The sequence below is a fragment of the Erpetoichthys calabaricus genome, chromosome 2 (genome assembly GCF_900747795.2).
Source record: "Erpetoichthys calabaricus chromosome 2, fErpCal1.3, whole genome shotgun sequence".
NCBI classification, from domain to species: domain Eukaryota; kingdom Metazoa; phylum Chordata; class Cladistia; order Polypteriformes; family Polypteridae; genus Erpetoichthys; species Erpetoichthys calabaricus.
In genome coordinates this window covers 162,296,128-162,368,216 of record NC_041395.2, presented here as the reverse complement: position 1 = coordinate 162,368,216, position 72,089 = coordinate 162,296,128, and the positions used below count along the sequence as shown (strand labels likewise).

The following is a 72,089-nucleotide window of genomic DNA, read 5'->3' as shown; positions in this document are numbered from 1 at the left end:
CATACTAATATAAAACATCTGATTATTTTCAAATTCATATGTTTCACTGGTTGTTATTTTAATTTGATTATTATTAATTTTAATTGTGTTAATGCAGAGGCATCAGGATGACATTCACAGGTGGACAGACGTGAATAGATGAGGTAAGACATGCACTGGAGCCCAGAACAGGATGTGCAACCACAGGTCGCAGGCATGAAATAATCGTGACTAATCGAAAAAAAAATTGAACGATTAGTCGGCTACCAAAATAATCATTAGTTGCAGCCCTAGAGAAGAAGAGGGGGGAGACGTGTCCGGAGGCAGGAGGAGAGGAGGAAGGTAAAGATAGATAGATAGATAGATAGATAGATAGATAGATAGATAGATAGATAGATAGATAGATAGATAGATAGATAGATAGATAGATAGATAGATAGATAGATAGATAGATAGATAGATAGATAGATAGATAGATAGATAGATAGATACTTTATTAATCCCAAGGGGAAATTCACATTCTCCAGCAGCAGCATACTGATAAAAAAACAATATTAAATTAAAGATTGATAATAATGCAGGTAAAAACAGACAATAACTTTGTATATTGTTAACGTTTACCCCCCCCCTCCCCTCTCCCCCGGGTGGAATTGAAGAGTCGCATAGTTTGGGGGAGGAACGATCTTCTTAGTCTATTAGTGGAGCAGGACAGTGACAGCAGTCTGTCGCTGAAGCTGCTCTTCTGTCTGGAGATGACACTGTTTAGTGGGTGCAGTGGATTCTCCATAATTGATAGGAGCCTGCTTAGCGCCCGTCACTCTGCCACAGATGTTAAACTGTCCAGCTCCATGCCAACAATAGAGCCTGCCTTCCTCACCAGTTTGTCCAGGCGTGAGGCATCTTTCTTCTTAATGCTGCCTCCCCAGCACACCACCGCGTAGAAGAGGGCGCTCGCCACAACCGTCTGATAGAACATCTGCAGCATCTTATTGCAGATGTTGAAGGACGCCAACCTTCTAAGGAAGTATAACCGGCTCTGTCCTTTCTTACACAGAGCATCAGTATTGGCAGTCCAGTCTAATTTATCATCCAGCTGCACTCCCAGGTATTTATAGGTCTGCACCATCTGCACACAGTCACCTCTGATGATCACGGGGTCCATGAGGGGTCTGGGCCTCCTAAAATCCACCACCAGCTCCTTGATTTTGCTGGTGTTCAGGTGTAGGTGGTTTGAGTCGCACCATTTAACAAAGTCATTGATTAGGTCCCTATACTCCTCCTCCTGCCCACTTCTGATGCAGCCCACGATAGCTGTGTCGTCAGCAAATTTTTGCACATGGCAGGACTCCGAGTTGTATTGGAAGTCCGATGTATATAGGCTGAACAGGACCGGAGAAAGTACAGTCCCCTGTGGCGCTCCTGTGTTGCTAATCACAATGTCAGACGTGCAGTTCCCAAGACACACATACTGAGGTCTGTCTTTAAGATAGTCCACGATCCATGCCACCAGGTATGAGTCTACTCCCATCTCTGTCAGCTTGTCCCTAAGGAGCAGAGGTTGGATTGTGTTGAAGGCGATAGAGAAGTCTAGAAACATAATTCTTACAGCACTACTGCCTCTGTCCAAGTGGGAGAGGGATCGGTGTAGCATATACAATGGTGTGAAAAACTATTTGCCCCCTTCCTGATTTCTTATTCTTTTGCATGTTTGTCACACAAAATGTTTCTGATCATCAAACACATTTAACCATTAGTCAAATATAACACAAGTAAACACAAAATGCAGTTTTTAAATGATGGTTTTTATTATTTAGGGAGAAAAAAAATCCAAACCTACATGGCCCTGTGTGAAAAAGTAATTGCCCCCTTGTTAAAAAATAACCTAACTGTGGTGTATCACACCTGAGTTCATTTTCCGTAGCCACCCCCAGGCCTGATTACTGACACACCTGTTTCAATCAAGAAATCACTTAAATAGGAGCTGCCTGACACAGAGAAGTAGACCAAAAGCACCTCAAAAGCTAGACATCATGCCAAGATCCAAAGAAATTCAGGAACAAATGAGAACAGAAGTAATTGAGATCTATCAGTCTGGTAAAGGTTATAAAGCCATTTCTAAAGCTTTGGGACTCCAGCGAACCACAGTGAGAGCCATTATCCACAAATGGCAAAAACATGGAACAGTGGTGAACCTTCCCAGGAGTGGCCGGCCGACCAAAATTACCCCAAGAGCACAGAGACGACTCATCCGAGAGGTCACAAAAGACCCCAGGACAACGTCTAAAGAACTGCAGGCCTCACTTGCCTCAATTAAGGTCAGTGTTCATGACTCCACCATAAGAAAGAGACTGGGCAAAAATGGCCTGCATGGCAGATTTCCAAGACGCAAACCACTGTTAAGCAAAAAGAACATTAGGGCTTGTCTCAATTTTGCTAAGAAACATCTCAATGATTGCCAAGACTTTTGGGAAAATACCTTGTGGACTGATGAGACAAAAGTTGAACTTTTTGGAAGGCAAATGTCCCGTTACATCTGGCATAAAAGGAACACAGCATTTCAGAAAAAGAACATCATACCAACAGTAAAATATGGTGGTGGTAGTGTGATGGTCTGGGGTTGTTTTGCTGCTTCAGGACCTGGAAGGCTTGCTGTGATAGATGGAACCATGAATTCTACTGTCTACCAAAAAATCCTGAAGGAGAATGTCCGGCCATCTGTTCGTCAACTCAAGCTGAAGCGATCTTGGGTGCTGCAACAGGACAATGACCCAAAACACACCAGCAAATCCACCTCTGAATGGCTGAAGAAAAACAAAATGAAGACTTTGGAGTGGCCTAGTCAAAGTCCTGACCTGAATCCAATTGAGATGCTATGGCATGACCTTAAAAAGGCGGTTCATGCTAGAAAACCCTCAAATAAAGCTGAATTACAACAATTTTGCAAAGATGAGTGGGCCAAAATTCCTCCAGAGCGCTGTAAAAGACTCATTGCAAGTTATCGCAAACGCTTGATTGCAGTTATTGCTGCTAAGGGTGGCCCAACCAGTTATTAGGTTCAGGGGGCAATTACTTTTTCACACATGGCCATGTAGGTTTGGATTTTTTTTTCTCCCTAAATAATAAAAACCACCATTTACAAACTGCATTTTGTGTTTACTTGTGTTATATTTGACTAATGGTTAAATGTGTTTGATGATCAGAAACATTTTGTGTGACAAACATGCAAAAGAATAAGAAATCAGGAAGGGGGCAAATAGTTTTTCACACCACTGTAGATGATGGCATCCTCCGCTCCCACCTTCTCCTGATATGCAAACTGCAGAGGGTCGAGGGCGTGTTGAACCTGTGGCCTCAGGTGGTGAAGCAGCAGCCTCTCCATGGTCTTCATCACATGTGATGTCAGAGCAACAGGCCGGAAGTCATTCAGCTCACTAGGACGTGATACCTTTGGGACTGGGGTGATGCAATATAAAAAGAGTGATAAAGAGAATGGAACTGAGGGTAGGAACTTTGAATGTTGGCAGTATGACTGGTAAGGGGAGAGAGTTAGCAGATATGATGGAGAGAAGGAAGGTTGATATATTGTGCGTGCAAGAGACTAAACAGAAGGGGAGTAAGGCCAGATGGATCGAAGGTGGATTCAAATTGTTCTATCATGGTGTGGATTGGAGAAGAAATGGAGTAGGGGTTATTCTGAAGGAACAGTATGTCAAGAGTGTTTTGGATGTGAAAAGAGTGTCAGACAGAGTAATGATTATGAAGCTGAAAACTGGAGGTGTGATGATGACCGTTCTTAGTGCATATGCCCTGCAAATTGGGTGTGCAATGGATGAGAGAGAAGATTTTTGGAGTTCAGTTGGATGAAGTGATGAACAGTGTACCCAAGGGACAGAAAGTGGTGATTGGAGTGGATTTCAATGGACATATTGGTGAAGGGAACAGAGGAGACGAGGAGGTTGTGGGTAGGTATGTGTGTCAAGGAGAGGAATGAAGAAGATCAGAGGATAGTGGATTTTGCCAAAAGGATGAACAGAGCTGTGGTGAATATGTATTTTAAGAAGAGGGAGGAACATAGGATGACGTACAAGAGTGGAGGAAGATGCACACAGGTAGATTACATCCTATGCAGAAGAGTTGATCTGAAGGAGATTGAAGACTGCAATGTGGTGGAAGGGGAAAGTGTAGTTAATCAGCATAGGATGGTGGTCTGTAGGATGACGTTGGAGATCAAGAAGAGGAAGAGAGTGAGGGCAGAGCCTAGGATCAAATGGTGGAAGTTGAAAAAGGAAGACTGCAAGGTTGAGTGTAGGGAGAAGGTGAGACAGACACTGGGTGGTAGTGAAGGATTACCAGACAGTTGGGAAACTACAGCAGATGTAGTAAGGGTGACAGCAAGAAGAGTGCTTGGCGTGACATCTGCACAGAGAAAGGAGGAAAAGGAAACCTGGTGGTGGAATGGGAAAGTACAGGAGAGTATACAGAGGAAGAGGATGGCAAAGAAGAAGTGGGATAGTCTGAGAGATGCAGAAAGTAGACAAGAGTACAGGGAGATAAGGCACAAGGTGAAGAGAGAGATGGCAAAGTCTAAAGAAAAGGTGTATGATGAGTTGTATGAGAGGTTGGACACAAAGGAGGGAGAAAAGGACCTGTACCGATCGGCTAAACAGAGGGACCGAGCTGGGAAAGTTTTGCAGCAGGTTAGCATAATAAAGAATAAAGATGAAAACGTACTCACAAGCGAGGAGAGTGTGTTGAGCAGATGGAAAGAGTACTTTGAGAGGCTGATGAATGAAGAAAACAAGAGAGAAGAGGTTGGATGATGTGGAGATAGTGAATCAGGAAGTGCAACAGATTAGCAAGGAGGAAGTTAGGACAGCTATGAAGAGGATGAAGAATGGAAAAGCTGTTGGTCCAGATGACATACCTGTGGGAGCATGGAGGTGTTTAGGGGAGATGGCAGTGGAGTTTTTAACTAGATTGTGTAATGGACTCTTGGAAAGTGAGAGGATGCCTGAGGAGTGGAGAAGAAGTGTACTGGTGCCGATATTTAAGAATAAGGGGTATGTGCAGGACTGTAATAACTACAGGGGGATAAAATTGATGAGCCACAGCATGAAGTTATGGGAAAGAATAGGGGAAGCTAGATTAAGAAGTGAGGTGATGATTAGTGAGCAGCAGTATGGTTTCATGCTAAGAAAGAGCACTGCAGATGCGATGTTTACTCTGTGGGTGTTGATGGAGAAGTATAGAGAAGGCCAGAAGGAGTTGCATTGCGTCTTTGTGGACCTGGAGAAAGCATTTGACGGTGCCTCGAGAGGAGTTGCGGTATTGTATGAGGAAGTCGAGAGTGGCAGAGAAGTATGTAAGAGTTGTACAGGATATGTACGAGGGAAGTGTGACTGTGGTGAGGTCTGCGGTAGGAGTGACAGATGCATTCAAGGTGGAGGTGGGACTACATCAGGGATCGGCTCTGAGCCCTTTCTTATTTGCATTGGTGATGGACAGGTTGACGGACGAGATTAGACAGGAGTCCCCGTGGACTATGATGTTTGCTGATGACATAGTAGGGAGCAGGTTGAGGAGACCCTGGAGAGGTGGAGATATGCTCTAGAGAGGAGAGGAATGAAGGTCAGTAGGATCAAGACAGAATGTATGTGTTTAAATGAGAGGGAGGTCAGTGGAATGCTGAGGATGCAAGGAGTGGAGCTGGCAAAGATGGATGAGTTTAAATACTTGGGATCAACAGTACAGAGTAATGGGGATTGTGGAAGAGAGGTGAAAAAGAGAGTGCAGGCAGGTTGGAATGGGTGGAGAAGAGTATCAGGAGTGATTTGCGACAGACTGATATCAGCAAGAGTGAAAGGGAAGGTCTACAGGATGGTATTGAGACCAACTAGGTTATATGGGTTGGAGACGGTGGCACTGACAGAGAAAGCAGGAGACAGAGCTGAAGGTGGCAGAGTTAAAGATGCTAAGATTTGCATTCGGTATGACAAAGATGGATAGGATTACAAATGAGTACATTAGAGGGTCAGCTCAAGTTGGACGGTAGGGAGATAAAGTCAGACAGGTGAGATTGCGCTGTTTTGGACATGTGCAGAGGAGAGATGTTGAGTATATTGGGAGAAGGATGCTAAGGATAGAGCTGCCAGGCAAGAGAAAAAGAGGAAGGCCTAAGATAAGGTTTATGGATGTGGTGAGAGAGGACATGCAGGCGATGGGTGTAACAGAACAAGATACAGAGGACAGAAAGATATGGAAGATGATGGTCTGCTGTGGCGACCCCTAACGAGATCAGCCGAAGGAAGAACAAGCCCTAGAATCAGTCTTATCACTGTTCTTTGGACTATTCCCTGCACTGCTATGTCCTATTTGCAGCCTGAAGACAAAAACTTAATACAGTACTCCAGATGAGGCCTCACCAGTGTGATATAAAGCTTGAACATAACCTCCTTGGACTTATACTCTACACATCAGGGCACTATATAACATTCTGTTAGCCTTCTTATTAGCATTTAAACACTGTTTGGCAATTAATAGTGACGAGTCCACTACAACTTCTAAATCTCTCTCATTAGGTTTGCTTTCGCTTTTCAGACCTCCCATTTTGTATTCAAACCTAACATTTTTATTTCCAACATGTAATCATTTACATTTACTTCTATTTGATTTCATCCTCCCAATCCTGTATGCTATCCAAGTCTCTCTGTAATGATTCACCTGATACTAGACTATCTGCCAATCCACCTAGCTTGGTATCATCTACAAACTAAACTAGATTGTTGTTTATATTCCTATCCAAATAATTTATATATATTAAAAATATCAGTGGCCCTAAAACTGCCCCTCTTAATGTTAGCCAATTCTGATAGGGCTCCTTGCACCATAACTATCTGCTTCCTCTGTCTGAGCCAATTGTGTACCCATCAACACACTACACCCTTAATTCCCAGTTCCTTTAGTTTGATGCCCAAGCTGTCATGTGACACCTCATAAAATCATTTGTGATGTCAAGTGATTTCTCATGTTGCATAATTCACATGTCCACTTGAGTCATATGCTGAAAACATGGAAAATGTATACAGTTATCACTAAAATGTTATTAATAGTTATTTCCAGAAAAACCACAGTACATTGTAAACAGGAATGGCATTCCAATAAGATATGAATTGAAGACAGAACTCTTTACCAGTGAATGAGAAGAAGAGGCAGATTTTCAATTCAAAAGCACAGTATTTTGGGAATGTTTGCCTTTTACAATGTTTGTTGATTTTTTCTGAAATATCTATTCATATTTTAGCAAGCAAAAACTTGCGTTTGGACTGGATAACAAACATGGGGATTATGCAATGCGGGTAACTTTAGAATTTTGTTCTTTTTTGCATTTTTCACATTGCTTGTAGTATATCACAAACATTTTTCTGTCTCTCATTTTTCATGAAAACCTGAGATTAATATTTTTTCAGCCATCAATATGTCACATGGGGTAACATATAAAGCATATATCATTGTTGGGTGGAGTATTCCTTTACTCCAATTTTAATAATCATATTAGTGAAAAATGCAGGTGTTAAAATAACAAAATCATAACTATAGAATCTGACTAAACATAACTAAAAGCATAAATTATCCTAAAATAAGATAACATTTCTATTTGATTGTAGTAGAAATATTTAAGGTACACCATGGAGAAATTCTGTGTACTTTTCCCATACAACCTGATAGCAATTAGTCAGTACAATACTGTAAATTTAGCATACCCATAAGTAAAACTTTGCCATAGTTAGTTATAAACTGCATAGAATTCTTGTAGAATTGACTTTTTACTACACAAATAACCCCCTAATTCTGTAATAATGACATTGAATAAAGTCAAATAAATAGATAAAAATAATAAGAATTTCAACTTGAATGTAACAGAAGTATTCTGCTATATCCAAAGTGCACTTTGTGCATTTGTATTGCTGGAATTTCCTAAGTATGCTGTAATTTTTGTACATATCACTTTTTAATGCCTGTTACTATGATTTTCACATAGCCTAAAATCTGTATTCAAAATCCAAGTAGATTTGTGACAAGAGGTGTGTTCGCCTAACTAGTTAGGTTACTTGATGATTCTTAATAAACCAGTTGAGAGTTTTAGTGACTAGCAAAAGACCCTACTTTGGGCTGGTGTTTGCTGGCACCTGACACTCCGGAGTCAAAAACAGGAAACACAAATAAATGAACAGTATTTATAATAGGTTTAACTAAAACTTCCCATAATAATTTTAAAATTCAGCTTAATTTGTATTAAGGAATGTGTGCTATTGTCAAATAAGTACTTATGTATTTATAGTGTCCTCCACACAAGTAGTGCATAAGCCGGCATGTCCACAAAAATCATCCAGCCATTTTTTTTTAAAGTGACTTTTTCATTCTACAAATCAGAATTGTGAGATGACAGAAATTTATGTGGCAGCACCAGACGGATGAATGTTTTGCCTAAAACAGAAAATGCATTAATCTCCTGCATAAGATTAGAGCTGGATTAGGTCTATCTGATAAAGTTACAATGTTTCAAGCACCCAGATCCTAACACTAATGTTCCATTACATGTCTCACTTTAAGAACAATTAAAATTTTGACATTTGTTGTCTTGTACACATCTAAAAATGCTTAGTCACTCTAATGCTAATGCACATAAACATTCTTTTCTTTCATTTAATCACTGATAATGATTTTCCTAAAACTTCCAGTAGGTGCCTATTCCTATAGGAGTGATCAACACTGATAACATCCAGTGGGCAGATAACAATCAGATTGACTGCTCATCTCAAGTTATCCTTGTGCTGGTTTAGATCCTCATGTAAACTTTACCATAGACCTGTTTCACTTACCTCTTTATGTTCAAATTTAAATCCAGAGCCTTGAAAACTATATTGATACCCAATTCAAAGCAAAGACCCTAAAGTCTAGTACTTTGATGGCCCAGCTTTACATATTTTGAGGCACGCTTCAGGTATCCAGATGTGACACAGCAGCTCCGTACTTATTTGGAGGACCAGTATGTACTTGTGGACTTTATTACTGATTTAAATTAATCTAATTGCTGTGGAAGATCCACATGCCATAACTTCCTGAAGGACCGGTATTGCTGTCTCACCTCTTACCCCTTTGGTACTTTTTCTTTTGTAAGTGTGCTGGCAGTGGCTGCTGTGATTGTTAAAGAGTCAGTCATCCATTCACTCAAATAAATCAGCTGTTTTCATTGTAAATAATGTGAAAGTAATGCTGTCATTCAGATTTTTAATTGGCAAAGTACTTTCGGGATGATAAAGAGATAATTCATAAGATTGAATTAGATGGATGTCTCTAGCATTAAATTGCGAGAAATCCTTTTGCGTTTCCTAATTAGGGTGAATCCCTTTCTGTCTTCTCATTTACCATGAACTGGACTTTTTTCAGGAATGGCTGCTAAGGTACAAGTCTTCTTTTCAAATAATTCAAACTTTTCTTTTTAGGAAAACTTTTAATGTTTTTCATTAGCCATGTTAAACTATCCAGTTTCTTATATAATTAGTGTGGGTGTGCTAAGAGAAAATTCCCTAAAGGGACAGCAAAGTTGTTCATCTGTCCATGGCCTTAGCCACACCTTACTTTATGGGCAGTGTCTCTTGTTGCTAAACAATGGTATGCACAGTGCACTCTCCTGTAGTTTGTTTGCCATTTGAAATTTGAGCTGTTTCTTCTAGTCTTCTTCTATGCCTAGGTTTCATTCTTTCTCTATTTCATTTTCCATTTTGGCCTCTGTGTGTGTGTTTGTATGAAAAAGCCCTGCAGCAGACTTATGCTCTGTATTGGATTGTTATAGACCTTGTGCCCAGTGCTGCCAGCATAGGATGTGAGTGTTTGGTAGGCTAGTAAATGCTACATAGTTTTACTTACTTTACCCCTAACATTACTAGTGACTCAAGTTCAACAACACCCTAATATAACAGACGGTGCCAAAGATTAACTACTGCTGAGATGTAAGTATGGGTGGAAGGTAGTGTAAGATCACAGAATGTATTTCAGGAGACTCCCAAACCAATAGGTGGCTCCCTTATCCCCATTATAGGAAAATATGCAGGGAATAGCCTGGTACCTTAAGTGGAATGTAGAGTTCAGGAATGCAAGGACACATAAACACAATTCAGGGAGTTCTAAGAACATAGCCATTGACATTCCCAAGTAGGCCTGGGTAAAAAATATTGATTTTCCAATTAAACATTATTTTTCATTTAAATGATTCAATATCAATTCTTAAAGTCTCAAGACCTAATGATCTATATCTTGCTCTATTACTATATGTAAATTTTTGCTTGTTTTTGGTGTCTGATTCAGTAGATGTTGATAATGCGCCTGTTAAGGCTTTCTATGGAAAAAGAGTTTTACTACATGTACTTCGCACAAACTGGCATGTCCTCCTTAACTGAAATCAGCTTCTTCGACACTTAAATCAGATGTGTGAACTTACTACAGATTTAGACTGTGTGTTGGTAAAGCACAGCTGGATAAAAACAACGCCATATGTAAGCTGTGCAACTCAAAAGTTAAGTAAGGTGGTAATACAACAAATTTGAGAAGTCACTTATCCCGACTCACCCAGAAATCTCTCAGTCGACATCCAAATGAGTAGAGCCCAAATCCATACTGGAGGTGGCGTTTAGCTCCAATCTTAATTCATCTTGTGCCCAAGAAATAATCTATAGCAGTTTTTATCTGTAAAGATATGAAAACACTACGCTGTTGTTGGCAACGATGGCTTTCATCAAATGATACAGCTTTTGGAACTGCTGCATACTATACCAATAGAAAAGCAAATGAGTGGAGTCATTATACCTAAGCTTTATGAAGATCTTAAGCAAAGCATTGCCATGTCTTTAAGGTCAGTGGAGAGATTAACTTTAACTTGCAACAGCTGGACATCCAGGGCAGCTAATTTCTACATGATATTCATATATCATTACATTAAAAAATGACAGGGCGCCAGTGGAGGATATGTTTCATACAAGCATGCTTCATGCCAGTAACACCGGGAGCAACCTCGTGACTTATACAGTATGCAGAGATGCCGGCTGTTGTTCCAGAAACCTTTCTAGCATCTCCAATGCGCCATTTCTTTGCATGACCACATCAGTCTCAAATTTGTGTGTTGGCAAGTGCAATAAACATTGCTCCTGTTTTAGCATGTGGCTATAGTAACTGTATTGTTACAGTGGAGAATGTTTGCAACCCACCTCACCTACCTATGAGGACACATGAGCAACTGAATGTGTAAGTTGTAGAATTATAGAAAGACACAAATCTTCCCACTGTATCTTTAATTTCAGCAAATTCAAAATGAGTTTAAAATGTCCAATAGGGGAATAAATTTGGCTAATAGGTTACTAAATAACATATTTATTTTTTAAGAAACAATTTTTAATTATTTTTGAATAATACTATTTGCTAGATGATATAGGTATTTTATAAAGTAGATGTATTAAAACAAGGTGCCCCCCCCCCCCCTTTAATATGTGTGGACTCTGATGTAGTGATATGTTTGCTAAAGTATTGTGAATTTTGAACGAGTACAGTGCTGTCAAAAAGGTTTTTTTAATATTTTTTTCCGCATCTTGCAAATACTGATGTTAACTATTCATTATTATTCAAGTATTGATTCTTAAACATCATTCCATGCTTATGCATATGTTATGAAGACACTATGTAGACACCCTTCAAATATAGTGTTACTGAAATGTATCATATTAATGTTCTCAATACATAGTTAAGTAATCTCTAAAAAAAAAGCCAGCACTTCAAATATATCAGTGCGTGCTAATTAAATAAAGGTAAAATCAAAAATCAAATTGAATAAAGACATCAGTGCCAATGCCCAGCCATATTCCCAAGAGCATTCCTGCCCCCGTAAGAAATCTGCGGGCCTGTCCCAGAAGTAGTTCATGGGTGAGACTTAAAAGCCTCGCTTGGACACAAAACTAGTTTACTTTGGATTTTGGGAGAATTAGTGTAGCTGAGAGAAAAAGAGAGCTCAAATTATTATATACAGTACTCTTTTGGAATGACCGAGAAGTAGCAACCTGACAGACACACAGACATGTATCATTTTATTAAGGTGAATGGTGTGAAGTAACACCAAGCTATTTCATATACAAATATAGGGTACAACTTATTAATTGCACAAGTCACTTAGATGCCTTTAGCTTTCCTGGCCTTAATGAAATAAATCTGAAAATAAGAATAATATATTATTTTAACATGTATTATATTTTAATATAAGGAAATAAGTGCAGAAGACTTTGAAGAAAAGCTTGTAGATATATGCTTCAGAGTCCAATACTTCTGATTAACAACATATTACTCACAATATCTTTATGCTTTCAACATTGTTGATTAGTTTATTATTGATTTACCCAACACCAGGTATGAAATCAAAGAAAATGTGATTCTAATGCAGTGGACAGAACCTCGGGGGGGAAAAAACACATAAAAAAGGAGTTCAGCATCAATGTACCTAAATCACAATTGGAAATGCAGTTGCAAAGGTGAGCCACAAAAAGTGGGCCTCTGATATGGTCTGATGGCATCATTCATTATGTTTTAAACATCCAAACAGATTTGTATTTGAAGAAAGAAAAAATATATCTTGAGTCGAAAATGTTTGTAGCCAACTGTTAAACATGATGGAGAACCCTTGATAGTATGAGCAGTAATTATGTCAGATGATTATTCAGCATGTTTGTATGATGGCCAAGGAATATGAGCTTATTTTACAGGACCAGGTGTACATTGTAGTGGAAATACTGTTCCCTCATGATGTTCCCACATGCAAAGATGATAATACCCCAATACACACTGAAAAACTACTTCAAGAGCTGTTTCACGAACACTAGGAAGAATTTGTACACCTTGGCATACCCTATCACCAGATCGAAACATTACTGAACCTTCATGGGAATCTGAAAAGTAGATTTCCAGTTCCATCCCTCAAAGAACCGGATTCTTTTTACTTAAGGAATGGCGCAGTATTCTATTACTCACAGTTCAGGACATGTATGAGAGCAGGATAAACTGAAGCAGTTGAAAAGGCAAAGGGTAGACAGTAATCCTAATTAAATTTTTGATATTAATATTTTGTTGGGTGTTTTCTGTTATTTTCCCACCCCACTTGTGTTGATACTTCACAGAATTGAATTCAGCTTCATATTGGTTGCTTTCACTTTTTTACAATGACATACATTGACTTCTTTTCTAATAAATGGACTCCTTTCCAGATTTCCTAGTGTGGACGGTGTCTTCTAGTTGTTTTTTCCAATATCAGAAATTGTTTGCTTATTAGAACATAGGAGGTCTTCCTGCACCTGAAGATGCTGGATATAGTCTTTTGATTGAAAATGCTAGAGACTCTGTGTCAGCACGGCCAGGGTCTTTCAAAAGCAGTAACAGCTAAACAAGAAGATGAATTAAATTACTGGCGTAAATTGGATTCAGAGTATAAGACTGGATGCATTCAAACAAACAAGCTTGATAAACTGAATTCTCTCGTTTGTCTAATATCTTGTGTTAATTATATTGGAGGCAATGAGCCTTCCTAAACAGAAATGGCCTATCATGACATTAAGACTGCAACTTCAAACATTATGCTTCTGTAGAATGTAGTATGTGGTGACTTTTCATGGAAGTACACTGGCTGTAATGTGCAGCCTGCTACCGGTAACCTTTTTCCTCCTTACTATGTATGATCAGCACGATGGCGCAGTGGTAGCGCTGCAGCCTCGCAGTAAGGAGACCAGGGTTTGCCTCCCTGGGTGGAGTTTGCGTGTTCTCCCAGTGTCTGCGTGGGTTTCCTCCGGGTGCTCCGGTTTCCTCACACAGTCCAAAGACATGCAGGTTAGGTGTGTTGGCGATCCTAAATTGTCCCTAGTGTGTGCTTGGTGTATGGATGTGTGTGTGCTTTGTGGTGGGCTGGCACCCTGCCCAGGGTTTGTTCCTGCCTTGTGCCCTGTGCTGGCTTGGATTGGCTCCAGCAGACCCCCGTGACCCTGTGTTAGGATATAACAGGTTGGAAAATGACTGACTGACTATGTATGATAAATGTTAAATGTCAAGAACTAAGGTAAAATTATGGGACAATCAGTTCAATTTAGAATTTTTGTGCTAGACTTGATAAACATTTTAATAAGTTGAGAAATACATTTTGTCAAATCCAATTTCACAACTGAAAAACACACATTTGTTTATTTCTTAGAGGCAGTTAAATACCCTGACTAGATTTCTTAAATGACAGATTGTTTAAAGATTATACCTTCCCACTTGCTTATATTTTAACATTTTTTTCCTCTGTCTGTCTATTCTCTAACCTGCTTATCCAGTTGAGCACTGCAGGGAGCTGATGCCATTCCAGTAAGCATTTAGAGCAAGGTAGAAACCAACTCTGGACAGAGTATCAGGTTATCACTGAACAAATCAAAAGCTGGTGCCTAAGTTTTGTGAAGTGCTGATGGGATTTAACTGGATAAACTGGATATAAGAATGTTATATCATGTGATATTATGCTATTGTTGTTGCACATTAGCCAAAAACCAAACTTGCTACATCTCCGAATAATAATAATAAATTTGATTTATATAGCACATTTCCCTTGCTCAAAGAACTATACAAAAATTCTGAAAAAACAACAGGACATGTACAACATTGGATACAACTAATATCCACAAAAACACTAAATAAAGATAAATACAGGATTTACAAAGTATTGAAATAGAATAATTGACAGTAAACTGAAGTAAAATACAAAATACAAATACTAAAAGAAAACTGAAAAAAATAACAATTTGTGATAGAAATGCAAATCATTGATCACCTGGGCAGTGAGAGCAAATTGAAAGAATAGTCAATGTCTGGGTAAGTGCAATGCCTCCCTGAGCAAATGAGTTTTAAGTTGTTTTTTTTTAAAGGATGAATTGAGTAAGCTTATCTCATTAATTTCGGGCGATCATTCAAAGATAGGCGCTATACAGCTGAAAGCCTTGTCACCCATAGAGTGCAGATTAGTTTGGGGCATGATAAGATTGCCAGAGTCAGTGGACCTTAGTGGGTAGACAGGAGCATAGTGATGGACTGGTTACTGATGTAGTCTGTTGCAAGGCCATTTAAGTTTTATAGAGGTTATTAAAGAATTTTATACTCAGTCCTGTAAGATGCAGGGAGCCAGTGAAGGTGGAGCAGGATGTGTGCTATATGCTCACTCCTTCAGGTCTGTGATAAAGACTCTTGTAGTAACGTTTTGAACGAAGTGGATCTGTGATAACAGATTAGAAGGAGCACTTGCCAATTGTGAATTACAGTAGTCAGTGCGGGATATAATGAAAGCATGGGCAAGTTTCTCAGCAATAGAACAGGACAGGATATGTTATAGAAGTAGAAGTAAGAAAGATCCTTAATATGATTTATGTGGGTAGAATAAAGAAAGGAATGAGTCAAAAATGAGACCAAGATTCATGCAGAAGAAGAATGTCCAATTACATAATCTCTAAGAGCATCTTAAGCTGCTCATTAGTGCCAAATAACATGACTTAAGTTTTGTTCAAATTCAATTACAAAGAGTTATGTTTATCCAAGTTTTAATTTCACTGAGGCAAGTTGTGAACTAAGAAAAGTCTTGGGAACTTTCCCTTTTAACACTACAACAGATCTGAGTATCATCCACATTAAACGATACCCAGTCTAAAGCTTTGAATAATATGGCTAAGGGGAAACATGTAGCTACAGAAGAGAGGGCTGAGCACAGAGCCAGGGGGAACAACTTGTGGCACTGAGCTGAAGCTCCTGTTGCCAAAACTAACAGACTCTTGCCTATCACTTAGGGTAGGACTTAAAACACTGGAAGACAGTGCCTGAGATGCTCAAAATGTTGTCTATTCTGGACAGTAGAATATCATGGTTGACTGTATCAAATGCTTCACTGCAGAATGAATGTACAGTACTGGTTTGCCCGGACTCTGCTTCCATAAGCAAATCATTAGTTACCTGAAGCAGAGCAGTTTCACAGTGCTATCTATCTATCTATTGTGGTGGATGACTGGGATGCCCCTAAAATGAAAGGTCTGGGGGAGACAGCATATCCAGACCATTACCTCCCCCAGAGCGCTAGAGGGCAGCCCTTTGGAGCGTGGAAGCTCAACCCTGCTGTGGCCCGTGGTCACCACCTGGAGGTGCCTGGAGAACTGCTGAGCCCTTGTTTGCAGCACTTCTGCCACACCCGAAAAGAGAAAAGGACAGTGAACCATGCACTTTGGTTCTCTGTACTGTGCTGTGCTCTGGGGAGTGAAGAAAAGAGCTTCCCCCATCTTGAATAAAAGGGTGTCATGTGCTGCATATGTGTTTCTGCCTGTCTGTGTCGGGTTAGGGTGGCTGTATGCACCCCGGTGGTCCACACCATCCATCCATCCATCCATCTATCTATCTATCTATCTATCTATCTATCTATCTATCTATCTATCTATCTATCTATCTATCTATCTATCTATCTATCTATCTGTTTTCTGCAGGGCTGATTTATAGTGGTCAACAAGATTTCATAACCATTGCTTTAATCTCCCTTCTTTGCAAATCCAGGAGCAAGTAATTATTGTTATCTCTGTGCTCAAGTGGTCATTCATATGGGCCCACTTCAGTATGGATATGGGGAAAAGTAGGGAGTGAAGCAATCAACTCTTGTGCTTTTAGATGTAATTGGAAGACATTTGGATGAAAGCATCACTTATGTGGAAGTTACAATTATGGATTTTTAGCACTATCTAAAAACATTTAATCTGAAATTGTCTTTGTAGTTTAAATGTCAGTATTTACTTGGTTTTATATATTGTAAAGTCTTTAAGTACTGCACCAAAATGGTCAATGTAATTATACAGTATATTACACATATGCAATATATATACATTGTATGGCCAAAAATATATTCTGTTTGGGAGTTTTAGCTTCATCCATTGCTAACAGGTGCATAAAATCAAGCATATAGTAATCCAGTCTCCATTGACAAATATTCACAGTAAAATGGGTCATACTGAGGAGCTCAGTACCTTGAAATTTGGTATTGTCACAGGATGCCACCTTTGCCACAAGTCAGTACATGAACTTTCTGCTCTGCTAGATCTACCCTGGTCAACTGTAAGTGCTATCATTGTGAAGTGAAAGCATTTATAAGCAACAACAGCTCAAACACAAAGTGATAGACCATGCAAACTCACAAAGCAGGGCCAGGGGTGCTGAAGCACATAGCGCATACAGATCGAGTTCCAAACTACCTCTGGAAACATCAAGAGTGAAACCAAAGGGCCTAGCCCAAATCCTAAAAAAAAGCCTATCCCAGACCATTTTCCATTGTTCAACAAACTTTACAGTAGCCACTATGCAGTTCAGAAGATAGAATTCTCCTGGCAACTGTGAAACCAAGATTAGTCCATTAAACTGTCAGATAGTGAAATGTGATTCATTACTCAATAGAACATATTTACACTGATTTCCTGAGTCCAATGATGGTGTGCTTCACATCACTCCAGTTGATGCTTGGCTTTGCACAGCTTAGCCCTGTGAGTCTTTGAAACCCATTTCATGAAGTTCCCAATGCACAGTTCTTGTGAAGGGTACTGTAAATGCTACAGCATACAAAGACATTTTAGACAATTGTGTGCATTCAATTTTGAGGCAGCAGATTGGAGAAGGCAATCTTCTGTTCCAACATAACTGTGTCTCTGTGCTCAAAGTCAGGTTCATAAAGACATATTTACTGTGGAGGAACTCAGGTTTCCTGACTTCAACCATATTGAACACTCTTTGGGAAAAGTTCGTACACCAGTTCCAAGCCAGGTTGTCTCATTTTACATTGGTACATGACCTCAGAAAATGCTGTTTTCGGTGAATGTGCATAAATATATATATATATACTGTATATATATATATATATATATATATATATATATATATGTGTGTGTGTATATATATTATATATATATATATATATATACTACCTGCGTGGAGTTTGCATGTTCTCCCCGTGTCTGCGTGGGTTTCCTCCAGGTACTCCAGTTTCCTCCCACAGTCCAAAGACATGCAGGTTGGGTGCATTGGCGATTCTAAATTGTCCCTAGTGTGTGCTTGGTGTGTGTGTGCGTGTGTGTGTGCGTGCCCTGCGGTGAGCTGGCGCCCTGCCCAGGGTTTGTTTCCTGCCTTGTGCCCTGTGTTGGCTGGGATTTGCTCCAGCAGACCCCCGTGACCCTGTAGTTAGGATATAGCGGGTTAGAAAATGGATGGATGGATGGATGGATATTGGATATATTATCCATTATGCAAAAACTGCAAAAGTTTTAGGCAGGTGTGAAAAAATGCTGTAAACAAAGAATGCTTTCAAAAATGAAAGTGTTAATCATTTATTTTCATCAATCAACAAAACGCAGTGAATGAACAAAAGAGAAATCTAAATCAAATCAATATTTGGTGTGACCACCCTTTGCCTTCAAAACAGCATCAATTCTTCTAGGTACACTTGCACACAGTTTTTGAAGGAACTCGGCTTGTAGGTTGTTCCAAACATCTTGGAGAACTAACCACAGATCCTCTGTGGATGTAGGCTTCCTCACATCCTTCTGTCTCTTCATGTAATCCCAGACACACTCAATGATGTTGAGATCAGGGCTCTGTGGGGGCCATACCATCACTTGCAGGACTTCTTGTTCTTCTTTACGCTGAAGATAGTTCTTAATGACTTTGGCTGTATGTTTGGGGTTGTTGTCCTGCTGCAGAATAAATTTGGGACCAATCATATGCCTCCCTGATGGTATTGTATGATGGATAAGTATCTGCCTGTATTTCTCAGCATTGAGAACACCATTAATCCTGACCAAATCTCCAACTCCATTTGCAGAAATGCAGCCCCAAACGTTCAAGGAACCTCCACCATGCTTCATTGTTGCCAGCAGACACTCATTATTGTACCGCTCTCCAGCCCTTTGACGAACAAACTGCCTTCTGCTATAGCCAAATATTTCAAATTTTGACTCATTAGTCCAGAGCACCTGCTGCCATTTTTCTGCACCCCAGTTCCTATGATTTCATGCATACTTGAGTCGCTTGGCCTTGTTTCCAGGTCGGAGGTATGGCTTTTTGGCTACAACTCTTCCACGAAGACCACTTCTGGCCAGAATTCTCCGGACAGTAGATGGGTGTACCTGGGTCCCACTGGTTTCTGCCAGTTCTGAGCTGATGGCACTGCTGGACATCTTCCGATTTTGAAGGGTAATAAGCTTGATGTGTCGTTCATCTGCTGCACTAAGTTTCCTTAGCTGACCACTGTGTCTATGATCCTCAACGTTGCCCGTTTCTTTGTGCTTCTTCAAAACAGCTTGAACAGCACATCTTGAAACCCCAGTCTGCTTTGAAATCTTTGTCTGGAAGAGACCTTGCTGATGCAGTATAACTACCTTGTGTCTTGTTGCTGTGCTCAATCTTGCCATGATATGAAACTGTCTTCCACAACCTCACCTTGGTAGCAGAGTTTGGCTGTTCCTCACCCAGTTTTAAGCCTCCTACACAACTGTTTCTGTTTCAGTTAATGACTGTGTTTCAACCTACGTGTGACATTGATGATCATTAGCACCTGTTTGGTATAATTGGTTGATCATACACCTGACTATAATCCTACAAAATCCCTGACTTTGTGCAAGTGTACCTATAAGAATTGATGCTGGTTTGAAGGCAAAAGGTACTAACACCAAATATTGATTTGATTTAGATTTTTCTTTTGTTCGCTCACTTTGCATTTTGTAAATTGATAACAATAAACAATCATTATTTATATTTCTGAAAGCATTCTTTGTTTACAGCATTTTTTCACATCTGCCTAAAACTTTTGCACAGTACTGTATATATATATATATATATGTATATACACTGACCTGCCAGGGCCATCACTGAGCCCCAAACCCCAGACACAACTGCGTAACCACAGTCCCAGGTTCAAGTGAACTAATTTATAAAAACAAAGTACCTTCCACAGATCACATTTTCCAGTTACAGCATAATACAGTTCTTTTTGTCTTTTATTCTTTCCCTTTCTTTTCTTCACTCCTCCTTTCACTCCTACAAGCAAGCATTGTCCTCTTCACCCTGACTCCGAATCCCTGTGTAAGATGAGGATGGTGTGAGATGACCCAGGAGTACTTCTTGTGTCAGAACATTACAAGGAGCAAGCACTCCTGGCTAAGGTTGGTGCCCAGCGAGTCCATGAGTGGTAACAATGGCCCAGGAATGCTGCCATCCAGCATGTTGGGGGAGCCTGAAATTTCGGAATTCTGTTTCCCCCAGCCTCCTGGTTAGGAAAGGGAACATGGTTCATCCAGGCCAGGATGTCAGTCTGTCCTGCTATCCATCACTATGTATATACAGTATGTATATGTATGTGTGTGTGTATATATATATATATATATATATATATATATATATATATATATATATAAAATAGTATATTTTATAGATCTTTTAGGTTAAAGGATATTGACTAATAACCATCTCTCTCTCTGATTTATTATGCTATTGATATAAAGTCTGTCACGTGCCTGAATTGCAAAATCAATGCAGGCACTTATCCTAATACTATCAGTACACTGGTTTTTAAACTTCCATGTTTTAAATCTAAGGAGTTGTGACTAGAGTGTAAGTAGGACCACGTAGAAAAGTAAGTTGCCATTAAATGAACAAGTAACTTGCTTTAAAATATTTTGAGCAATTATTAGTTCAAATTTAAGTTTTAACTGTGAAATTACCTGTAATTAATAACCTCTCTTTTAATCTTACTTTGGGGTTGTAGAATGCAGAAGCCCATCTTGGAAGTATTTGGTACACAATGGAAATCAAGTCTATAGGTTATTCAAAACAATACTTGATTTGTTAATAAAAAAGAATGTGTACTCTAGAAATTGCATTGTTTTGTTATAAGGTCTCCACTGTTTTACAGATGACTACCCAAAAGTGCAGTTACATTTTCTTTGATTTCTTGGCCTGGGAATAGCAGTGCTGATGAAGAGTGAAGGTTTGCTGAACTTGTTAATCAGGTAAGTAACTCATAAATGTCATTTTACAGTCTCATTTAGGTGATGTTCTTACATGGGCTGATAAGAGGAAAGCTAAACAAATGTTTTAGGACCAGGCACACCCATTGTACACATTACTTCAACCTCATCCTGTTGTTTAGAGATTTTTTGTTCTCTTTGCCTGGAAGAATTGTTTCAAGAAATCATTTACTCACACCTTAATTTGTATTTTGAACAAGAGTTGTGTGACAATGTTAAGGAAATACTTAATCAGGAGCCTTACAAATGTACATCCGAGTGATTTATTTATTTTTATTTAATGTTTACAATCTTCATATTTGCTTATATATCAAAGAATCTAATGAAGTGGTAATACATTTATTTTATATATAGTAAATATAATTCACAATAAAGTTTCTGTTTTTACAAGAAGTTGGTTTATGCAGTATGTTGCAAAGTGTCAACTTCCTCTAATAGGAGCAGCTTTTGTTTCTGATGGTAAAGGCGTTGCCTTTTTTAAAATTAAAAATGTGAAAAAGGATAAATCTTGATTAACCAGTTAAATTGGCATCTGCACTCTACAGAATAAACTCCTTTAAAATGTCACGTGAAATATGATTCATAGAAATAATTTCTTAACTAGCTATATTAAATCATTAAGAACTTTTTTGTGGTGGAGGTCAGTGATGCTTTTGGCATGAAAATTCTGCTAGGGTCAGACTTGGGAGAGAGAGATGCTGTGAGGAAGAGTGGAGCCATCCTGTGAAGCCAAGCAGAAATGGTTTGTGTGTGTGTTTGTGTGTATGTGTATGTTAAAGGGAGGGAGAGGAGGTCAAGTACTTACAGAGCAAAACTTACAAAATTGGCCCTCTGTGTAAACCCATTGGACTAGATATGTTTTGGATAGGTTCACAGAGTTGGGCTAAGTTATGCAGATAGTGTTGCCTTTGACCCTCAAGTGAGTGGTGTGAGGTGGAGCTGGTGGCATGAATGATCATGCAGTGGATGCAGGAGTAAAATACCATTCAAGCTACATGGATGGACTCGTGGGAGATCAGAGTTGTGGTAGTGACACTGGAGGATAGCGGAGAAAGATAGCCTCCAGAAAATGTCACGTAAGGAAACAGCACTGTGTTTCACAATATATTAGGCTACCAGCTCTAGTGATGACAAAATATTAGTCAAATAGCTGCCACATATGAAGATCTATCAAAATATTATCATAATAATAATAATTCATTACATTTATATAGCACTTTTCTCAGTAGTCAAAGCGCTATCCACACAGGGAGGAACTGGGAAGCAAACCCACAATTTTCCACAGTCTCCTTACTGCAAAGCAGCAACACTACCTCTGCGCCACCTGTGAGGACGTCATACAGTACAACAACCAAAGGACAGCATTAAAAGATATTCTCAACACCAAAATTAGAAATTCAAATGAGTTACCTTAGATTTCCAATTATTTATTTGGTGGAGGGTCACATAGTCTTGGGAGAGACATCATTAGAAAGGTAATGGGCAAAGTGCTAAATCATGTTGTTCTGTTGTAATTGATGTCTTTAGTATTTTGTGGAAATTCATGAATGGATTGTTGCCATCAATTTTTGGGATTTTTTGACCCAAGGAATGTGATTCTGATGGTTATTTCCCTTTTTAATTTTAATAATAACGTTCAAATCATGACAACAGATCAGATTTTGGTTCTGACCCCAGCACATCTATGCTCCGTGGTCCAAATATATTATTAGCAAAACTAATATCAGTTCTAACTTGCTACAAATAAATATAGTATAAATGTTCACTAGCTAGTAAAGGCTGAAAGTGGATGGCATATCACCAACTAGACATATCAGGTCTTCTTGCCTTTAATTTGATGGTTTCTTCCAGTTTCCAAATATTGTTATAAAATTTAAAAAAAAACAACACCAAGGACATAGTATACTGGAAACAGGTTAATTCTTAGCCATTTTAATTTAATATATTTTCTCAAAAAGTTAAAGTATAGTGCTATTGACAGCAACCTCTGTTTCATGATAAATGCAAAATGACTGGAAATGGTTGCAAACTTTCAAAAATACTTTGAACAAGGTTTATATACCCTTTCATTTTTGAAAGACTTTTACATTCATTTTTTGAAAAGGGAACTTTTCATATGCAGTAAAGCTGAAGCTCCCATGAAATGGTTGGTTCCTGATGTTTAAAGGAATATAATAAGTGTTCCAGATATGATATTCATCAGTTGATTAATTTATTAAGCATGCATTCCTTAGACACATACACCTATGCCGATAGACTCATACACACAAACAGATCACTCCAGAAATGGTCAGATCATGTTATTGGCCATTAGCACTTACATCACTGATTGAAGGACATTTTTTAATCATATGTCACAAGGCTACCCAAATAACATTCATACTGAAAATCGCATAAGTGTTTCTTGTGTATATCACCAGTTCTTGCATTTATGTACTCTATGTAGTTGCTTACTCTGTCTTTCCTTGATACCATATGGCTGTCACAAGTTTTTGGGAGACATACAAATAAGAATTTGACTCCATTATATACAGTACATATGACAATATATTTGAACTTGAAGTTGAAGTAAGAATGTACAAATCGATTGAAGCATCAAAGCTAAAATGTCAGATGTTTTCTCCTTCACTACATACAAAGAAAGGGAAAATAAAAAGTATAGAATTTCTATTTTGCCATATTTTTTATTTAGATGAATTTCACCATACCCTGCCCTCGCACGTCCAGGAAAGGCTCCATTCCCCAATTCCTCTAGATTACATGTGTATAGGTAATAGATAAATGGATTGCTTAAATATCCAAACGTGAAATGTAAGGTTAAGCCTGCATGGACATAAAGTGAGCGTGAAATTCCTGCAAAGAAAGCTCTCCACCTTGACTGAGGATTAAATCACACCCCACATTCTGTGAGAAGGCAACACTTATAAATTTTATGATCTTTCCATCTGAATTGTTAACAGAACAAATAATGGAAGTGAGAGTTGGAACTAAAGTTCAAAGTAGATAATGAGAAACATGATTCATGTGAACTTGTTAATTTATAGTTATAAAACTCTCTTCATCAGTTCAACTATTTTCTAATCTGCTTATCATTTTCAGGGCTGTGAGGATGTGGAGCCTAAAAAGAAGGCTCTAGACATAAGGAGGAAGTCAGTCTTGGATGAGTTACCAACCCATGTATGGAGCACTTACTCACAGTGAGCCAATTTCAAGCTACCAATACATGTAACCTTTATAAACTCCAAACACAAATATTTTTCTACCTGTTGTTAAATATTTGATAAAGAGCTTGATTATTCAGCTGTGGGCATTTACTTAAATTAATCTACACTCAATGATTTATGGTGTTTATTTTATTATGAATTCACAATACTTAAAATAGATTATTCCTCTGTAATAAAATGCAACCTCGCACTAAAGCAGGGGTTTCAAACTCAAGGCTCGTGATAATGCGGTCTGCTTCATCTTTATTCAAAACATGTTACAGCAGGCCTCCATAACTGCTAGTTTTCTCAAATGTCTCCTTTAATGTTCAGTTAAGCAAGTTTGTTTTTTTATCTTATTTTGGATACATATATATTGTTGTATTGTTGTATATATTGTTCATTCCATTTGGTACTTTATTTTGCAAGCACTGTGCAGTGCTATTCCAAGCAGTTTTAGTAGGATTGTATATAAACCTGTACAACTGAGGTACAAAAATACTTAAAGACTGAAATGGTCAGCATACACTTTACAACCTTGGCATTCTTTGAATTGGGCATATAATAACATATGTATTAGCCCTGTTTTATATTATTATTATTAGTTCAGAACAAGTTTCTCTATGAAACAATACAGCAGTCATTTATGTGGTTTATATATATATATATATATATATATATATATATATATATATATATATATATATATATATATATATATATATATATATATATATGCACCCCAAATATATTAATCATAAGGACACACATATTATATAACTCTCAGCAGCCTTATCAATGGGGAGTGAACTAGCCCTAACAACTGATTTAAAACTAATTGTTTCCAAGTTCACACATTTAAATCTCGACTTGATATTATTTTGAACAATGTTGGTGAATAGGATTGTTGTTTAGCATAATGAGCTGAATGGCCTGTTCTCATAAAATTGGTTGCAATGTTCCAAAGATGAAGTCAAGTGAAAAGCAGTTTTGAATTTCAGTGAATAGTATAGTACTAGGGTGTTGTACCATGTTAGCCATTATGAATGTAGAGAAAAGCCAAGCAAATTGACACCTTTTATTGGCTAACTAAAAAGATTACAATATGCAAGCTTTCGAGGCAACTCAGGCCCCTTCTTCAGGCAAGATGAATCTTGCCTGAAGAAGGGGCCAGAGTTGCCTCGAAAGCTTGCATATTGTAATCTTTTTAGTTAGCCAATAAAAGGTGTCACTTTGCTTGGCTTTTCTCTACAGTGAATAGTACATTAATAATTGTAAATTACTTTAATTAAACATCATTATTTTATTCTGTTTGTAAAATGTAACTACCATTAAGAAATGTATCTATTTATTAAGTTATATTATTGTACTTATATATTTTATTTGTGTTTATACATTTTGTAAATAATATATACTCATTTCTAAAATTCTAAGTTAAATTTACCTTCATTTACCTAATAGTGGCGGTGTTTAGAATATATGATAGTGATGAGCAAAGAGGTACCTGTGTACCTTGTTTGTAAAGAAAATGTGGCAGGAGTAGTTTGGATATGTTTCTGCCAACACTGGTTTTATAAAGTGTTATTTTTGGTCCTCCATAAAATTGAGTTGTACACCTCTTCCCTAAAGCCACTCAGAGTTGTGTGTAAGGAAATGCCTGTAAACTGCAGTTTGTCTGACCTCTAGTGGTAGGTAAGTGGTTTCAGATGCTCGAATATTGTACACTACAACTGAAATTAGTCTTGCTGGGCAATGGAAAGATGTCATTTTGCTATTCCTTACTGCGTGTGTGTAGGTCTGCTTTCTTTGGGATTACATGAGCCAGGTGTTAATGTTGCTACTCCACTGCTTTACTGCTTCCACTTCAGGGCCACCATGTAATTTATTCATTTGGATGAACATTCAAAGTTGGGCTGCTGCAATAGTAACCAACCTCTGCCCACAGTACAATTGCTTAAATCAAATATTTGAGAAAATTTTTAAAAAGGTGGGTTTGCATTCGTACAGGCCAGGCTATTTCATTAACTTGTGTGTTCTGCTATCAAAAAACAAAATAAAAATTGTTATCAAGAATAACAAATAATAAGTAAAGTATGACACACAAGGAAATAAAATGACTGGTGTATTGCCCAGTAATAAATGTAAAACAACCTCAAAACAAAATAGTTCTGTCTTAAGCATTTAATAGTTCTGTCTTAAGCATTGTTTCATTTTCTCAATCTGCTTTTTCCAAAAAAGGGTCATGGCAGTCCACATTCAATCAATAAATAACTCTGGTTAGGTACCAGTTAGCTACAGAGCACACTTCTGCATTGCTTTAGAGTTACCAACCAAGCTTACCTGCACATCTTCGAGATTTGGAGAGAAACCACAATACCCAAGGTAAATGGAAACCATAAAATTCCACCAAAACTGTGGGCATGCCAGGACTCAGGAGCAGAGAGGCAGCAGTGAATCATCAATGCACTACTCTCCCACTGTTCCAACACAATTTTACTCTAGATGAAATTAAGAAACAGTGTCACAAGTCAAAAGCCTTTGTTTAACAAGGTATCACATATGAACATAGGAGCAAGACAAAGATACGCTAGTCCTGTGTCCAAAAATATTGCATTTAAACTTTTAACCATGACTATGATACCAACAGTGCAGTCTCCTAAAATGTTAGGCTGGCCCTGGATGAGTGACAGTAAAGCCTTCCAGTTGGAGGCTGTAACTAAGCCTTGCCCTGGGGTTTTTATTTCTTCCTCCTTTCTGTTGTTTTTGACAGCAACACATGAATAAAAGGGGAAATGAAAAACAGTAAAATATGCCTGATGAGCTTTAACTTCAGAATGGTCACAAAAGAGGCATAACCACTTCTAAAGAATATCTAAACCCACACGTGCAAACCCAGAAAGCATCTGATAAAACAAATAAGAATGTCTTGACTAATATAAACAAGTGAATGGAGAATGGAAAATGAACATTTAAAACCTGCTGTAAAACAGTAAGCAGTAACAGTCAATCAGTTTCTCATTCATTTATCCTGAAGAAAATGGCTTATAAATCATGTTTCAAAGAAGATTCACAGCTACTTTTTAATCTTGCATACTAATGAATTTATTCTCCAGTGGAGAAGAGCTAAACCATGAGAGTAAATTTATTGCTTCTAACCTGAAATAAGGTGTGTTTCCTATATTTACATAACATTCTTCAACTTACTTAATCCAGTTATAGGTGCAGAGCAAGAATCAAAATGAGAGAGTGCCAGTCCATCAAAGGGTCCTCTCTCTCTCTTTCTCTCTTCTTCTTACACACACATACCTGCTAATACTGGGCCAATTTTTAATCATCATTTAACCCTACTGGTACACCTTTGATGTAGTGGGAATACCCTGAAGAAAACTCACACAGATACTGTATGTGAATAACATGCAAACTCCACACAGGCAACTGCAGGGCACATGATTCAAACCATGAGGCCACAGTGCTAATAATATCACCACCATGCCACTCCTTTGCTGTATTTGTTTGTTTTCATATGATAGCCATACCAGTATTCTGATTACTCATTGTTTCCAGTCACCTTAGTTATGAACTATGTTCTTTAAGTACCATATCTGAATTGTGAATGTCCAGACATGGCACGTTCCCCCTTTAAATGGAGCCAACAATAAAACATGTGGTAGAAGTTTAGTGGGGACAATATTAGACTTGACCAGGGAAGAAATATGTGGACATTGCTTATAGTTAGTGCAAAAAATTAAAAACTTCAATTGCAAACTTGCCACACCCCAAATTTTCTTGAATTCCAAATTTTCTTTTTCATATTCAGAAAGCTGATGAGCTTTAACTTCAGAATGGTCATTTCAACATACAGTTTGAAATGTTATGTAGGAGTCCAAAGAAGCACTAGTCCTCTGAATATAATGCTCTTTATGTTATGTTGTAGCTGTCAGGAATGAGCTATGGCTCTGCCTTCCTTTCATCTGCCTAATGTCTCAGGTCCTTCCTATTTGGGTCTGTTGCATGGCAACACTTGTTATTCACCAGTCAAAGATGAAGGGGTTGGAGACATAAAAAGCAGAGCCTAGGATAATGAGCTATTATAGAATTTTCATTTCAGTTTTTTTGTAATAACTATTTAGAGCACCTTTTCTTCGAGTGGTCTTGTTCAGTGTGCGGCCGATTTTACTTTCAGTTTGCTTTGTACATTTGATTTGAATTCCCATTTTTAGTCCATTGTATATTTTGCTTTTTGTTTATGATTTTGGAAAACCTTTGCCTTTGACTTTGCCACTTTGTTTTATGACCTCCTGCTTAAATTCTGGACTTTGTTTTCTTATATTACTTAATATGTGTGCTTCTTCAGGAGTTAAATAAATCTGCATTGTTATTTTGGTGTGCCCAGTCAGTTGCATTCTAGATAGATAGATAGATAGATAGATAGATAGATAGATAGATAGATAGATAGATAGATAGATAGATAGATAGATAGATAGATAGATAGATAGATAGATAGATAGATAGATAGATAGATAGATAGATAGATAGATAGATAGATAGATAGATAGATAGATAGATAGATAGATAGATAGACTGGGAGTAAATAATTCACCACAAATATTATAAAACTGTATCCATTCAACTTTTTAAAAATACCATTTACTCTAAGATCCCCATTCCTCCTGATATCTGCCCCAGATTTACAGAGAAGTAGAACATGACCATTTCCAATGCAATAATCAACAATGTCCTGTTCATGACCCCAGTAATGAGTGTTGTTACAAATGTCACATCCAAACAAAAGGCCCTTCCCCTTGTTTTATTCACCCTTGGCTTTCGCCCATCATTTAAGCAAACCAGTGGATATTACTCCACAATCCCTTCCACAGACTTCACATAAATTGATTGTGTTATCCCATTGACTACATAGTGCATTAAATCACCACACAATATACTGTATTATCACCTGAGTAACCTCCTGTCAGTTACTATAACCCATCAACTGTTACCTTCTTATATGTACTGTATAATAGAAATTCACAATATTTATACCACTCCTCATCTAAGTCAACATTTTTGCTGCCATACATTCAGACTCTTTAGAGATTTGTAGAACAGTGATCAACACTTTTTTCACATATTTCCTGTATCCTATCACACCTTATCACTTCATACTCAGGGCTTTTAAAAGATAATTAATTACAGTATGCAACTAAGTCTCTTGAGCATAACATCTTGTGAAATATTCATGCCTAAAACATAATAGTTTAAATTCTAGTACATCTACCAATGAACTTCTAGCAAATAGAATGCCATAAGGAAAAAAAAATTACGCCTTATCCAGGAGATGAAACCAAAAATAGTAAATCAAAACAATAAGCATATGCATTGGACAGAAGAACAAAGAAGGTCAAGCAACCTGACTCAAAACACTAATCAATAATCATTGTCAACAGAAAATGAGCAAAGACATAACTCCCTAAAATGTTTTGAATTTTGAAACTAATTTCACCAAGCTGTAGTAGTCAATGTTGGATGCAACAGTCCCCCCACTAACCCCGAGTATGTAACACTGATCCTAGTAGTGCCTAAAAATTAGCAGACGTACATTTAAACACAAAACAACCGCACAGAAGGAAAATGGAAATGAGTGTATTTACAGTACGTCTTAAAGGTAATGTCTTTTTTATGGACTATTAATACTTAACCTGCACTGTATGTAATATGTCTGCCTACACCAATATTACCCTGAGTGCTGTGTAATTGATGCAAACAAGAAGGACTAACAAATCCATCGACTTTTCAAATCCAATACATTTCATCAAAGTCCCCAAACATTTCAGCAATTTTGCCAGACTTCAGGCAAAACAAATTCAGCGAGGTCTCCTTTTCACTAACAATGAGATTTTAATTACAATTACACTTTATAGTAATGACATTAAAATAAAAAATATGAGTGCAAAATATGTGCAGAATACAATATCATAAAATAATTTTGTAAAAATAAAATGACTCCTTAAACCACTTCATGAACCTCGTCTGGCATAATTCTAGACATTAATACATACCTAGTCACAACATCTACTACAATTTTCAGTCTATCTAATTTTCTTCCACCAGAGTATCTCTATTTACAATTACACTCACAAAAGCAAAAAATCAATATTTTTAATAATCAATATATCTTTTTAAACTTCACCAATCATGTTTTCCAAATTCACAACCTTATTCAAATTCTATAATAATCCATAACTCATATAGCCAACATTATGCGTTTCTCCACAGTTACAACTCTTAATCTTGGATTCTTTTTCACATTTTCCATATTCATGATTACCACTGCATTTTGAACATCTCACTTTTACTTTGCAATATGCCAGAGAGTGTCCAGAGCTTTGGCATTTAAAACATTTTAAGGTGGTGGTTCATTTTCTATGAAGGAGAAACTAATACATCTAAAACACTTTTATTGATCGAACCTTCTACCAATCCACGCTGTACCTGGGCTAAGGTAAAACATGTCTTTAGTCTTTGCAGATGCCAACCTGTGGTTAATGTGCCTGCTCAAGAGACCACAAGTTCCTCTTTTAACAGGTTCTAATCTGTTACATGGTGAGCAGAGTGAGCATGCAAGTTCTTTTCTATTACCTGGAAAGTTACAGTGGAAAGGTTTTTTTTCTAAATGCTAAAACATGCTTTGAATAGCAGTAGAGTGGTCTGTCATAATAGGAAGCATGCCAAACAATTGTTAAAATCCAAAATCCATCCTTATGTCATCCACTCTAATTTTTATAATCCTCACTAAGGACTACTCAGCTAATCTTACCACCATCAAGATTCTTAACCTATAACATTTAGTGCCACTTGTTTTGGTCATTACATTTAATTAATACTCTGCTGTTAGAAGGCAAACTGCTGAATCCATATTTCCAGTTTCTTTCTGAATTGTTTTGTCAGTTAAATTGGATGTTACCTTTTATTAGCATTTCCACAGCGGTTATGATCACTTTAATTTTTAGGACACTTCTTTCTCCAATATGAATAACTTTAACTGGACAAACATCTGCATGTGAATCTGAATGCCCATGACTCCTTCTGTTGATGCAGGCCGAGCACCATTTGGTTCCTTCACTCCCCATCTAAACTTCACACCTAATTCTTAATTACAGCCAATGTGAATTGACCTCTTTCTGGGTTCAACATCACTCCTCTTTATTTTAAACTCCAATTGTTCCAGCTCAGTATCATCCTGCCCAAGAGTCACTTTTAAACCCCAGGTAATAAATATACTCAGATTTACTTCCAGTCCTGTCAGAAGCACTTCTGAGCCACAGGCCAGCCTTCTCCTTGAAGAAGGACACCAGGTCAAAGCTGCATCTGTTGGAACCTACTGTTCTAGATACCTAAGACCAATATATACACAATATCCAGCAGGGCTCTAAGCATACGTCATGGCTGTTTACTGTATCATCTTGGCTGATGCTAACACTGTTTAAACATGAATGTGATAATGGTCCCCCTTTTATTACAGAAGCTATTTTATTATAGTCAGGAAGAACTGAAGCACATTAATTGGTGAACTGTAAAATATGCAGAGGCCCGCAGGGATACGAACGTTCATTCAAATTTTCAAAATATAACTGGACTTTGAAGGCCTTATTAGATTATCAGAGGAAGGGAACTGAAGTGAGAAAGGTAATAAAAAATGCAGAGGACAGTTTGGTGGCATTTCTTTAAGTCACTTGTAAGAGCAACAAGCCTCGGTGTAGTCTGGAGAATGTTGAAGAGAATAAATATCTGGAATTAATCAAGTATATCAAATCAAGTCCAAATAGGATTAATATTTACAAAATATTATCAGCTTTGGTAGAGAATGGGACTGTGGCTGTTACTTATGAGGAACAACCAGAGTGATAGGTGAATGCTTTTTCAAAAATTCATAGTTGATACTTTAATAATTCATTACATTTATATAGCACTTTTCTCAGTACTCAAAGCGCTCTCCACACAGAGAGGAAACGGGAAGCAAACCCACAATCTTCCACAGTCTCCTTACTACTTTCACAGAAGTTAATTTGAGAGTATACTAGATGACAAGTTCACCCTGTTTGAACTCAAATTAGCTATTAATAATCCTAAGAATACAACTCTGGGCCAGGATATGATTTCTTACCAAATGGTTAAACGTTTACCAGATGTAGCATTAGTTGCTTTATTAGAAATGTATAATGAAATTTAGAGGCAGAGGGTTCTTCCTGGAGACTGGAAAAAGGCAATCATACTTCCATTTTTGAAACCTGGAAAAGACCCATCTCAAGTAAATAGCTACAGACCTATTGCTCTTACATCTGGTTTATATAAATTGATGGAAATAATGATAGTGGCTAGAATGACATATATTTTAGAAAAGTGAGGATTGGTAAGTTCTTATCAGTGTGCTTCCACATTTAATGCATTGGAATGTTTAGGGAATGATATAAAAAAAGCTTTTATGGTAAAGGAGTCAGTGGCAGCAGTTTTTCTACAAACAGAAAAAGCATGTGATGCATTACAGATGGAATGTCTGTTAATTAAACTCAAAATAATGGGTTTTGAGGGTCAGTTTTATAATTAATATTGGATTTTTAGTTTGGTTGCCCATTTTGAGTAAATGGTGGATGTGAATTGTTATCTGAGTTTATTGCAGATAGTGAAACCTCATATTGTAATGATATTAGCCCTTTTTATTTAGTATTATGTTTAATCATATTCTTGAAGAAAATGTAATTGAATTAGCCATGAAGGGTGTGAAAATTTGTACCTTGCATAGTGAACATAGACAAGATTTTGAGGTAATACTTTGGGGATGATCAGTATTAATAACATTCTTATAAATATTCTTATACTATTGAAAATAGCTTTAAATTGACAACAAATAAGTATGTACAGGAATGCAATATTGGTAATATAGCACAATTGTGGCTATGTAAGTTTCTAGTGACTAAAGTTAATTTTAATAATTTGAAATATGGAGTTCTAATAGAACTAGAAATTAAGACGTTACTGTATACTTACAGCAGAAATATTCTTTTCTACAAATATGCACTGATGGATGAAATGATCCAGTAGGTCTCACGATTCTGGGATATTTAAGGTAACAGTACACTCATTCTGCATTCCTTAGTAAAAACAGACATTTACAGTGCTAGAAAGACAGAAGGAAGTGTTTAAAAGATTGTTTTTTGTAACATTTTGGGCTTATTACAGTATGTTCAGTCTGTCTTTTATCTTCCAGTATTTAAACCTACCTTTCAGTTGTTGACTACCAGTTTTTGTCTCTCTCTCCTCCAGCTATATTAAAAAATATATTTTCTCAACTTTTTCCAATTGAACAGAATCATAAGTGGATGAGTTCATTTAGGAGGTTTATATCAAACTAGCCAACCCGCGGCGTAGCGACATAATTAAGTATTGATGAGTGAACACTTCCTGAAAGACACAGTTGTCCAAATGGGGTGGTTTTGAGGATACGACTGTAGGTGAATGAAAAGATGGAACTCTGAAGAGGGCAACATACAGTTGTCCGTGGCTGACAATTGGAGGACCACCATCACATGCTCATTCAGCAATTCACATCCGTGACAAACAAACTGTTTTACACGCTGCATACAGCGATTCACATCCGCGACAAACATGATTTTTCTTAGATGGTCCTGTCGCGTCTACCCTCACACTCGAAGCATACACACTGCCTAGTCATGTGCCCGCTCGCAAGATCAACTCACAGAGACCCGCCCACCAACTGTAAGACCATGGGATACCTCTCGCAAACTGTTTTACACACTCATTCAGCGATTCACATCCGCGACAAACAAACCGTTTTACACGCTGCATACAGTGATTCACATCGAAGCATACACACTGACTGGTCATGTGCCCAGTCGCAAGAGCAACTCACGGAGACCCACCCACCAACTCTAAGTCCATGGGATACCTCTCGTAAACTGTTTTACACGGTAATTCAGCGATTCACATCCGCGACAAACAAACTGTTTTACACGCTGCATACAGCGATTCACATCTGCGACAAACATGATTTTTCTTAGATGGTCCTGTCGCGTCCACCCTCGCACTCGAACCATACACACTGCCTGGTCATGTGCCTGGTCGCAAGAGCAACTCACAGAGACCCACCCACCAACTCTAAGACCATGGGATACCTCTCGCAAACTGTTTTACACGCTACATACAGTGATTAACATCCACAACAAACAAACTGTTTTACATGCCGCATACAGCGATTCACATCTGCAACAAACATGCTTCTTCTTAGATGGTCCTGCTGCGTCCACCCTCGTTCTCGAAGCATACACACTGCCTGGTCATGTGCCCGCTCGCAAAAGCAACTGACAGAGACCCGCCCACCAACTCTAAGACCATGGCGTGTAAAACAGTTTGCGATGGTGGACGCGGTCGTGCATCATAACCGAAAAGAATAATGAAAAGTCAGTGTGGCTCAGAGGTGCATGTGGAGTGTAGCAGAGACAAACGCGAATGACGCCCTGTTTTGTGAGTTGCTGCGTCCGAGTTGGTGGGCGTGGCTCTGCAAGTTGTCGTCGTATCCAGTGACGCCGTGTTTTGTGAGTTGCTGCATCCGAGTTGGTGGGCGTGGCTCTGCGAGTTGTCATCGTATCCAATGGTCTTAGAGTTGGTGGGCATGGCTCCGTCCTGCGTGCTCCATGGGTGTCTTGCTTGCGCTGGCGGCTGCTTAGTGAATTATATATATAGATGTTTGCACATGTTTAGAGCAAAAATCAGAATGAAACATCATCAATTGATGTATATATCAGGAATGACAACATTAATTGTTGGCTTTTATTCAGTGGTTAAACCAGACAGTAGTACTTTTGTCAAATTCTGCTTAGGTATGACAATGTTTGAGGTTATCTCACTCTTGTCATTATGATTGTTTTCTAGATAGATACTGTATATAACCCATGTTGTCTGGTATGGAGTATATATGGATAATATTTCCATTTTTAGGATGACTGTGGCACTTGATAGTCTAGACATATACAGTATATAGTAACTTAGAATGGGAAATGATATGATATATATATATATATATATATATATATATATATATATATATATAGTGAAAAGGCTCTATATAGGTGCCCAACCCGACACAGACTGGACACAGAGGCACACGTAAAACAAATAAACTATTTATTTTTCTTTACCTATAGGGCACATCTTCCCTGTAATCACCACAGGCACAACACAGTCCCAAGCACAAGTATACCAAATAAAACACACAACAAAGCACTCTTTTCTTCCTCCACCACTCCTCCAAGGCAACCTCGTCCTCCTCCTCCCGATTCTGGTTACTCGAGTGGTGGCTGCTGGCCCCTTTTATAGTTCATCCGGAAGTGCTCCAGATGCTTGATTGCCGAGTTCTGGCTGCACTTCCAGGTGTGGTGAAAACACTGTCCACAAGGGCTCAGGAGTTCCAGCTGCAGCCCCCTCTGGCGGTACCTGTGGGACCCAACAGGGCTGCCCCCAACTCCAATTCCCATGGAGCCTTGCAGGAAACCAAGGCACCACTCCAACCCAGGGGGGCGGCCATCTAGCGTCCAGCAGGAGGTATTGCACCGTCCATGGCTGCTCCCCCTGAGCATATAACGAAGGGGCATCCCGGCCGTTTATGGACCCCGGCCATCCGCCACAATATATACATATTTATATGCTTTCTTCCATTATATGGTAAGTCTAAGCTAACTTATCAATATTCATGAGTGGGGTGGAGACCTTAATGAAAAAGTCAATGGCAAATGAAAATCCATAAAGGTAGTTTATAATGGACTGAAACTGAGCTAATAATGATGATGATGTGAATTGATTGTCAGATGTTGACACAATAATTGAAACTGATGTATGATACAGCACTGTGAGACAAAATAATTGTGTTGAAGTGCTAGAACAAGCAAGATGTTAGCCATCTAAGAACTGCTGTCAATGCGGCATCTGCCAATGTTTGTGTCAGGGGAAATGTGAAAGACTCTAAGCTTTGTGCTGTGGTAGCCTGCAAAAACCCACGGAGTGCACTGGCCATGCAGGTAAAATGTGTAAAGAAACATGCTTCTACTGTGCTGTGTGTTGGTGACTGTCTCAAAACATAAAGAATCACACAAAGGCACTAAATCTGCATTGGTACAGTATGGACACTAGACATACATTTTCTACTATATTTATGCAGACATTTTAGTATTTACATGTTTCTGTTAACTGTAACAACATTTTTTTGTTTTTGAATAAAAACAACATTTCGGCTCATCTTTTTCCTGGGATAAACATAACACTAACGAAGCTGCTAAGGTATACAAGGTCTCTTTATGTGGGAGCTTACTGTATTAAAAGTTTTTTATAAGGATAAAGAAAAAAAACAGAATTCACTATTTCAGTATCAGCCATAAAAAACCTGATCAGAGCATTCCTAGATGAAGGCAGGAAGGGCAGGTTGTATTATTGATTAATAATTCAATGCAACAGAAGCATATTCTATGTAGAAACAGAAAGGAGAAGGTATGGTTGGCAAATGTTGATATTTGAGCACGCTAGTTTAAATTCAGCTTTGGCTCTTACAAGAAAACATGATAATGGTATGTGTAATTTTTCTAAGTTGCCAGAAAATGAAGCATGAAATACTGGCCAATCATAAGTTCTAAAAATAAACTTTAGAAGACAATGGGACATGTACATGTATTTGAAGTGAGAAAGGTGTAACAAGTAAAAGATAAGTCAAATAACGTGTATAGGGGTGATGAATTTTTTACTTAAAATTGTTTTTCAGCTGGCAGGTTCCAGAATTTGGGCATTTTTGAATGATGCTAAATTTATTTTTCATTTTTTTCATACTTATATTTTCATTTTGGGCATGTTATAATTTTTTTCCATCATTTTAATAACATTATCAGTCCACCATTTTTTATTGTTTTTAAACGCAGGCTACACCATTTTGTTTGTTTTTAGAAAGCTGTCACTATGTTGTTGTTAACAAAGGTATTCTGTTGCCACCATTTGGTTATCTTTCACTTAAATAGTGAAGCACAGGTTTAAGGACACTGGTCCAAATTATGGTAAAATCAGTTCAAGATGGAAACTAGGAGACTCTGCTCAAAATCTTAATACATAATTCGCCTCACTCACTCACTCACTCACTCACTCACTCACTCACTCACTCACTCACTCACTCACTCACGTCCGTCCAAAGCCGAATGCGCAGTCGCCTTCTGCGCACTCACTGATGTCGGTCCGAAGCCGAATGTGCAGTCGACTTCTGTGCCGCTGCCCGAAAAACCTTACGAGACCGAAATCCAATCCCAACATCGCGGCAGGCGGCGGATTTAGCCTACGCATTATACAACTGTCTTCAACAGGTACATTCATGACTTAAACATTTCAAAGTTCGTCTCACTTCCAACTTATACAAATGCCTCTAAAGAGAAAATTTGCTTCATCACGGCAGGCGGCGGATTTAGCCTACGCATTTCGGGATTATTATTCTGAAATCCCAAATCCTTCCACCCAGTTGTAGGATATTAGCCCCGATCACAGCCAACCCTCACACTCAAAATAATACGTAAGAACATATTATTATTAAGTACTTTCAGCGAGTGAGTGATGTGAAGATGCGAGTTAAAGATGGGCCACATCAAGGGTATTTACTACCAAACAGTGAGAGTGTCTTCACAAAAAATGTAGTCTACAGAGAGATTTTACAACTTTAGTTGCATACTGACAGGCCTCCAGTATACAAACTAAAAATGTTGTCATAGATAGCATGTCTTTTCTAAGTGTACAGTATTTTTGGCCGTGATAAAGTCATACATATCCCACACCTCTTAGTTAATTATCATTACTTACATCACTTTCTTATTTATTTCTTACTTATCATTTGTTCTTCATACGCTACTGACACAAATTCGTGCCCGTTTCATCTTATGTTGTTGAAATGGGCTTTTTGTCTAGTCTGGAATAAAATGCACAATCTTATAGTTGAATTGGAGTCCCTTCTGTCTTTTACAACTTACCCAGATGTGATACAACGGACCCACTGCTATTAACTAACTACATTTGATTTATTTGTCTCAACTTGTTTGAAAATTTTCTTATGTACTTGAGTTCTAATGATTATAAGGCACTGTAAATATCATGTCACTTCACTTTATTGGGTTATGGAGACAAAACTAGGTGTGTGCAGATGCCAGACAGAAGCAATTTTGTTTAAAGGTATATCAGACTAGGGTACAAGAAAATAAAGAAATAAATGATAGTTGAAGTCAAGATCATATTATAAATGCAAGCATAAAATGATTGTGAAGCAAAGAATCTGAGAGGCATTAAAATCTTTGCCATACCAACCCAACCAAGCACTGTTTAATAAAAAGGCAGAGCAAAATAATGTCCCATGGCTTAAGCTTTGGGATTTCCATCCTTGCAGTCTCAAGCCGGTAAAAAGATGCCATTCCGACAACAGGCTGGGGTGGGGCTATGAATCATCTCCAGGCGACAGCTCCATGATGCGGAATAAAACAGGAGACATGGTCAGTGGCTGCACCCCCTCTTGCCTGGAAGTGGTAGTGCTCAGCTTACCAAATCCTATCAAGGGGATCTCCAAGTGTGCATGCATGACACAGTACAAGGAAATATATAATTATAAGTAAAAAAAAAACTACAACTAGAAGTCAAAACTGTAAAGGGAGAGGTTAAGAAAAGACTCCTTCATAGCTTAATTAAGAGAGCTCATGTGATCAGATAAAGTGCATGGCTAAAGCCAAAGATTGCACAAGGCAGTGCGTCTAATGTAAAAACAGCACCAACAGATAGTGAACAGGAGGGCAAGTATGACGAGTAGGCAGGTAAAAGTCACCTGAAAATCCCACCTAATATAAGCTGTTTTGTAAATGTCATAGTGAAGGCTGCATAATGGCTCACAGCCATAATAACATTTTTGTAGTTGGCGGCATGATGACAAACATTTAATGTGGTCTGTTTCATAATACTGCAGTTCCGCAAACTGGAAAAACCTGTCCTACTAGGCAGCAGAAAAGTGAGAGTATAATCCTGTTTGATGCTCCCAAATCCTACTTATTTATTTTATTATCTTCCCAGTTAAGTATGTGCAGTGTATGCAGTGTATTTTCAGAAAGTTATTTGTAACAACAAACACATTTTTTCTGAAAGTACACTATGTATTTCACATTGGATCATTTACATATTAAAGAAATTATTCAAGCAATTAGTGGCTGCTATGTTTATTTGTTTCTGCAAGGCAAAAACTGGATCATTTTTCACTAATCAAAATTCTGTTATTTGTGTATTTCCAAAATGGGTCATGTCTTTGTTCTCAAAAAGGAAAACAATTACCCAGAAAAAGAGCCTTTACTCAGCATCTTCTTGTTCACCTTCTGTAAAACTTCTTCTTTAAGTCATCATTAGGTATTAACCAGCAGTCAAGCAAGTCACTCCTCTGAGGTTAAAAATCTTCTTTGTATTCTTTTGACAGTCACCCAGGCTTTCAGTGGCAATTAAACTGTTTTTTTCCAGCATAGGAAACCCAATTCTTTTTATGTGTTTCTTTTGTGTTCTATTTATAGCACATAAAGCCATAAGCCATTCTAGCTAGTGCATTGCTGAAAGTTATTTTCCAAAATCATTTCTGTGTAGCAGCCCAAAGGGCAGCCCAGGGCTGCCCTTTGTCACCGATTCTGTTCATAACTTTTATGGATAGAATTTCTAGGCGCAGCCAGGGTGTTGAGGGGGTCCGGTTTGGTGGACTCAGGATTGAGTCACTGCTTTTTGCAGATGATGTTGTACTGTTTGCTTCATCAGGCCGTGATCTTCAGCTCTCTCTGGATCAGTTCGCAGCTAAGTGTGAAGCGGCTGGGATGGGAATCAACACCTCCAAATCCGAGACCATGGTCCTCAGCCGGAAAAGGGTGGAGTGCCCTCTCAGGGTTGGGAGCGAGATCCTGCCTCAAGTGGAGGAGTTCAAGTATCTCGGGGTCTTGTTTCACGAGTGAGGGAAGAATGGAGTGTGAGATCGACAGGCGGATCGGTGCGGTGTCCGCAGTGATGCAGGCTCTGCATCGGTCTGTCGTGGTGAAAAAGGAGCTGAGCCGTAAGGCAAAGCTCTCAGTTTACCAGTCGATCTACGTTCCTACCCTCACCTATGGACATGAGCTATGGGTAGTGACCGAAAGAACGAGATCGCGAATACAAGCGGCTGAAATGAGTTTCCTCCGCAGGGTGTCTTTGCTCTCCCTTAAAGATAGGGTGAGAAGCTCAGTCATCTGGGAGGGGCTCAGAGTAGAGCCGCTGCTCCTCCGCATCAAGAGGAGTCAGATGAGGTGGCTCGGGCATCTGTTCAGGATGCCTCCTGGACACCTCCCTGGTGAGGTGTTCCGGGCACGTCCAACCGGGAGGAGGCCCCGGGGAAGACCCAGGACATGCTGGAGGGACTGTCTCCCGGCTGGCCTGGGAACGCCTCGGTATTCTCCCGGAAGAGCTAGAAGTAAGGCCGGGGAGAGGGAAGTCTGGGTATCTCTGCTCAAGCTGCTGCCCCCACGACCCGACCTCGGATAAGCGGAAGAGGATGGATGGATGGATGGATTTCTGTGTAGCAGTTAGAATTCTAAACTTCAGACTGAAAATAAATGTATAACCAGATCCCTGATGTGTAAAGTGTGGCAGATGGCCAGGGCTCTTACCTGGCCAGGACGCCTATGGATGGAGGAGAGAGCAGACATAGAGCATTATCTCCCCTGGATCACTGGATGGCAGCCCACCTGGGGTTCAATGGTTCCTGGGATTCCCACAGTGCTTCATAGGATTTGGAGTTCGGCACAGCCCTGTTGGGTTCTGTGGATGCTGCCAGGGTGTGCTACAGGGGCTGCAGAGTCCTAATTTGCCGGCCTTCCACCTCACCTGAAAGTGTTTGTGGATCATGCTGACAGGCCACCGGAAGTATTCCCAGGTGCAGGATAAAAGGAGCCAGCTGCTGCTGCTCCAGGACCCAGAATCTGGAGGAAGAGGGACAACACTTGCTGGAGGAGGAGTGGAGGCAGAAGATGAAGAGAGAGACAGAGAAAAGCCAGAGAGAGAAGACAAAGGGTTGCAGCGTGGGCTTCATTGTGCTTTTTTGACTGTGCTTTATTGTTGTACTGTGCTTTGGTCTGTGGGAAACATTTAAGGGAAGAGTTTCCCACAACAGACTAAAAGCCTGTATTTGTGCTGGACTTGTGCCTTGTGTCTGTTTGTGTCGGGTTTGGGGACCTGGAGCTCCCCCTTCAGGCCACAAATGAAAACAATGGGAAAACTACCTCTCCCTCCAGGAGTGGAGATACTGTATATGAACATCTTGACCCAAAGAGTCTTCTGCAATAATTTCATACATACAATATGTCTAAAAGTGTTTGTAGTTTATTAGAGAAGAAGGGTTAATGTGGTCCTTAGTTATTTGTTTGTATGAGTTTAACTAAATCAAATTCCAAGCAATTGGCATTGTTACAGAAATGAAAACAAAGCACAATATTGTCAAGTCTGCCTGATCTAATTCAGGGTTGCATTGCACTGGAGCTAATCCCAGCAACATCTTGTACAAGGCAGAAACCAGCTCTGGACAGAGGCCAGCACATTACAGGTAGCAATAAAAACTGAAACAATATATGCAGCATGCACAATTGACGCTTGTAAACACTGGAGATCTTCTTCAGCTTTGCTTCTGTACAGTCACAGAGATGTCTTTAAAAAGAAGACAGAGTAGATTAGAATAGCTGCACTTCACACAATTTACAGGATTGATATAAATGTGACTGGGTCCTGACATGAAAAGAGATAAATTATGTGGTTTGATGTTGAATAAATGTTAAAAGTCAACAAAATAATCACAACAAAATAGCCCAGTTGGGCTTAGATCAAGTTCAGGTAAGATAAGGTTGAGCTTTGCTCACAGAGTAACACCTCCTACTCCTGACCGTGCAATATATAGTGGAAAAAGCAAAAGGGCCAGAGTCGTGTGCCCACAGGTGACATGTTTTCAGTGTTGCTGCAGAAAAATGAGAGGACATGGTTAGGAACAGCACCCCCTTGCGACCCAGGGTGGTACCACATACCTTAGAGGACCCCTTAGGATGATCCACAAATGAACATACGTGGCACTGTCTTTGACAGGTACCATGGCTAGTATAAAATAAAGTTAGTAACAATTACACATACAGCATATTTGTAATTCTGTTTTTAAGAAATAATTTAACATTTCAAAGGTTTTTGAGGAAAACGGAGAAAGCCACATCACACACAAACTTCAAAGTCTAATAAAGACTTCAAAGTCTAATAAATAGAAGAGCTACTTTAAACAAACCAAGTCTAGGGGATGGCTGGAAAGATATGATGCTGCGAACCTATTCAGTGCTCTAAATGTCAGAAGAATTTTGTTGGAATAGTGTCATTTCATTGTGAGTTAGTGATGTTTTCTCAAGAATGAGTCCAAAGGTTGAACAATACAGGGAAGTTATTTTCATGAATCTAAACTGATAAAGAGATCAGACTGTCTAAAAGGTCATGTGGATAGCCAGCTGTTGCATGCATCTCAGAGCAGTGGCAAACAGGAGGAGACTCAGCTAGGATGGTACCAGGACTTTTCAGACCTGACTCTAAGACTACCACAAAGTTTAATCCTGGAAAATTGTAAAAATGACCATGAATCTCTAAGGCTAAAATCAAAAGTTGAATTGGGATAAAACTGTTAATGTTTATAATGTAATAATAATGAGAACAGTAATGAGAATAAAGTTCACTTGAAGTATTATGACATGGCCAAGATGGCAAGCAACACCAAAGCTTATCAAGCTGCCAATTTACTGTAATCTCAAACCAAGCAAGGCATTTCCACTGTTTGGCACTCATAAAATATTTGCCATATCTTTCCAAATGCATTTTCCCAGTTGTAATTCTTCAAAACATTATTTCATTCTGCGTTCTGCAATGCTCACAGGTTCGGTAATCTGAAAGCTATACTTTATCTAGGCAATTAGGCATGCTGCTGGATACTAGAAACAATACACCAAAGAATGCAGCAGATCAGTGGACACGAGCAGTGCATGTTGGCAAACAAAGACAACCAAGTTTATTCATGTTATCAGAATCTGAGTGCGCACAAAACCAGTGTGTTCTAACAACCGTTCCCAAGGAAGTGGAGTGTGACACATTGTTGGGACAAATGGCATTTAGCTAACATTGCACAGCTCAAGGGCTTCTCATTTCACAATGGGGGATCTGTACCAATGTATTGGAGGCACTCTGCTTTCCTTTGGAGTGCTCAGTTTCTGTTCAGGAGTTATTGCCTTTTTTCCTGTCTTTTCCTACAAGCCGTGGTTTATTGGCTGGAGTGTCCGAATTGCTGCTCCGCTTTGGAATGGAGTCTTGGTAGGATACAGTTTCACTACAGTGTTCTTATTTTAATATATTTAGCCTTATGTTTATTTTGCGTTATATGTAGAAGAGAACAGAGCGTGACTTTCTTTAATGAATGCTGAATGTTGTATCAGACAAACTGTGTTTCTTAAAAATAAGTGTTGGTGTTTTTGGACTGCAGTATTTTTAGTTTGTAATAATTTGTTTTAAGTAACAAAGCATTGATGGATATAGTAAGGAAAAGATAAAATATAAAATGCAGTTATATTTGCAGCAAGAAACAAATCGGCTATTTTAAATCCAGTTCCAGTCTTCAAAAGTGCCTCTTTGAATAAGTCGCTAATTCTGCCTGCTGTCAGAATGCTAAATTGTGATGCACAGTGTGGCGAGTGGCTGGGGGTGGTACCCAGCCGGGACGCCCAGGAGGACCAGAAGAGGGGTTACACCTCCTCTGGACCATGAGAGGGCAGCCGCCCTGGATGATATGGGGCCCGTGGTCACCGCCAGGGGGCACCCGGATGCCTGAGGAGCCCTGGCCCTCAGCACTTCCACCACACCCGGAAGTGCTGGAGGGAAGAACACCAGGGACACCCGGAGTGCAGCCGGTACTTCCGCCACACTGGGGAGTACCGGCGGAAGTTAATCAGGAGGCACCTGGAGCACGTCCGGGTGGGGATAAAAGGGGCCGCCTCCCTCCATTCGATGGCTGGAGTCGGGAGAGGAGAAGGACGGAGCTCGGGAGAAGTGGAAAGGAGGCGGCCTGAAGAGAGGCAGCATAGTGGAAAGGCCTGGACTTTGGGGGAGTTTGGGGTTGTGTGTGCAGTCTTGTTAATATCAGTTGTATAAATAAACATGTGTTGGATGATTTAAACATGTCTGTCTGTCTGTGTCCAGGCTGCTTTCCACAACAGCTTACATAGTGTGCTCTGGTGTAAGGATAACAGTGAAAGTGGCTTTACTTTATTATTTATTTATATCATAACATAATATTTTTAAACTTGCTTAATCCTATTCAGTGTCACGAGGAAGTTGGAGCCTATCATGGCATCATTGGATACAAAGCAGTAACAATCCCTGAGCAGGGTGCCAGTTCATATCATGGGCCACTCACACATACATGTACATTTATTTAATTATTAGCAATTTATTGTTCATGGGGGACCCATATTTATTGAAAGTTTTGTAAGTATTTGTCAATAATGTGTAACACCTTTTAGTAAAACTGTTTATTAAAACAAACAGCATTATATTCAGTAGGTGGCAGAGTGGCTCACAGTTCCAGGATGCTGGATTCATACCCCATCTTAGACCTAAGTCTATGAGGAGCTTGAACATTCTCCCCATTTCTATGTGAATTTTTCTCTGAGTAGTCCACATTTTCCTCACATATCCTAAAAACACCATGCTAGGCTCCATAACGACTCTAAATTTGCCCCACTGTAAATAAGTGTGTGGCTGCAGCCTCCTAGATTTCTCAATTTGATTAAATGAGTTCAATAAATGGAAGGATGGATCCCGAGTTCTTTACAGAGAAAATGCAGTTACAATAAATGGTGACAATCATGAATATAATAAAAATAAAAGCTGTAGTTAATGAGTTGTGGTTTCTACTTTATTAATATATATTGAGAGGACCTCCAAAGGTATCTAAGCGCAGTTCATGCATAAATGCCATTTGACTGTCCCGGACAAAAGAAATAATGTGCAATAATTCCAGGGAAAACTGCAACACACTGTACGTCAAGAGCATTTATATGGCATTTTGTGTGTATCCTCCTTGGGTCAACTCAGTGAGCATAACTTGACACAGCAAATAAATGAATGGGAGGGCCAGAGCCTATCCTGCCATTATTGGGCATTTTGCTAAAATCAGTTACAGTTCAACATAGATAAGACTCGCACATACATTTAAACTGAGTCAGTATAGGAAAAGGCACCATAAAAAAACACGTCCAGGTACAATGTGAAAATGCCTGTCCTGCAAAGACAATGGCTGGTCTCAGAACTAAACATCAGGTAACAGTATTAATTACTGTGCTGCCCCTTCGAAAAAGACAATAACAGTTTTAAAGCTATTTTGGATTATACTTCGGCCGCTCTCTAATGTTTCACAAAGAACAGTGACTAAGGCAGTGTTGGAATAAAAGTTGTAAGGGGCAACTACAACTAAATCAAGCAACCCTGGTTCATTTCAGTCTAAATATCAAGAGCACATTTCAGTTTGAAAGATCTGAAGACAACTTCATATAAACAGTTATGGTTAGGCTGAAAATCACAGACCCTGGAAGATTGGTATTCCAGGAAGATGGGTTCAAATGCTGGCTCAGCCACTATCTGAGTGGACTCTTCAGTTCACCAGTTTTCTTAACTTCTCTTAGAGACATGTGTTTATTGTGTGTTGGTGACTCTACATTTGCCATAATTTAAGTTTACTTGTGTGTGAATATGAACTAAAATGGACTGGTACCCTGCCCAGAATGTTGTTTTTCATGCAAGTTTGCATGAAAGTGCATTAAAAAGTCAGAGGGTCAAGCAGATCCTCTTTCGCCTTGCTCTGTACAAGCAGACAGAAACGTGTGACACATCAAAGTAGAATCACATACTCAAATGCTTTTGTAACAAAGTGAAAAGTTACAGTTGTTCTGTTACCAAGCAGATTTCCTCTTCTTGACATTGTTTTGGCACGGTGATTCTCTTAGAGAATAAACTAAATTATAATCAATGTAAAACATTTCTGACTGATCACATTGTTGCAGCAGCGAAGTATTTTTATGTTGATGGCATTGGAATAGTCCAAGATTAGAGTATCCTCATCTACCTGGCGCAAGTGTTCAATGAACAGTTTGAAGAGTGGCACAATGCCACCAGATCTCAATTTATTAGAGTAGCTATGACATATTCTGAAGAAACACTGGGAACAATAATATCACCATCCTGAAAACATATGATGTAATGTCTCATTAAATAATGGTGTTGAATCCCCCTAATACACTGCCAGGCATTTGCAGTACTATGGGTTATCATTGCACAGGAGAGACAAATAACTTATCTCTTCCCTTTTTTCATTTACATGTTAGAGAGATTATGGCCTTGTTGTGCTTCTGTCTTGCCAGTTGCAATTCAACTCTTCATGATGTATTCCTAGGTCTTAAACACACTAGCAAAACATGTCATTGAATTGTAAGAAGTAACACTACACACTAGTGATCAAAATTAGAAATTAGAATTAAAGATAAGATTGAGCAACACCAGGCAAGGACAGGAATTATTCTGAACACTCAGCATGGGTTCAGAAGAGGAAGGTCGTGTTTTACTAACATGCTGGAATTCCATGAGGAGGCAACACAAGGATACAATCAGAGTGGAGCATATGATATTATTTATCTGGACTTTCAGAACACATTTGATAAGGTGCCACATGAGAGGTTGGGCATCAAATTAAAAGAAGTGGGAGTTCAGGGTGATGTTTTTAGATGGGTGCAGAATTGGCTCAGACACAGGAAGCAGAAGGTGATGGTGCAAGGAACCTCATCAGAACTGGCCGATGTTAAGAGTGGTGTTCCACAGGGTTCCGTGCTAGGACCATTGCTATTTTTAATATATATAAATGATTTATATAGGAATATAAGTAACACGCTGGTTAAGTTTGCAGATGATACCAAAATAGGTGGATTAACAGATAATTTGCAATCCATTATATAATTACAGAAGGACTTGGATAGCATACAGGCTTGGGCAGATTTGTGGCAGATGAAATTTAATGTCAGTAAATGTAAAGTATTAAACATAGGAAGTAAAAATGTTAGGCTTGAATACACAATGGGTGGTCGGAAAATCAAGAGTACACCTTATGAGAAGGATTTAGGAGTCATAGTGGACTCTAAGCTATCGACTTCCCAACAGTGTTCAGAAGCCATTAAGAAGGCTAATAGAATGTTAGGTTATATAGCACGGTGTGTGGAGTTCAAGTCCAAGGAGGTTATGCTCAACCTTTATATAATGCACTGGTGAGGCTTCATCTTAAGTACTGTGGGCAGTTTTGGTCTCCAGGGTGGAAAAAGGACACAACGGCACTTGAAAAGGTACAGAGAAGAGCGACTAGGCTGGTTTCAGGGCTACAGGGGTTGAATTATGAGGAAAGAGCTGAGCCATTCAGTTTAAGCAAAAGAAGATTAAGAGATGACATGATTGGTGTTTAAAATTATGAAGAGAATTAGTACAGTGGATCGAGACTGTTATTTTAAAATTAGTTCATAAGAACATGGGGACACAGATGGAAACTTGTTAAGGGTAAACTTCACACAAACATTAGAAGTTTTTCTTTACACAAAGAACAATAGACACTTGGAATAAGCTATCAAGTAGTGTGGTAGACAGTAAGACTTCAGGGACTTTCAAAACTCGACTTGATGTTTTTTTGGAAGAAATAAGTGGATTGGACTGGTGAGCTTTTTTGGGCTGAATGGCCTGTTCTCGTCTAGAGTGTTCTGATGTTCTAAAAGAACAAATTGCATTTTTGTAAGTCACTGCTTATTCAAATCGAATATTATTTCAGCATAAATAAAAGAGACATTTGGTAATCATATTTTATCCATGAAACTATGCTATTCACTATTCACAAAATAAAAGATTTAAATATGATACCTGAAGAAGGTCAATGATCTAAATTAGAGAACGAGTTGTACAACAAAAACCATTGTACAGCTGCCTCTGATGTGGCAATGTCTTGAAATATAAGGCAACACCAATCGATAACTCAACATTTGTTGGCAGTTTGCAAAATAGTCAGCCACTCTAGGGTAAATGAAATGCTGTGACGTCAAGTTGTTCAGATGAAGGCTGATGGGATAGCCCTTTCAGCCATGGGGAATGAAATTGGTCATTCCAAGAGCGTAATTTGTGAAATATTGAAACTGTACAAAGAAACTATTAATTCAAGTCCGGAAAAAAAAGATGGTCACCCATATAAGACAAGTGCATGAGAAAACAGGATGATACAGTGACTCTCAGTGGGGGAGCAGCTCAATACCACACTTGGAATTACTTGCTAATTCAGTGCTGGATATGGCAAGAATTTGTCTCGACAAACAGTTTCCAATCATCTTAGAGAATTGGGTCTGAAGGCCTATTCCATAATAAGCCTCACATCAGTAAGAAGAATCAAAAACCTAGACTAGCCTTTGCTGAGGAGCATATGGAGTGGACTGAGGGGAACTGGTCCAAAGTTCATTTCAGTAGAGAAAGCAGGTTTTATTTAGTAGATGGGAAATATTATGTTTGGTTTTGAATTGATGAAGACTGAACCCAAAGTGTGTGAAGAGATCAGTAAAGTTGGGAGAAGGAAGTGTTATAGTCTGGGGGTGTTCTCTGCAGCAGGAGCCATGCCTCTCATACAGCTACAGGGCTAGGTGAATGCTAATGCATATCAGAACTTCCTCCAGCAACATTCGGTTTCATCTCTGTGAACATCACCCAATCAGCCCGCCATTTTTATGCATGACAATTCTCGTGGTCACAATGCAATTCTTTAGAAGCGAGAATATCAAAGTGATGAAATGGCCAGCTCACAGTACTGATCCATACCTGATTGAGAATCTCTTGAAGATAATTGCCAACAAAGTTATGTCAAAGAAACCCACAACAGTTCCCGGATTGTGACAGAAGCTGGAAGACGAGTGGAACAAGATTATGATAGAACAGTGTAAGAAATTGGTCATGACCTGTGGGCACAGATGTGCCAAAGTCATTGAAAGCAAGGGGCTCTACACTTCCTACAAAATTTTGAAAGTTGTAATAGTCTAAATGCATTGAAAAAATTAATTTGCCTACTTCTTTTGCAATACAGTTGAAACATTTCTCTAATTCTGATCACTGTAGCTTTCCAAAATTAAATGTTTTTTTGTTGATTTGACTTTTTTGCCTTCTAGTAGAACAGTAATCATAGCTGCAGCTATTATGACTTTAAATTTTGAGCAGTGGTTAGTCACCAGTATTTGAAATAAACAATTTTCCATACATTGTTCTTTAATTTTGATCACCAATGTAGTGAGTACTGCCATAGGTTAAAGTACAGATTCTGATAACTGAAATGTATATTCCATGGGCAGTATATTCTAGGTTAATTCAAAATAATGTGGTAGATCTTAATCCCTTTCAATCATGTTGGAGAGGTTATTACACTACAGCAAATTCAGCACAAAAGCAGCGTGTACCAGGATTGCTACTCTTCATAACATGTTCAGTGTTAGTCTGCCAAGTCCTTTTTGGCAGCTACAGTATGACTGTGTCCTGAAGGTACAGTACATGAGAAAAGATTTCCTGTTGGCCAAGTAACTAGCAGGTGCAATTTTAATCTGATTATTTGTATCCATCCTCCTAACATCTAATCTGATTAATCCACGTCAGCAACAAGGTGACTGAAGCCTACTTCAGAAACATAGGATGCAAGGCAGTAGCCAATCTCTTGGAGCAGCAGTCGGGCACTCAGTCACACAGACACCAACACAAGGCCAGTTAGATTAAGTTGCACAAATCTGAGACATGTCAGTAAACTAAAGGGTTTTCTTAAGAAAAATCTATGCAGACATGGGGAGATCATGAAGTACCCACACAGAAAGTGACCACATGTCAAGTAGGTTTGAAGCAGAAATGCTAACCACTTCATCCAGTCCTTAATCTGATAAAGAACATTAAACTTGGAGCAAAGTTTAAAAGTGTAAGAGAACATAAGGGGTGGTGCACTATTAAATTGATTTAATTTGTCTTTTCGGAATCAGAATTACATTCTGAAATCATAATCAGAATTCACTTTATTGCCCAGGCACACCAATGTACTGTATACTAGGAATTTGTCTTATAGTGATGTTGCAACATACAAGGACAACACAGAATACAACAGATAAATATAATAACATGAAATATAAAATGATAAATTATGATGCAGCATACAAGGGCAATACAAAAAATAAAGACATAGTAGGATTAAAATGTCCAGGTAGTCGAGTGTGCAGGTGTATATAAATACTTAGTTGAAGCTCAGACCTCATTAGTCAGAATTATTGCACATGGAAAAAACTGTTTAGGAGATGGGTTGTTTTAGCTTTCAGTGCATTAAGATGTTTGCTGAAAGGAAGTTTTTGGAACAGGTGATGCCCTGAGTGAGTCAGATAAGCAGTGATATTGCAGCCTTATTCCTTACCCTGGACTTATATAGGACTTCAGTGTGCAGTAAGTTACAGCCTATACTCCTTTCATAGGCTTTAATGATGCATTGCAGATTGGCCTTAGCCTGAACAGAGGCAGCCCCAAACCAGGCAATTATAGATGAGGTCAGAATGGACTCGATGATGGCTGTGTAGAACTGGACCAGTATTGCTTGAGGGAGATTGAATTTTCTGATGCAAAAACAATGTTCTCTGATAGGCTTTCTTAATGCTGCATGTGATGTTATTGTCCAGCTTAAGGTTTTGTTTACAGCACAGTGCCCAGAAACGTAAATGATTCTGTCATCCCAATGGCTGAGCCATTTATAGCAAGTGTTAGGTGAGCAGGTAACTGCTTCCTAAAATCTATGATCATCTCCTGATTTGTTTGAATGTTATAGTCCACATTTATTATGGAAGCACTACAATATCAAATATTTCTCCTCTTTTCTGTACATGGACCCATCATTGTTTGAAATGAGGCCTATTAGTTTTATGTCATCTGCAAATTTAAGAAGTTTGACAGATGAATAGCCAGAGGTACAGTCATTTATATATAGTGAGATGTTTGAATATAGTGTTTTATTCTGCAGTTTTAGGCTAAATGATACTCACATCAAAAATCAGTGATGTTGCAAACATAGCTCACTGGCCAGCATTTCACAAGCTATTATTCCTTATTTTACAGGTATCATAATAAACCACAAACAGTAATTGCTTTGTTGGTCACTTTGCATGTCCATATTTTTTCGGCATCTACCATTAAAACACAATTTAGTGCCCAAGCATCTTGTTTTAGGTGGCAATAATGCAGAAATAAGTTCATAACAAGCTAAGAATAAAATAGAAGTTCTGCAACTAAAGCTGTAATTGTGCTGGGCTTTCTATAATATGGCATCATAAACCAAATATTGGTGCTAATTCATGATGTTTTACAGGAGGTGGCAATAATGCACAAATAAGTGCATAATAAAAGTCAAATTTAACTGTCAGTATTATACTGTGTTACAAAATTAATAAATTGCTCAACAGTGGCCTACATGGCGGCCAAAATAAAGAAGCAATAAATGTATGCTAGATTCTGTTTTAACATGACCTTCAATAGAAGTCTTATTTTATATTTTAGCATTTCCCATAAATGAAAAAATTAGTAGAAATATAAATTTTTTTTTTGCAAAATTAAATTAATATTGATTTTTTGAGAAGGCAATGCACTGCTTAAAAATTATAGGAAATTAACCATAGTGCCTTTCTTTAGATACTAGGGGGCTCCGCCCCCTGCTCGCTTCGCTTGCCAATCCCTGGTGTTGGGGAAATGACAAAGAGCGTGATGTATGAATGAGATATAGAATAGTGTGAAGGTGTAGATGATGCATATAGAAAGCAAACAATAAAGTGTGTGGCACAGTGTAAAGGTTTATTGGAAAATTTCTTTGTACACAACATTAGTAGTAAAGATGGTGTCTTGTCCTTGAATGAGTTTTCCTTGGCATGGAGCACTTATAACCTTAACTGTAACGTCAGATGAACGTCGAACTCGTGAGAAGGCCACATAAAGTTGTCCATGTCCAAAAACGGGTTCAGAGAGGTAGATGCCAACGTTGTCCATGGTTTGTACTTGTGATTTGTTGATGGTCATGGCAAATGCAGGGTTAATGAGGAACTGTCGCCGTTTAAGTGTAAAAGGTAATTCCAGGTCAGAACTTGTAAGGTCAATTCTAGGAATCAGAACAGTATTATTAGCATGTGATCCTTTAAGAACTGTCGCTTGAATAACATTGTGTGTCATGGTGTTGATGACCAAACGTGTGCCATTGCATAAACCCTGTTTAGTGTTAAGGTTTGTTAATAGCATGATTATTGTTCCGTTTTTAAGGCTAAGATTGTGTTGTGTTAATCCGGCTGGGTAAATAGTGTTTAAATATTCTAAGGGGAAATGAAGATGGTCATTGTCGTCATCAGAGTCAACTTTGTTAGAGCTTAGAAAGAGTTGTGTCTCTCCAGGAAGTAATGCAATGACTTGGATATTTATGTGATCCACATTAATATTTTTTGGACATAATATAGTGCGTTGTGTTAAAAGGGGCATTTGGTCTAATGAGATTGCTGTTCCAAATATCTCTGTAACTAAGTTGTCGCAGATAAAGGCTTGAGGAATTGTAATAATATCTGGGAGAAGTCTATCTGTATTGGTGAGTGTACCATCTCCCAGTTGTAATAAACAATTGTTATAATGTGGATCTGGACATCGCATGTTTTGTACTAACTGTATCTTTTGAAAGCAATGCCAATTGTCTGCGTATTTTAAGGTGGACTGAACAATAGCTGAGCGCATGGCATGTGGAACAATAGCTAAGCACTGTCTAAAATCTCCTCCTAATAAAAGTACCTTTCCTCCAAAGGGAATATTATTATTCATCAACGTTTGTGAATGGTGTTGAGTAAGTGACTGGATGCGATTGTACATTCATCAATAATTAACAGTTTTGCAAGACGGATGTCACGTGCAGTGCTACTGTTCATGTTCATAGTGGATAGCGATTTGTAGGATCTAATGCAGTTCATAAAGTTTTTACTTTCAGGTACATCGTTAGTTAGAAGCTCCTGTAGATATTAAGGATATGAATGTAAAGGAGGCAGTCTAATTTGACCCTTTTGACAACAACGTGTAAATTCATTACTTGTATTGCCAGTTGTTTCTTCAGGGAAGTTAAGTGAATGACAATGATTGCAAATGACATTCATTAATCTCAATGAATTTTCCTGAATAGTGGACTCATTATTGAACGCGTTGTCAGCTAAGTGGCGCAAGCGTTTAGCAGGTGTCTGGCGTTGATGTCCGTGACGTGTATGTTTTGCTTGTGCCGTTTGAGAGGCGCGTCGTTGCATGTCCAGTATTTGGGACATGCTGTTTTGGATCTGTAATTGATTCGCTTGTGCTGTGTGAGAAGTCCGTTGTAGTCTACGTCGTGCATTGTTTGTATTGAGCCTTGCCCGTTTTTGTATGTAGGTCAGTTGAGCTTTCTCTTTTTGGAGCCTTGCCTGCTTGTTTTCCGGCATTTCAGATGCGCGTTGTAGACGTCTGCGTTTATTTATGTTGTCTCTTCGCTGCCGTTTTTGTATGTCTGAGACGCGAGGTGTTTCGTTTTGAACCCGTGCCTGTTTCGATGCAGCACTTTGAGACGCGCGCTGCATGCGTCTACGTTCATTGTGTGTGTCCATTTGGGCTTGTCTCTGTAACTGTGTTAGTTGAGCTTTGCGTTTTTGGAGCCGAGACATTTGTTCTTCCGGAGTTTCAGAAGCGCGTTGTAGGCGCCGGCGTGTATTTTGTTTTTTCATGCGGGTTCGTGTGTTTGGTCCCGTTATCCGAGCCGTATCGTTTTGTACCCGTGATCATGAATTCATGACTTGTTTGTTCTTCAGCGTGAGAAATATGGATAAGTAATAAGGAGGATCGCACTCACTGTTAATATGGAGCCTTTTCTGCGGTTGAACGGTTAATAGTGCCTCATTGTAATGAGATCCACCTATGCTGCATAGTGTGAACTTGTTGAGATGACGTATGTTTAATACGGACGGTTCCTTCAGAAATGGGGCTTTGTGTGTCATTTCTTATTTATGTTAGTGTGTTGGCAGGTCTGAATAGTCGTTTTTGTGTACGTTTCGTGTGCTATGTCCGTAGTCTGTCCCGTTTCGTGTCCAATGGGCTTTGTGTGGCGCTCACGGCTTCTTTTGTTTTGTGTGCTAGGGGCTTGTTGAATCCTCTTCTTTGTGTGTGTCCCGTTTCGTGTGCAATGGGCTTCGTGCAGCGCTGTGTACGGTGCCGGCGTCTGACTCCTTTTTTCTGTGGTCGCGGCGCCTCATTCTTATTTTACGTTGCATTCCAGCCGGTTCCCGTTGCTTGGAGGGGGGGTGGTGTGATTTGTGGGGCGCCTGCGCAATACGTCTTTTGTGTCCACGGCCCATGGCCGGATGTCCCTGCGTCCATCCGGTTTACCATTCTCGGTTAGTAATGTGGATCACACATTCCACGGTGATTGATCCCCAATTATCCCGCGACCATAATATCTCTTTCCATGATAACAGTCAGACAGTAAAATAAAAAAATGAGGTTTACTATAGCTCTGGAGGTTGGGCTGAAAGTGAAAAAAAACATCAATGAGTGCTTCTTTCTGGTTACCGGAAATTAGGCCCCTGCTTGTGCTGCTTTCAGCATATAACAGCTCCATTTTTTATGAATGTTTTTTTCACTACCAAAAGATTGTTGTTTAAACCAGCGGAATAATATCTGGTTGAGGTATTCATCTGAACCACTTGTTCAAAGTAATAGGTGTTAAGCAAAACTAATAGTGATTTTACATTTTTTACAATATCTTCTCTTAAATAGAAAATTAGACAAACAGAGATGACATAAGATAGCATACATTTGCATGATTTCTTTGCTTAATTAGAAGATATTCAACCAGGTAAGATAGATATGCAGTCTTAATCAGTCTCTTTTTGTATGTTGTACATTTCACAGTGGGTGGTACAGTAGTGCAGTGGTAGTGCTGCTGCCTTGCAGTAAGGAGACCTGGGTTCATCTCCGGGGTCCTGCCTGCGTGGACAGAGTTTCCTCTGGGTGCTCTGGGTTCCTCCTACAGTCCAAAGACATGCAGGTTAGTTGGATTGGTGGTACTAAATTGGCCCTAGTGTGTATTGTAGACTGGTGCCCTGTCGAAGGTTTGTTCCTGCCTGGTGTCCTATGATTGCTGGGATAGGCTCCACCACCCCGTGACTCTGTTCAGGACTCAGCAGGTTAGACAAGGACAGACATTTCACAGTTATTGCCATCACAATGCACTGTTGAAAACAAAAAGGAATATAATAAAAAAAACAAAAAATAACAAAGTATAGCACCCATCTAGCCATTCTCAAATCCACTTAATCCAGTCCAGGGAAACAGGGCTGGTGCACATCCTGGTAGCAGTGGGAAGCAGCCCGTGGTCACTGCCAGGGGGCGCCCCGATGCTTTGGAAGCCCTGGACCTCAGCACTTCCGCCACACCCGGAAGTGCTGGGGGGAAGAGGATTGGGGACACCCGGAGGACTTCCGGATACACCTCCGGAGCTTCCGCCACACAGGGGTGTGGCTGCAGAAGCTCCTCAGGATGCACCTGGAGTCCATCTGGGGTATATAAAAGGGGCCGCCTCCCTCCAGTCATTGTCAAGAGTCGGGTGGAAGAAGGACGGAGCTCAGAGGAGAGGAGTGGAGGCGGACCAGAGACTAGAAGGCATTGTGTTGTGTGGCCAAGGACTTAAGGGGTGATTGGTGCTGCGGCAATGGGTTTGTGCACTGTAAATATGAATAATAAACGTGTGTGTGGTGAAACCATCTTGTCTACCTGTCTGTGTCCGGGCTGTTCCCCACACTGTATATACTTCACATTGTACTGAGTGATAGTTCACCATATTTTTAGCATACTGTTGGGAATTTAATGTGCATTTAAACATGTTTCTTAAAGAATAGCATAAACAACATAATATATTCATCCATCAATTTACTGAGATCATTCAACCTATTTTAGCCATGAGGAGCCAGAGAGTTTTATGGCTGTATCAGGTGTAAGGGAAGAAGCAGCCCTGCAGTGTGTCACACACGTGCAAGTAGGAGACAGCTAAAGGGCCTGAGTAAATGTAATACTACACCAGACAAGGGGGTGGTAGAGTGTGCTGACTGTCTCTCTCAGTTTCTTGCAGACCATTCCCGGGAAATCTTGCCAGGTCCCGGCACCTCCGATGATGTCACTTCCGGCTCCGGCACCTCTGACGACATCACTTCCGGTTCCAGCATAGATGACATCATTTCCTTTAACAGGCCTTAAAACCGCCATCTTACCTCCAAGTATTCAGTTCTATTTTGGACTCGGTCGTGTGAACATCTCTGTTCAAACTTTTGCAGCCAGGATATAATATATGGGTGGCTGCCCCAAACCTTTATAATGTCTGAAGTCTTGTCCTTGTCACAAGTATTAAATATGTGACCTGGATATATTTTACCTCTGCTGGACTTCATCATTTCTCAAAGGTCATTGTGTTCAAACTGCCAGTAAAAAAGAGCAGGTTCATAATTCTTTAGCTAACATCTTGACACGAATCAAATGTAACAACCATACTTTCTCTTGCCTGGCTCAATAACACTGACTTCCTGTTCAATGTCAAACCACCTTTAAAATAATTATAACTTTCATACTTGGCCATATTTATCATTTAAACTGAATGATTTAATCATTAATTAACTGCATTATTGATGCAGAACAATGGATGAATGATAAATATTTATCTTTAAGTTCTGAAAATAAACTAATTCTTTTAGTGGGTGGTGAACACTCTTTAACCGAAAATCCTTGAATTTTAGTTTAGCTGAATCCATACAAAATTTCAAACATAATCTTTGATGAAGTTTAACTTTCACTTGCCTTGACTTTTCTCAGACCTGTTCTTTCCAGCTTAGAAATATGCAAAGTTAAAGTGACCTCTTAAAATGCTAAATCTTTAAACAGTGCTTCATTAGTGTGTGTCAGTTGGAATCGACTATTATACTACCCTGCAGTTTAAAACAAGGCAGCAAGCATCATAAGTAGAATGCAGATGTGTGGCCTTACAACTCCAGTTCTTAAATCACTTCACTAACTTCTAGTTACATTTCGAGCTGATGTTTAAATCCTGCATCTTATATATAAAGTTATACATGCTTTATCTCTGCCAAGGGTTCATTGCAATCTCAACGTGCAGGCCTCCTTAATATTGCAAGCATAAATAAAACTCAAGTAGGAGGCAGAGCCATTAGTTATGAGGTGAATGAACTCAATCAAAGTATGTTAGCTACTGATGTTAGAAAAGCCTGATTAAGCTCAACAGGTAGATCAAGGTAAAGATTCCTTTATGGCAAGGTGTACTCTTATTACAACTAAAGTCTTTTTCATTTTTCTTGTTGTTGTTGTTGTTGCTGTTTCTTTTCATAGTACTTTTTAATTAATTATTCTACAACTTCCATTTTTCTACTCATAGATTGAATCTGGTTTTAGTCATTTTTATTGCACCTTTCTGATGGTTAATAGATTTTAATGGTATATTTGTGATTTCAACACAAAACCATTTTGTTTATTGTTTTTTTATTTTATTTGCCATTTTTGGCACCATCTTTTGGCAATCATATGATTGTGGTGTTGCTGTGTGTTATATCATCAGCTGACCAGAATTAAAAGTAGTGCCACAGTGTTGATGTCCAAGATTGTGGACAAAAATTCACAAGCAACTTTCTAAGGATACATTTGTTGTCTGGTTTTTAATTTTTGTTTGGCTCTTCTACTTTGACTTTGACTTTTTATTGGTGTTAGTAGCTTACTCATTGGCCATTCTATTGACTTCCTGGTTATCTAATCCCTGGCCTGTTTCCTGAATGTGTTTTTTGGCATGCCCCTGTAGCTATTCCATCTCCTAATCTTTCTTTCAAGACAATATAACTTAAAATCTCTTTCTCGGCAATCATTGCAAATTATAGTAATTGTTTTGCAGTCTTTTCCTTTTCTTCTTTTCTCTGTGTCTGTCATTCTTTGTATTCAACCGAAATTGTTGTTTTACCTTAGAGCGGTCCATTATTGAATGTAAATGTTTTTGGCCAGTTGGAATGATGACATAGACAATGTCCCCCTGTATATAAATGTGTATTTGTATATATACTTGGATAGTGCTATGGGTTTGAATTGAATTGAAATAAAACTCTGCAATTACCTTCTAGAAAAAGTCCTTGGATCCTCTGATATTGGCCTTTTCACTGTACAAACACCTCATTATGCAGCTCTTAGAGACTATTTTCTATTTTTGTAGCTTCCACTCTTTTTAAATGTTATTCTCCATTTGTCCCTTAAATGCCTATCAATTCACCTTAAAGTAAACATTTGCTTTTTCCCATTTTAGATCTGCCATTTTCCTCACCTGGAAATGGAAGTGTGGTGCATAAGGCTCCAGGGCTAAGTCAAACAAACACACATAGTCACAATGGGCCAAGCAGGGCCAATTTAAAGTGAACAGTTAATTACACATCTTTTTGATGTGGGTAAAAAAACTCATTCACAAGAACAGAGTGAAAAATCCAAACAGAGAGCAAGTAAGCACAGTTTTCACACCCAGCCTGATGGAGCTAAACACTACAGTAGCCTTTTTTAGACATATGAAAGGGTTCAGTAAGAATTTACCTAAGTAAAATAAATCAAACACGTTAAGCATTGTTCACTCTGAAACAAGGGTTTATTGCCAGAGGCACACAAATGCCCTATGCCCTGCTAGGGTCCTTCTGCAGCTCCTAAGATATGTGTGTGCTCGTTGCATTGAGCAAGCTGGTTTTATAAGTTCATACATACTGTATGTCATCATGTATATCTTATCAAGTGTCATTTCTCTGAAAGAGCAAAATGATTTTAAAAACTAACAGGAGGGCTAATTTTGAAACAAACTTCATAGGCAGCTTTGCTAGTACAAACCACTGAAAGAATCTTAAGAGTCTTAACGTTGCTGCTGCTTTATTTTCATAAATCAATGTCTAAGCTAAGGTAATAGTCAGAAATAAGCAAACCTGGGTTAAAGTAGTTATGAGCTATATGGACTCAAATAAAATAGTCAAGACTGCTGCATGGTTAGAAGAACTATTTAAACCTTAGTGCTCATCCTTCAAGATTTTCACACCCCAGAACTTCACCAACTCCTACACATAACATAACTTTCTTAATGACACAGAATTCATTCATTGGTCGTGGAGAGTAGAGCATATCCTGAGGTCAGTTGTAAAAGAGGAAGAGATGACAATGATAAAGAGTTGGGTTACCAGCCTGGTTACCCAGTATAATTGGTTTTGAAGAACAAACAAAAATACAAGCAATTTCTGCAAACTTGTTTTTGCAGATGTAAGTTCAAAGCAGAGCCATTTCAAGACAGTGGAGCTTCCAGTTTTGGGTCATTCTGGCAGGAAGAGGTGGATCCAGGTGGATGTATACAAGAAGTGATGTCAGAGGTGTTCTAGCCATCAATAATCCAGTCTTCAGAGAGAAGAAGAGAGAACAGCATTAGGACACAGTGCCAACCCCTGGAACAGTGGTAGAATAATAGTCAACAGAGCCCTTCAGCTGTCAACTATGCACACGTCTGTGACAGTGGGTAAAAGGGAAGAACCAAACCTGGAGAAGAGCAGGGCCCACTTACACACTCACGATCCCATTGAGCCACTTTAGTAAACCTAATCTGCACATCTTTGGTGATGTGGGATGAAATCCAGAATATCCAAAAAAAAAAAAAAAACATGTACACATGGGAAGAAAGTACAACCTTCACAAGTTCATTGACAGACTGTGAGATTCAAGCAAGTCTTTTTGGAATTGAGGCACAACAATATTTAGCAATGCACCACCCTATCTTCCTTTTATGATTTATTCGTTACACTTTACAGTGACGTCTGAGCAATTTGTAATTTTTTTCCCAATGCATTAAGCACTTTGAGGTACATTATTTGTATGAAAATCCATCCATCCATCCATTTTCCAACCCGCTGAATCCGAACACAGGGTCACGGGGGTCTGCTGGAGCCAATCCCAGCCAACACAGGGCACAAGGCAGGAACCAATCCCGGGCAGGGTGTCAACCCACCGCAGGACACACACAAACACACCCACACACCAAGCACACACTAGGGCCAATTTAGAATTACCAATCCACCTAACCTGCATGTCTTTGGACTGTGGGAGGAAACCGAAGCGGGGAGAACATGCAAACTCCACGCAGGGAGGACCCGGGAAGTGAACCCGGGTCTCCTTACTGCGAGGCAGCAGCACCACCACTGCGCCACCGTGCCGCCCCTTTGTATGAAAATGTGCTATATAAATAAATGTTGTTGTTGTATTAGTAATATTATGAATAGTGTATACTCCTTTTTTTTTGACTTGGGCTTGTGTTGAGTGAAAAAGTTTAACATTTATCATTTACGTTTTTTTAACTTAATAAATTGCTTCATATTTTTCTGAGCAAAGGAATATACTTCCTGCTTTCTTTGAAGTCTTCTTAATTTGTAGTATTTCTTTTTAGGCCATTTTTGTTGGAGTTTGTGTGCTGGTGGCAAACAGAGAACGAAGCAGGAGATCAATGGTAAGCAATATTCAGCAGTCATTCCTCTCAAAGTGGTTCATACGAGAGTAGCAACAGTTTTAATAAAATAAGGCTATCAAAATCTAAATAAACAAGTGTTGGCCCTCATTAGGTTGTTGGTAGTGGCAGTCACACATTGTGTAACACCCAAAGACCACAATATTTAATAAATATCTATTCTAACAGCATACAATTATGTTTTAGCAGACAAAGATAAAGCAAGTCATAAATCATATATGAGGCAGAAATTTGTAGCTGATTCAGCATCCATGTGTTTGGCCGTATTGCACAGGATTCCTTAATGTAACGCATATGTCCTCTGTCAGTTACATCTTTCCTTTTGTAAATTATGGCAATAATTCTCAGAAACCTGATTGGCAAGATGACTGACTGGTAGTTATAAGACCTTTGAGGGGAAGAGAATCCTGATTATTCCAGTTTTGCTTTTAGTCTGTAACACATGCAGTGGTCTGTCAGATTTTACTTTGAAAATTTTGGCAGATGAGAGAGTATTTATTTGAAAATATGGATGAAGTCCCACTTGGAAAAGCTTATAGCATAGTCTCCTGAGTAATAATAATTTAAAATGCATATAGTATCTATTGCAAATTGACATTTATTACCTTGGAGACATTTGTAATGCATGGAAAATGTTGAAGAAAAAGTACAAATAATATGTGCATTAAGGGATTGCTGAAATAAATTTGAATTTATATAAATGTAAAGCGGATATCGAAAGTGTGCCCATCCAAAATTTTTACTGTGGGTGATGCAATGGCTGAAATCAAGAAGGATCATGAAAAAGAATTTTACCATTAATTAGACCTTTTAATTAAAAATATTTAAGTCAAAAGCAAATGGATAATTAACTTTCTGTTGAATGATCTCAGTAGGTCAGTGGTGACTGAGTGACCTTGTAGCAGGAGTTGGTCTTGTGGAGCACGATTTTAAAGTCCTCCTTTACCTGACTTTTCATTTATCCATCCATCTATTGGCTGTTTCCCTTTCTGTTCCAAAATTCTGATATTTTCCCTAAAACAGCAGCATCTTTCCCCATGAAACCAAGGCAAATTTCAAAATCTGCTATACAAGATAATTTCTGTAATGTCGTTAGCATTATACACAGACATACCATGTGAGACATGCTCAACAATGTCTTTGCCATGTAATGTTTGAAATACCAGACCATAATGAAAACAAATGAGATTAAACAGCTATTAAAGCAAACTGGAAAAATAGCCAAAAAAACAAAGAAATAGTAAAAAGTACATTTTGACATTCACAGATCTTGACATCATAATGTCATGCCACCTAGTCTTTAAATTTTCATATTGCTGTGGCATGTTTGCTAACACCTGGCCAATGGATTTTGCTCATTTCATTACTCTTTTAGATAGTTTTGTTTCCTTAGAAGGACCACTTGCTTTGGCCACAGTAGAATAGTGATTCTGCACTGTGGCAGACTTACCCTTAGTCATAGGCTCTTCTTCCGCTTACTCTGAAGCTGCTTATTTGAATAAAGGAATGTCAACTTATACAGCTACTTGCTCAGCGTTAATATCATCTACAGATGAAGCAAGAGTCAATTCATTACAATATATCAATGCACTCCATTGATTTTTGTGGTATTGGAACAAATTGGAATGAAATAACCACTGTTAATAACTTAAATGTTTTATAGTTACTAAATGATTTTGCTTGTGTTTTAATGATTTGCTGTTAATAATCACCCAGTCACAACTTAAAGTAGGTCATGGAAGTGATGAGTGAAACAAGCAACTTTCAATTCACGAAACTGACTCACTAAACACAGTTGTTTGGAGGTTTTATTTTTTTGTGTGTGTCAACAAAAGAATGTTGCTTCCTGAAGGCTCATTCACACTTGGATATTTATCTGTATTTTTTTCTGCTGCTGCATAATACAAATGATCAGTCACCCATCACTATGCCTCTCATTACCAAAGCACCAAAGAGGTGCACAGTGCCTTCCTGTGACTTGATTCCTGCACAAGAGATTAAAGTGGAGCTTCCAGTTATTTTCTGTCTCTGATGCATCTTTAGAATTGCAATTAGAAAAATCATATTATATAACATGCCTGGCAGCTCAACAGAATGTCTGCACATGACAGAAAATAAGTGTATTGATTATTTTTTCCACTATTGATCTTTTCTTAAATACTAAATGACAGGCAGATGCATGCAGAATTAATGTATGGAAATGCTCCCAGACATGACTAAGCATTGCACTTTTTGTGTCAATAGCACAAATTTCACTGTAATTGAAACTGCAATTTTTTTCAGTTTGGCTGCAAATTCAGCTTAGCTCAAATCATATCGCTGATCACTCATTGTGAATACGTTGATGACAGTTCATCACATGATTGTGTAATACAATTATCCAAGCATAAATGCTCTGGCTTTTGTTTCTTTGATGCAAAAATATAATAAATGTTCCTGCCCATGACACCACCACGCCTCTGACTACCTGTAAAACAATCAAAATAATATGATTAACAGCAAAGACACATCTGAGAAAGGGTCCAGAGAACATCTGGGAGAGTCTTGGAAGGAGTGATATTGACCAGCTTGTAAGGTGAAGGCACAACAGTGTTTAATCTGAAGTGTTGAAACAAAAATAGAACAGTATAATTTATGTATTTCAACTTTAGTAAAGCTTAGCTAAGCATTTACTGTCACAATAATATAGTTTAGGAATATATTCCCTGTTTTGAATGATGATTATTATTTTATTAACAATATGTTTGCTTTTCACACTTCTGTTTTAGCAATGTTCATATAAGAAATATGCTTGAATGGCTTTTTATTATTTGGCCAATGTTATTTCTGTATGTTTGACTCTCCTGTCATTGGGACAATAATCCTATTCTTCCTCTCTTTTGAGTCCTCTAATTAAAAAGTTTAACAATCCCTGCTAATGACACAGACAAAAAGACAATTTCAACAATTATTATTAGGGCCAGGAATATGGTATTTGATGACTTTCCGCAGTGGCATGTGTAATCATATGCTGCTATAATAATACATTAATTACATATACCAATACCAAGAGGTTAACATTTCATTATAACTGCCGTTGTATTTCATGATAAATGTGGCAGCTGTTGTTCATGTGTTGTGCTTAATGTGCCTTTGGTGTTTTATATTTTTCCATTAATCCTATACCCAAGTTAGTGATGAGGAACTTGATGATTATCATTAACTGACAAATGGTGAATTTAACCCATGTTTAGAATGGAAAATAAAAATGAAAGATTTCCGTAAGAAAAGTAAGACTTGTTTTTTGAGAAAGAACTGTGTAGGATAGAGGAAAAATCTTTTTTTAAATGTCTGGACATTCCCACAGTGCATTAAGCTAGTCTGAAAATTAGACCCAAAATTATTTTTTTACATTTGAGAGGTCAGGTGGGCAAATCCTGATGCAGTTTCTTGTTTATAACTTTTGGAAAAGACATGTGTAGGCATCTAAACATGGAAAATATTTCAGCAGGCTTGTATCAGTTAGAAGTATGCTTTCTAAAAGCCTAAATATGGCAAAGCCAAGAATGCCAACTATTTTTTTTCCATTTTTGAAGGTCTGCTCTTATTATGTGGTGTTATCTGGACCAAACATTTTGATTTTGTTATGTAGTATACCAATAAAGGTACCAGTATGCAAGATTTGAACCTGTTAAGTGGTTTAGTTCTTGAGATATGGTCTTGTGAAATTAACGAAAAGATAAAAACATGTCATATTTGACACCCTTCTTCCGAACTGTATGTGGGATTTCTGGAAAATATATTGATTTGAAATGGAATGACACAAAACCATTAAACCCTATATTATAAAGTGTTACCATTAACTATATAAAAAGTGAATAAAAGTGAATTGTTAAAATAAAGAATACATTTTGTAATATCTTGTGAAACCTTAGCATGGAAAGGAAATTTACTAGCAATAATTATTGATCAGCCATGTAAATATAAATTTCCAGATTCTTCCCGGCCTACTCTTCATCACCAGCCATAGTAGGAACCTTGTGTTAATAATCTAAAACCCAGTTTCACCTGTTACAATTGCAAGGAGTCCTCCCTATTCTGGAAGCATTGGTCCCATGGCAGGAAATAGCCAGGAGAGCACACTAGTTAACAATAACTCATCTTAAGTAATAATGATTTTTATATCTATTTTTTTAGCTATTGTTAGTTGTGTGGATTAGTGTTTCTGGCAGGGGACATACAGCCATTCCCTTCTTGACGATGTTTTCCTCTGTTAAATCATTAGACTGAGGGTTCCCATCAGGGCCACTTTTTTGGCTTCTTAGGGATTTTCTGCTCAAAGACGGATAAAGCAATGATCTTGCATGTTTGTTTGTGTTGACATTAGCAAATGAGATCCAACTGTTCAGTTTTCAGACCTTTTTTTAAAGTGTTATAAAGAAGCTGGAATCCTAGCTCTATGAAGAAATCAACCTGGACATGATGCAGATACGCATATGACAGGCCTGACTTATTCATACACCCACACTGACTCACACCAGACCATTTTATAGACACAAATTTACCTAATTTACACATCTTTATGAGGTGAGAAGAAACCATAATACCCCGTGTTAGAATCCATAAGTTTGAAATGTCTTAGTTCACCCCCATTTAGGGAAATGCAATGAAGTCAAGAGACTATCATCTTCAACGAAACTCCCATTCGGCTTGTAGGATGCCAATCCAATGACATACTTTTCAAAGATCAGGATTAAACAGAAAGGCTTATAATAAATATGTCAACAGTCTATCACACAGTCTCCTTGATCTGCTGTAAGATATTTGTAAGATGTTTTGTCAGTTTCTCTGTGAATATGTCTGCTATTAATATCTTTCTATAAAATGCTGAATTAAGTAAATTACTGAGGCAAAATCTGATGTAACTGTCTTTCTTCCTGTTTACAGTGGGAAGTGAGCTACACATTTGCCATCCTGACCACTATGTGCTCTCCTGTTCAGTTTGCCCTTGCAATTGCCTCCCTCCTGATTGGCCCTTACTGCTACTATGCATTTGCTGGAGCTGTTGGGAGTGCTTATGTTGGTTACGCTGTTCAGTTTCCTTTTCCATACGGGACATTTCCAGACATATGTCAGGACCCACAATTCTATCAGTGGTATCACTTTGCCCTGCAGTTACTGGATATCATCAGCGGCATCATCTTGTTTGGTTTTTCTCTATGCTTTGTGATCATCCTGACGTTGAGGCTTCATCAAGCGGGGAATCTGAATGTAAGTTTCCATGCTGTTGTTTAAAATAAGGTCAGAAAATGTAGATGATGTGTACCTAGCACTCATGGGTCAGTGTCAGCCTTGTACAATTGTCACTGATCTGTTTTATTGACCTGCTGATGCCTAAATTATGGCCATAAAGGCTAATCTACATACACATCATCACAAATTCCTATCCTTGTACAAAGCTGATAATACTTTACTGCCATAACAATGACAGTTTGGAGATTACAGAAATAGATCTCCAGGAACTCACCCTAAATGTGATACTAATCCAAATCATACACTCATAACACTGAAGCTATTTAAATTTACTTGACAACATCCCTGTGCAGTGTTGGATGAGCTCAGTTTAAACATCCAAGTTCATTCATGCATTATCTAATCTCGTGGGTCACAGAAATCTGGAATTTATCTCCTTTGAAAAGTTTCTTAACAGGAAACAACCTCGTGTGGGACACCATAAATAATTGTGTATAGTAATGGATTGAGTTTGCATACCTATGTGAGTGTTGTTCTGTGTATTCTGGTTTTCCTCCTACATCCCCAAATTGTGCATATTCAGTAATTTGTTGATTCTAATTAATTAATTTATTCAGTAATTAATTGATTCTAAATTGGTCTACTACAGAACACAGAACAGAAGTTAAACCCAGGGCTATGAAACTGTGAGGAAGCAGAGCTAACCACTGTACCACCATACTACACCTCATCAACAATGCTAAATCTAACTTTCAAACATTAAATTTAATCTGGCCACTCCTACTCCTCCTATATAAAAGTCCAAATTCCTAAATAAAATGGAGCCACCTTTGATCAAAGTCTTTCTGACGAATTCAGTGTGGCTCATATGATTTTAGAAATATATTCTTATGTTAAACTGACAGAGAAAAAAGTAAAGATAACCTTTGAAATTAATATTCCTTGATAATAATGTAGTCGTATATTGATATTTGAATTATAGATTTAGAGAAGGTGGCTTTTGAATCACAGAGGAAATTAATTTTGTTTGATATAGCACTTTTCATAGTGAGATCTGCAAATTAAAATGTAATCTTAATCAATGTATGTTCTTCATGTCAGTGAACTTCACTGTCTTATGCAAAGTTTGTGCCCTCTCTCTTTGTTCACATACATTTGAATCAGAAAAGATTTAGACTTCTTCCCTTTTTACACATTTTGCTATGTTGCAACCTTGTGCTAAAATCTGTTAACTTCATTTTTCCCCAACATCAAGCAACACTCAGTACCCCAGAATGATAAAGCAAAAACAGGATATTAAAAAAATTTGCATAATTAATTAAAAATAAAAAACTGAAATATCAAATTGACATAAGGACTCAGACTTTTTCTATGACACTAGAAATATGGCTCACTTGCATCCCATTTTATTGATCATCGTTGAGATGTTTCTACACCTTGTTTGGAGTCCACCTCTGGTTAATTCAACTAATTAAACATGATTAGGAAAGGCAAACACATGCCTCTTCATTTCCCACAGGTTTATTGCAGTTACGACTGTCAGATGCTCCGACAGTGAAAGGTGCAATTGGCTAAGGGCACCCAGGTGATCACAATGTGTTAGAACTTAACAAGCACATCCACCATTTTGCAGATAAAGACATTACGACCATCAACATTTTTAGTTGCAGGACTAGGACTGTATTTTTAAAAAGTGTTGCTCACTGTAGAATGTAACTAAGCATGAATACAAGGTTTGAGGTTTCTAGTCAGATCCTGCTTGGTGCTTGCCAGATGAGCAGTCCAGACTTTGAATATTGGCAAGCACCGTGGCAGTAATGGGCTATATTCTGATTGTATGTGATTTGCAGAGAAATGAGCTTGAATTCTTCCTTTTTTACCATTTCATTTATTATTTTTTGCACTGAATTACAGTTTAATTTAATTCAAAGCTAAATATGTAAAGCACCAACAAAAGGCAAGCACCATTCTGGTTCTATAGATCCAAAAATGAATGTTGACAAACTAAATTTTGTGTTAATGCAACTCCATCCAAATGCAAGACAGCAGAATTTGCATGGCTTCTGGGTCATAAGGCCTACTTTTGGTTCTGTAAGCATGCAGACATGGAATATTATTATGACAGACTTCACTCTAGTTTTACTTGTCATTTTAAATTGACATTGTTGATATGTCAATGTTTGTGAAAACATCCTCATCATTGCTGATCTATTTATTATCTTTTCCTACAGAAACCAATGCGGGTCTGGTAGTCTGATCATCTGGAGACCAGTGCTGCTGAAATCACCATTGGATGTTATTTCATTGATTTCTTTCTTTCCTTGAGATTTTTGCATCAAATTGTCTTTTCAGAAGTTCATTGCTACATATTATCAGCATATTATCAACATATATGTAGATGTGATTTAAACAGATTTAAAGAAAATATGGGCCACTACTGGACTGGCAGACACCAATAATCTTGTTTGATGAGCTGACACTGTGTGAATATTTGACTGTCATGCATGTTACTGCCTAATATTATGTCATAAGTGTTTGGATAAGAACATAGTTCATCCCAACATATTATTGATTCTTATTTGTGTGATATGTCCTAAAGATGCATAAGATGCATAAGTCCCTAGGGTGTTGGTTTCATCTACCTTGTAATGAAATATGTTATATGTAAGTATTCTTACCTTTGTCAAAAAAAAAAAAACTTTTACATTTTAAGTAAACTACACTTTTTGGCAGCTTCTATTTTCGACTCCCATGTTATTCTGGAGCAACCGATAACACCTACTTTACCCATTGCTTTCACTGTTTTAAGTAATGCTTCTTTTTGGTATGACTTTTTTAGCATTAGAAGACTCTCTCTGTCACTATGTTTTGTGAACTGGAATAAGTTTAACTGTAAATATTAAAGACCTCAGATTCAGGTAGCCTTCTACTGATGGGTCTTGGTGGGGCTAAAGCCACCTTGGCTTGTTGGTTCTTTCTGACTTGAAAGGGGCATAGACTGGAGACAGAAGTATCAGAAGTTCTGTGGACACCATTCTTCATAGCCACTCCAAGATACATCACATCTGCCACATTCACTTTTCACTTTACTTCAGTTATTTTTTATTTTATTATACTTCACTCCCATTCACTCTACACAAGTGCTGTGTCTGCGAACGTCAATCTCCAAGCTGCTTGTTTTGCCACTCCCTGTTCCGCCCCTTCAGACAGTTCAGCAAATATATAGATTTAATTCTTTACTGTTTGGTAGAATTGAGGTGTGCCTTGGGATTTTAGGTGTTACAAAAATGTGTCACCACAGAAAAACGATCGGAAAACACTGCTCTATCTGCACCTTTGCTACTGGCATGCTAAAAAAGATCTCCGTAGCTGCTGTCTTGCTTAAAAATTGACACACTACATTACTTGGAAATTATGTTGTGTTTTTTGCATAAATTAGCAAAGATACTGCAATCTTGAATCATGGTTGGGATAATCATTACACTCAGGGCCGGCCTGGGAAGCTTATTCAGGCCAAGAATCCCCAGTCTAACCCAGGTCACACAATATACTGTACATTGGTTTTCTTGTACAGGTACAGACTCAAAAAACTAACAAACACAATTTTGTCTTGGAATTTTTTACGAGATAGTAAGGAGACAGTAGATTCAGCTTTTACACAAACATTTCACTCTTAAATGTTAGTCTCAAGACAACCTCTGATAACGTGTGGAACAACACTTCATAAATGTAAACACTTCATAAATAAATAAACCATGTAGTTCTATAATTTTTATATTAAAACAAATGTGCAAAAAGCACTCAACCACAAAAAAAAACTTGTCATTCGAAACCACAGTGCATAGATTAGGTTTACAATTTCAACTGAGAGTCTGGAATCTACACAGCCGCTGTCACCGTCCGGATGGTATTGCTTAATACCCTTCCACAAAGTTTGAAGTGTTGGTCAAAAAAGACCACTTTGAATTTCTTCAATAGACAAAAGACTCAAAAAATGTCTCAGTACCAAAATATTCTGTCAACCATTTTTAAAGAATGCACTTAGTAAACAAAAAACTGTGAAACATTTCATGTAGCCAATTCAGTCACTCTCTCATCATAGCACTAAGGCTTAGTCAGGGCGCAAATAAAAATAAAAACAAGACACGTTAATTAACAAACTTATCATGAAATAAAGAATAGCGGGTACCTTTAAAAACACAAATCATTCCATTCACATACGTATTTCATTATTAAAAAAATAAAAAAATTTGTGTAGCCAATTCAGTCACTCTGAGGGAAAAAGGGAAAAAAACTTTAAAATGTGATCATACGTTATACTTCATTAAAATTTGAAATAAAAATAAAACAAAATAAATACACAGTAAAAAATACCAAGACCCATACAACAGTCAGTCAATCAGTCAGTCATTATCCAATCCGCTATATCCTAACACAGGGTCACAGGGGTCTGTTGGAGCCAATCCCAGCCAACACAGGGCGCAAGGCAGGAACAAATCCCCAGGCAGGGCACCAGCCCACCACAGACCCGTACAACATCCAAATATAATTCAAAGTATATTATAAACTTTTACACAATCTTCATATATAACTTTAATCACAAAAGCACCAGATGTACGCACCTCTCATCATAGCGCTCCTGTTTAACTGTCAGAGCGCGAGACGTATGTGAAGTCAAAGCTTGACTTGAACAAAAACAAGAAACCATTCAACCAAAAACCAGAAAAGAAACCTTACAACATTAAACCGAAAGGATTTGTGTCCACTACAGAGCAATAATACCTTCTCGTTTTCCAGTATAATAACATTATCAACTGAGGTGCAACCTGGTAGTGTTCTATTGGATTTAGGTCAGGTAAGCGTGGGGGCCAGTCAATGGTATCAATTCCTTCATCCTCCAGGAACTACCTGCATACTCTCACCATATGAGGCTGGGCATTGTTGTGCACCAGGAAGAACCCAGAACCCACTGCACCAGCATAGGGTCTGACAATGGGTCCAAGGATTTCATCCCGATACTTAATGTCAGTCAAGGTGCCGTTGTCTAACCTGTAAAGGTCTGTGCGTCCCTCCATGGATATGCCTCCCCAGACCATCACTGACGCACTACCAAACTAGTCATGCTGAATGATGTTACAGGCAGCCTAACATTCTCCACGGTTTCTCCAGACCCTTTCACGTCTGTCACATGTGCTCAGGGTGAACCTGCTCTCATCTGTGAAAGGCACAGGGTGCCAGTGGTGGACCTGCCAATTCTGGTATTCTATGGCAAATGCCAATCGATCTCCACGGTGCCAGGCAGTGAAGAGTGAAGTCTGTTTCTGATTGTTTGGTCAGAGACATTCACACCAGTGGCCTGCTGAAGGTCATTTTGTAGGACTCTGGCAGTGCTCATCCTGTTCCTCCTTGCCCAAAGGAGCAGATACCGGCCCTGCTGATGGGTTAAGGACCTTCTACAGCCCTGTCCAGCTCCCCTAGAGTAACTGCCTGTCTCCTGGAACCTCCGCCATGCCATTGAGACTGTGCTGGGAGACACAGCAAACCTTCTGGCAATGTGCCATCCTGGAGATGTTGGACTACCTCTGTAGGGTCCAGGTATCACCTCATGCTACCAGTAGTGACACTGATGGTAGCCAAATGCAAAACTAGGGATAAAACAATCAGAAAAGACGAGGAGGTGAAAATGTCAAT

The 72,089-nt window shown here is 38.6% G+C and overlaps 2 protein-coding genes across 3 annotated transcripts in view; both read left to right on the top strand.

The window, feature by feature from the left end:
• Positions 1–4,906, top strand: part of LOC127526866 (uncharacterized) — a 345,966-nt gene extending 341,060 nt beyond the window's left edge. The window contains exon 2 of the mRNA XM_051924025.1: positions 4,047–4,906. Coding sequence (XP_051779985.1) covers positions 4,047–4,799 — 753 coding nt within the window. The 3' untranslated portion in view covers positions 4,800–4,906. The remainder of the gene's footprint in view (positions 1–4,046) is intronic.
• Positions 4,907–21,014: 16,108 nt separating this feature from the next.
• Positions 21,015–68,951, top strand: LOC114643782 (transmembrane protein 212-like). Of its 2 annotated transcripts, XM_028792250.2 has the most exons (5): positions 21,015–21,110; positions 24,228–24,325; positions 61,089–61,148; positions 66,093–66,416; positions 68,630–68,951. In XM_028792250.2, exons 2-5 carry the CDS (start codon positions 24,308–24,310, stop codon positions 68,648–68,650), a joined length of 423 nt encoding a protein of 140 aa, XP_028648083.1. In that variant the 5' UTR covers positions 21,015–21,110; positions 24,228–24,307; the 3' UTR covers positions 68,651–68,951. The 2 variants fall into 2 exon arrangements, with proteins under 2 accessions (XP_028648083.1, XP_028648077.2); XM_028792244.2 differs by lacking the exons at positions 21,015–21,110; positions 24,228–24,325 and adding an exon at positions 43,568–43,786.
• The last annotated feature ends 3,138 nt before the right edge of the window (positions 68,952–72,089 follow it).

Bases quoted from the DNA above. Each gene is read 5' to 3' on its own strand.
- LOC114643782 (XM_028792244.2), top strand. From the start codon at position 43,628: ATGGGGGATCTGTACCAATGTATTGGAGGCACTCTGCTTTCCTTTGGA. The intron at 43,787-61,088 runs GTAGGATACAGT...ATTTCTTTTTAG, and splicing joins CGCTTTGGAATGGAGTCTTG to GCCATTTTTGTTGGAGTTTG. The intron at 66,417-68,629 runs GTAAGTTTCCAT...CTTTTCCTACAG, and splicing joins ATCAAGCGGGGAATCTGAAT to AAACCAATGCGGGTCTGGTA.